At 45.3% G+C, this 72,089-nt stretch overlaps 2 protein-coding genes across 2 annotated transcripts in view; both read left to right on the forward strand.

Annotated features, from left to right (window-relative positions):
- Positions 1-2,881: 2,881 nt before the first annotated feature.
- nrp1a (neuropilin 1a) lies at positions 2,882-57,396 on the forward strand. Its single transcript, XM_083670919.1, has 17 exons — positions 2,882-3,274; positions 5,039-5,213; positions 20,602-20,783; positions 28,807-29,034; positions 31,702-31,857; positions 34,143-34,309; positions 43,058-43,213; positions 45,227-45,371; positions 48,632-48,963; positions 50,537-50,681; positions 52,437-52,526; positions 53,332-53,379; positions 55,024-55,167; positions 55,363-55,640; positions 55,853-55,949; positions 56,079-56,132; positions 56,272-57,396. The coding sequence occupies exons 1-17, from the start codon at positions 3,208-3,210 to the stop codon at positions 56,559-56,561; spliced, it is 2,754 nt and encodes a 917-aa protein (XP_083527045.1). The 5' UTR covers positions 2,882-3,207; the 3' UTR covers positions 56,562-57,396.
- Positions 57,397-62,912: 5,516 nt separating this feature from the next.
- itgb1a (integrin, beta 1a) overlaps positions 62,913-72,089 on the forward strand; it is a 17,246-nt gene continuing 8,069 nt past the window's right edge. The window contains exons 1-2 of the mRNA XM_083675163.1: positions 62,913-62,980; positions 63,132-63,253. The gene's annotated coding sequence lies outside the window, so the exon portion shown is untranslated. The remainder of the gene's footprint in view (positions 62,981-63,131; positions 63,254-72,089) is intronic.

Genomic DNA, 72,089 nt, shown 5'->3' on the forward strand with positions numbered 1-72,089 from the left:
TGTCTAGTCTTGTTCCACTTCTGTGTCATATCAAAACAATACAAAAAGGAAAGATCTCAATTCTGAAGGTCGAAATGCAGTATTTGAAGCGAAGCGGTATAATCTTTGTTTTTCGACACCACCTACAGGGGAGAGTGGTAACGGTCCGTGCAGTCCCTCCCCTCACCCTCTGTCTATTGCGGTCAGGCTAGGCACACCATAGACAGCAAGCAACACATACAGGAGGTTTTTTTCTTTACTTCCAGCGGTCATTATGGGATCTGATAAACCATCATGTGGCTGCCTGGTTTAACCCCTTATGTATGCCTCTCTGTTGGAGGCTGTCTCCAAGACGCTCACTGCAGGTCTCAGACCTCTGGCGAATGCCACCCTGGTGTGTCCAGAATGCAGTCAATCCATTCAACCACCCTAGCAGGACGGGATACCATTTCCATGCGTTTGAAGTGTTTAAATTCAATAGCCCATGACAGCAATGACAGTTAAAACTATTTTTAACCCTCGTTAACCCGTCTGCTTTAGCGTTTAAAAGTGTCCCGTTAATAAGCTCACGCTTCTTTCATGCTTTGAATATTCTTCAAAACCGTGGCAGTCTCAATCGGCCTATAGCGAGTTTGCGTGCCCCGTGCGCGCCTCCAGTCTTGTCACCAGCTCTCTCTGAGTAGGTACAGGTCACTTTGTATTTCATGAGTCAAAATGTCCATTTCGAGGCATTCAATGTGAGAGTTTCAGTCTCCACTAAGGAATATACACGATACAATAATGAATATTCTAAAGGGCAAATACTAGCAAGCACACAGACACAGATGATTAAACATGCCCCGAAATATGAAATTAATTATTCTTGATTTATACTCAATCATAGTGAGTGATATGAATAGAAACTATATGTTGTGGGTGTGATTAGTCCGTGGATGCCTACTCCCCAATGTGACTTGGTATATGCTGATATCTACAACAGTACAGCAGCTGAATCTGCATCTCGATTGCCGAGGCAACCCCCTGGTAAAGGGGCGTGTGACTGTATATGTCGCCGGAGACTCCAAATCCTGTTTTCGTAGCGCTACAGAAGCAGAGAGCGTTGAGGCGCAGACAGAAGAAATAACTTCATACAATGATACAAGTAAAATACCCTACTTTAAGCAATCTCCTCAATTTTCACCTTCTTTCAGTGACCTTTTGGACTGACTGTTTCCTTATCCCGCTCTCTGCTCTGAAAGCGCAAATCCGTAGCCTATCCCTCTCTCTTCACTTGTGACTTGTGAGCGCAGCAGAGAACAGGCTGTCTGCGCACTGAAAGGGTCTTGGGGAATCAGCAGCGGCTGCGTGGCTTCGCGCGGAGCAGCACTCAAGGGTTGTCCCGGTGTAGCATACAACCTATTGATTAACTGGAAAAGGAATTGGAACTCGAAGTCCCCTCTAGTCAACGGTTGGAGACTTGTCCTGTGGTAAGATTTGATGGTACGGATATCGAAAGGTGGTACCCGTCCTTTGAAAGAAGAAATGGACAGGGGTCTGATACTGATACTGTAGCAGTTCCGCTCCGATATTGGATACCTATGGGTTTGTGACTCCACAAAACGCAGGTGATTACAGTTTGTTTTCTTTACATGGGTTGAAATCAGAAGAGAGTGAGATTGAGAGATGACACAGTAGACTATTTTGTGTGTGGAGAACACTGGGTATGGTTTACATGGGTTTAGCTTTCATTCGCATGATTTTCATTTCATTCGCATGATTTTCCTTTCATTCATTTCATTGACGCAAGTATAGGATACAGTATCTTCGTAAATGGTTTAGAATGCAACATATGATGCAATGCTATATCTGTAGTCATTCTTTACCCTACACCTATTTACGATGCAACATGCAACGAATCGGTGACGCTATGACTAATTTCAGTGTAATTGAACTATAGGGTAATATATTTGAGCCTAAATTATTATTGGTGGTCGGCTTGTTGGCAGCTTGAATATTGAATTAATTCCGTCTCCAAGTCCCTTTGTGCAGTGGAACCTATCATAAGAACAATCTTGAAAGACAAAGTGCACTATGATCGGAACTTGTATTGATTTTCGCAGATTTTCTTTATTGCAATCTAATGAATTACTGTGAGGCAGGTATTCTAAACATCATAATATTGATGCGTAAAAGTAGCCTAATCATATAAATAGCTGATAATTACGTCTATTGCAAATCTCTCAAGTAAGTAGGTGATCATCATTACATTTAAAATAGACTCATTTAAAGTAGGCTATTATTCCTTCTTTCAGGGGCACCATTGAATACAAAAACAATTGGCTTTGAGTGACAGTGGTCGTTTATTGCAAAATACATGTTTTAGAGGTAGATGGCGAAAATAGGCTCCAACGTGTCCCTGTTGAGATGCTGGTCTGCCTTGTTGATTAGTGAGTTTAGGGACATTCGGTCACAGTGCCAGCCCCGCTCCTGTACAAGAGAGAGCGCGCGCGCGTCAGGTCTGGTAGTGATCTGCGAGGGCCAGTCTGAGTCTCGGAGAATGAGCCGAGCCCTCCTTTAAAAGAAAGGGCTTCCATAGAGGTTGGGTTTGCATATTTGTAATCAAACCAATCAGAGACCCCTCTGAAATTTCAGCTAGTCTACAGCAGCCAGCGAGCACACCCGCTCAAAAGAAGAAAAGCGGTCGCAATTTAGGGGGTGTATCCCTCGCTTTAAATCCCTGTTATGGCAATGCCATTCGCCAGATGTTAGTATTACGAGTTCATGTCTTGTCAGATTTGAGAATGAGCAGAGCGCAAGGGCACAATGCGAGCTTGATTTGCCAATCTGCCCACTTTTGAAAGAATATCACTGCTTACTCTCAATATTTCTTTCCACTTAACAGCGACGGATTACCTCTGCCTGGTCATCATTTCAAGGAGTTGAAACGGAACGGGAGTTGTTGGCGTTGTTTCTTCTTTTACTGGTTCAGACTTTTGAGGGAGGAAATGGCAACGCCAGCTTTTGAGAGAGGAACACAACTGGAAAGGAGAGGAAACCAGAGCTGAATGACAGGATGCAGGCGACCTGAGACACATTCAGACGAATTTCAACTGCGTTAAGACACTTCTGCTTTATTGGTTTGCATTAGTCCCACGTTTTTTTTAAAGGAAGAATAATACGCCTGAAAACCCTTGAGGAGCTTTATTTAATTTTTGTTTCCCTAATTTTATTTTTTGTAACAAAACAAGGATGCATTGTGGATTAGTGCTGATCCTCTTAATGGGAATCTTCTTCGTTGCCAGGGCTATCAAAAATGGTAAGTGACAACTGATACTCCCTCTGCTAGGGATTTATCCCAATGTTTTTAAATAAGGATTAACCTTATCTAAACCTCCGCTGATGTTCTGGCGATTTGTTGCGCATTCACCTGCCCATCTTTACGCGAGGTATCGTGCTGTCATTGCCACTGGCTTGTGTGGGGTCTATTCTATTGTGCAGATATGTTATACAGTTATGAAAAGTGTCTCAAAGTTTGGGTTTGGCACTTCCCTGTTTCTGCGCTGTCATGGATGCATTTAGAAAACATAGTTCATTGTTTCGCTTCCACAGTCAAGTTCCAAAACTCATTCACGGGAAAAAGATTAAGTCGACATTTCCTCTTTTCTTGTACATCCAATTCATTTTTGAATTTAAGTATTTCTCATGGCAGATGGTGTAACCTAATCCACAGGAGTGACTGTGCAAAAAAAATAAGATAAATGTAATTTAGGCAACTTGAAGTGGCTTCACTCTGAAGAACCTTCTGTTATTCCCCGGCCATATTAAAGCAGTTTATGAAGTCCCACTAGAAAACCATGTTATTAGGGCTCAGAGTGATATTAACAAACACGTTCTGCATAATTCGTTGATATATTTGATTCAGCAAACGAAACATTTAGGCTATGTTTAGCTAATGTTATAGGCTAGATTGTTCTCTTCCTTGACACAAACAATTGATTAATTTACTCCCGACACAATTGTGTCTGTCATTGTTTAATTTAATCGGTTTTAGTGATATATATATATATATATATATATATATATATATATATATATATATATATATACATATATGAAACAGTATCCACAAGTGGTCTCAAGGCACCTTGCCCTATGCCACCGCCGTGTACCCGCGTACGGCACATTGTAACCGCTGCCCATCCACTCCTCTGTCCATTAAAGGAATCCATTCCTTGTCCCTGAGCTAATTCTCGGTCATTAAGAGTTGTTTAGTTGTAATAACTCTTGTTGGTGATATTTTACAGATTCACAGAAGATTTTCTAAAACGTATAACACAATTACATCTAACTCTAACCCAGGGCGTTAAAGGCTACTACAGGTTCACATGACAGTTTTATAGATATACTTTTGGACTACTCTTTATTTTTGGCCCGAACTGCAAAATTCTTCTTTATGAGCAAGTCTGCTTAAAATACATGACAATCTAACCTACCTGGATAATATATCATTTTGTTTTAAACGCTGCATAGGTCTACTAGCTCATATTTATTTCATAACGAAATGCAAAATGACAACACATTTGGCTATGGGGCACAATGCGTTATCAGACTGAGTTTCTATATTCCGAGCGTCATGACTACCAGTGTCACGGGATTAAAGAGAGAGAGAGAGAGAAGGCCTAGACTTCACTGTCTGCGTTTTTACAATTCAGCTATTTGTGTTGTATAGCCTACCATTCGAACATTAGAGCTCAGAGTTTGAGTGATCATTGATAAGATGGTCAGTGGCAGATATTAGACCTACTAGAATTGAATAATTTTTGGTCGCTTACTCGTGTGGCATAGCCTACACCACACCTGAGTTAACCATGATTGATTTAATGTGATTTCGAATAACCATTGTAATAGTAGCCTTGGATTAGAACAGCTCAACGAAGGTCTTCGTTCAGACCTTGACTTGAAAACGATTGTTCATAACACCACGTCATTCAAACTAAAAGAAGAAACCTATATTGACAAATGTGTGTATGTGTACATTTTGGATGTTGTGTTTATCTTTTATCCATTTTATCTATTGCAGACAAATGTGGGGATAACATCAGAATCACCAATGCAAATTACCTCACCTCACCTGGCTATCCGGCGTCATATTTACCATCTCAGAAATGCGTCTGGGTGATAACAGCGCCTGGACCTCACCAGAGAATTCTGATCAACTTCAACCCGCATTTTGATCTCGAGGACAGGGAATGCAAGTAAGTTGGCAGCCCTCCATTCATGCATATTGCACATGAAACCGCGCCATCTAGTGGCAGTGGAATTCTTCAATTTGCAGTGCTCTCAACTACATGTAGCAGAAGGAGGATTTTTATTTATTTACTTGGTTTGGAATGTATTCAGCTTTTTTTCAGAGTTTGAGTATACATGCACAGCTTCCATCCATTTAGCCTGGCTGTGCCTTATTTGGTCAATGGAACATTGTATGATTGACTGTCACTACCCTATGTTGGGTCGTTTACAAATCCCCATTTGATTTTAAGGCTGGGAGCTGTTACACCACACTAGAGCTAAACGGTTAACCTGTTGTCAAATAAGTCTAAGCCGATGAAATTGGAGAACCATAGAAATGTGATGAGCCCTGTGTCTGTGGTGGCCTGAGGTGAGCCGTGCCTGGGCTGCCTCCCTCTCTCTGCCTGTGCCACTGCTCTACTCCGACTCAGCCTTTGTTTACGCTGGAGGGCCAGAGAGCACAGTGCTCTGCTGGATTCTGTTACTGTATCCCCACTCCACCCAACATCGGCGCTCTGCTCCTTTTATGTTGTCTGAATGCCATGTATTAATTGCACTTTTTTATACACATCTCTTTAACGCTTTATTGCTCTTTATACTGTCTGACAATAATGGCCTGGATGACCGCTGCTGTCTTCCAGAGGGTGGGTCCTTGACTTCTTCTGGGTCAGATTTCAGCACAGAGGGACTATTAAACGTTTCCCAGACCCAGGGTTTGGCCCTCTCAGAGATGTTGCTGTGTGGACGGACACAGAGAGAGGAAACAATACTTCTGTAAATGAAATTAGCCAGGAATGAATTTCCTGTGCTCAAACACACACAGTAAAAAAGCAAAGAATTCTGCCTTGAGGCCACAAATGAAATGGCTTCTTTTCAGGTTGAAATAAGGGTACTCCATCAACCTGAGCTTGTGACACATTTCTGTAAGGTTTGCAAAATAATTTAATTTACCATCCACTGATGTTGTCCGAGTGGGATTGTCAGGTAATTGGTTGTTCACACATTTGTTAGTTGATAAAGTGCATGTTTCTTTGCCATGTCCTACCTCGCCGAATGTGCTTATAATTATGTTTGGAGAGAAGCCAGCGTGTGTAATACCAACTGAGTGGTCACCGGTTATAGACCATAGTGCTAGGGTATGTACTAACTACTAACCTTATAGACCATAGTGCTAGGGTATGTACTAACTACTAACCTGGAGAAGTGTCTGTGAAACTTAATCAAGTCACCAGTGATTCATGTGGTTCATGCAGTGGATTTCTGGAGAAACAGGGTCAACATGATCTCAAGTTCTTTCTATTTTAACCAACCCCTGGTACTGTTTAATTTTTAATGTTTTAATGGAGTGGTTTTCATGGGATTTTAGTTCCACTTCACTATTTTACCTTGTGTGTGATCACTTTAGACTGGTGAGGAAGACGAACTGTGACACTGAATCAGATTTTTATTGTTGGCCTTTTAAATGATGGCGATAAGTAAAGTGAAGGCAATCATTGTGTAAATAGCTGAAGGGACATGTCATAGTTAACTCAATTATGGACCGGGGCAGACATGTGCTTCATGACTTTGTATTCATAGACAGTAGATGGTGTGATTTGTGCAGTTGGAATCAGACTTCCAGTTGCAGCTCAACTCACAGAAAACACTCCTTACATAATGGAAACTGATGATGGCCAGAATAGCCTCCTTATCAGATGGAGCAGCAGGGCGAAGTTACAATGCACGCTTCAGTGTGCTGCCTCCAATCTAATTAGCGGTAAATGGAACACACATGCTCCACATGTTCACCAACATGGCTGTTATCAACAAACCAAACATGGAGCACTCAAAGTGGGTAACTTATAAAGAGCAGCAGTGATTACCTTTGTTGTTACACGTGTGCTATCCGACAGGTTTGTTTGGAAGTGCGCGGCTCGTATCCTGAGAGCAGGGGGGAAAACACTTCACCAGCAGATAGGGACTAAGTGGGTCTTGAAAACTGAATGTGGAACGTGTTTACCTTTCATGCACTGCTGTAAACTTGCATGGCAGGGATTTGGGTTGTGCCACCATGCTCACAAAGTTTGAGGTAAAAGCCAGCCTGTCAAGACAAATATGTGAAGTCAATTTGCTCTGAAGTTCACTGGAATGAGCAGCTTGGCCCCACCGAAAACAAAGTAAATGTATACAGTATGCCTTCAGTTCACCCGCTGTGTACTCAGACTCACTTCAGTCTGATAATGCTGTCAGGCATGTCTCATTTTGGCAGTTCTGTAGTCTCAAGGAGAGATGGAAGTTTGGATGTATATTAATTTATAAACAAGTGACGGACAGCTTTCACTTATTGGGAGGGGATGATAATTGGTCTAATTCAAACATAGACCTTGCCTGTTTCTCCTTCAATTAGATTTTTGGTTGGAGTTCGACTGGTCTTGGGTTCATATCATATTTAAATTTGAACCTATCCAATTGCATGGAAGCTTATGTGAAAAGCTTGGCTGTAAAAACCTTGACAACTGTGTTGCTGCTATTGCATCCACTGAAGGCAATGTTGGTATCAACATTCCACTGATATGTTATGATTTTGACAGCGCAATGAATCATTGATGTGTTTTGGATTTGCTGACCAAACAGAAAACAGACTGATTCTCTGCACATGGTGAATTCCCTCATAGGCAGTGCAGACTGCAGTAGAGCTTCTTCTGGAGGGAAGAGGGGTTAAAATGGAACAGAGAAAGAGGATGCTTTTACTGAGAGTCTCCCCCTCTCCGCCTCGCTTGTGTTTGCTGGACCTCAGAGAACACAGAATTCCTGTGTGACAGGCCGTGCAGTCCTGAGTCGGCGAGGGTGGGGAGGGAGAGGGAGTTGTGGGGGTGGGGGGGGGGAATATTCTGGGAATGTGTTCTGAAGAAGGTCTTTGTGGAAGAGGAGAAAGTCAGTGAAAGCCTCAGCTCACAATGCCTCAGAAGTGAGCTAGCTCCCCTGCTACTGCCCGTAACTCAAGGCTTGAAAAAGCACTTTTTCCTTTTTAATTGTGACCCCCCACCCCTGCCGTGGAGCCCCTAGAAGAGCTGCATACCCTGCTGGGAAGGCAAACACTCTCCGCTGTGCCCTGAGACAATACACATCCTGCTGCCCGGGCATTCCTGGCTAGTCCTGGACTACAGGAATGAGCTACAGCAGAGGGGTGGAGAAAGTGACCCCCTCCTGGCTCTGGAGTTCTCTTTCATACACATCTTTTTGTGAGGCGAATTCTTAAGGCTTTGACTCACAGGTTCATAACACCCCATATTTAACAATAGGGACCACCTGTTCCTCAGCAGTACTGCAGCGAAAAGGTCCACAGTACTCTCTACCGGGGCTACTTCCCTATCCCACCACCTAAATGCATGGGATGTTCTAAAGCACCATGATGGAGGGCACTAGCAAGACTCCTCTTCCCTCAGATGGGGCACCAAGGCTGGGGAAAGAGAACCATAACTCTCCCAGGATCGCTAGTAAACTGCCCTCCCTCCCCTCCCTCCCCTCTCACGCTCCTCCGCAACACAAGCAAATAAGGAGAAGTGGGCTGCGTGACCATACATCAGCCGTTGTCATGGAGGAAAATAAATAAGGCAGGAATGTAACAGGGCTTTTTCATCCTCTGTCGGTGGAAGGCTGTGACCTCTCGGGGCGAATGGAAGAGGCTTCGGCTGACATGAATTGTTCGAGATAGTTATAGCCTGTTAACAGACATTATTTCTGGTGTTTATGTGCCTTTTTTTTCTAAATACATTATGTGTCAGTGAAACATTCCTGCTGCACATGATCAAAGCCAACAAGTTAAATTGTGGATACCAGCACTGTTTCATCTAACTACAATTTGTGACAATAGCGCCTACAATTATGCGCCTGGATTTGTCTAACAACAGCCCCCTATAGGCGTTTACAAAAGGAGGCAAGTTACAGATCAAATTACACCACAGCAGAGAAAAATTAATTCAGCAGCACTACTGTGAGTAATTTACTTTAAATGTAAGTATTTTGCATTTTCCTTGCATTATCCCAAATCATATTTGCTCAGCATGTTTCAACTTTCACATGACACAAAAGGGAAGCCATTCAGTATCAACATAAAACGTAGGCTTACATGGTTCTGGCACATTCAAAGCTTCCTAAAGTAAATGAGACAGGTGACCCATTAAAACTGTACTGTAAATAGCATTTCCCAAGTGAGAGCCCCTATAATAACCTCTCTCTGGAGGGATGTTCACCTCTGTTATGAGCTAGAGGGCAGAAGGCGAGAGAGAGGTATTGGAATCATCTTGACCCTCTCCCTACCTTTGTACATCTCTCTCTCTCTCTCTCTCTCTCTCTCTCTCTCTCTCTCTCTCTCTCTCTCTCTCTCTCTCTCCCCCCCTCTCTCTCCCTCTCCCCCCCCCCCTCTCTCTCTGTCACATAAAGGGTTCATGGTGGTAGTCCTCTGGATAATGAGCAGGATTAAAGAGTGTGTGAGAGTGTGCCTGGCTGGGGCAAGGGGTTTGCCGGTGAAGTGTTCACCTTGGCCACCGTTGGAAGGGCAGCCTGATTGAAAAGCTTTCTCACCGTGACATCTGCCGTCCTCCCGGCTGCTCTGTCACCACTTTGATTCATGCGCGCCCGGCTCACGCACACCACGACCGGGAGGCAAGCCACTCTTCCACCCCACAGGAGGGATCCCACTTAATAGAGGAGGAGAAGGAGGGAGGGGAGGAGAGAGGATGAGAAGGAGGAGAAGGATGAGAGAAGGAGTAAGGAGCGGTCATAAATAAAATGCAGATTCCCATGTGTTTGTGCTGCTCTGTATTAATAGGGGAGTTATCCACTCATGTTCACTATGTACTATGGACTCTCTAAGCTCTATCTGGCAGCAGCGTGTGTAATTTTTCCAGCGTTGCGTAGAGCCATGCAAGCTTCCCTATATGGATGTTTTTTTGGGGTGATGTCGCAGCCCACACAGCTGAGGACTTTCAGTTGTATGGTCTGTCTTTATCCAAAACAGACTCCCAGAAAGAGCTGTATGGACATCTTCATGATTAGAGGACACCATGTTAATCTTTGAGCTCTATCTGGACATAGATCTATGGACAGTAAGAATTTCATACTAATTTTCCTTCCAGCTCATTAAATTCTCAGGCCGTGATTCAATTACATGTTCTGTTTCCAAAGACATTGGCAATATGAGCACTCAGGCTCTTTTGGATAAGCATAATATGATTAGCAACAGGTTTTCCCTGCTCTCCCAGTCCTTTCTCTGTTTCCATGTACAAGGCCTTTTTTGGAATATGGAGTTGTGTGGTTGTGTGCAAAACAACAAAAGGGAAAAATAAATTAGGGGTAATTACAGTTCACGAGAGAGGGGGTGGAGGGAATGGGATTAGTTGAAAACAGTACCTCACAATACCCTATGTCTCCACCCTCCCCAGAGGAGAGAGAAGAGAGTGGAATCCCGCTTTAATTGATGAGGCCTATTGGAGCTTTAATGCACCATGTCAGGGCACGTCAGCCATGTTTAGTTTAGTGCCCTACCTTGAATAGTGCTCACGATTGTGATTGATGTGCCCCTGGTCTTCTGTGGCCTGTTTGTTGCCCTAAAGCCTCTGTGTTTCGCTGGGAGGGGGGGGGGGGGAGGGGGGGGGGAGGGCTCAAGCAAAGTGAAGTTTGTTTGCGGTAGGTCCTCCTGTTCCAGGCCAGATTCCTGCAGTTGTTTTCCGTCTCTGTGTTTGTGCACGGCTGGCCATCGCTGGTGTTTTCCCTCACTCTGTGCTCTTCATGTCAGCTGCGGCAACCAGACAGTGATTGATGGCGCTGGACCCCACTGCTTTCTGATTGAGTTAGAGGCACTCCACAAACGCTTGCTTTGTTTGCTTTCCACTTGATCTCTACTCGGTAAATCGCAACATTTTTTTTGTGGTTCTTCCGCCCTTTTCTCACAGCATAATTTCTATTACTTAATTGGCAACAAAGGCACATGGACATAAATGCAGCCGTACCCTTACACCCTTTTAAAATAGTATCACAGCGGGGTGCTGGTGGCCTTGCATCTCCACCCTAGCTCTGGCGCCACCCCCCTCCCGTCAGACCATAAGAGGGGACGCCGCACCACTCATCCTGGACCCTCCAGAGGGGGACGTCGTCAGAATGCAGAGGCAGCTAATTACTGGCCGGATGGGCTCCAAGTTGGCAGCCTGAGAGAGTGGGGCCAGTAAATGAAGAGGTCAGCTCGCCCTCCAAAACTTGGCAGGGGTGTTGGCCATCAGCACTTTGATCAGACCGCCATGCCAACCTCATGCCCCCTCTGCGGAGACCACACTCGTTGTTGTGGAAGAGATGCACTGCTTGGCACCTGGCCCTCACAGCAAGGTCTATTTCGCTTTCAAAGAACCTCGTCAAAAGAAGTACAACGTGAACAAAAGGGAAATCTGACAGAAATGGTGGATGCAGCCATGAGACGTGAATATCACAAGGAGTGATCAGTGCAGAGAGGAAGTGGTCCCTATCTGGCCTCCAATCAAATAACAGGCCATGCCAACAAACCTGTGGCGTGCACATTCCACATCACTTTCTTATCCCCATCCTCTTCCCCTTCCTCTGGTGAGCAGAAATAGCTGCCTATCTTAAGGCTGTATGTTTTAGACAGAGAGAAGTAACCCTGCCCAATCATTTGTGCTGGACTTCCTCTACTCATTCAGGCCAGCCACTGTCTCAGGCCCTGCAGACTAGCCTCCTAGCCGGCTGGGCTGTTGACCTGGTCAGGGGCAGTAGGTCCCAGACTGCCAGACCCCCCCCCCCCCCTCCCCCCAATGTCTCTTAAGTCCTGTGGGAGGACAGGAGAGGGAGAGGGGGAGGGAGGGGAGGGGGAGGTGGGGCTTTTAATTGAATAACTCCCAGTGCAGTTATTACTACCATTGCCCTGCAGCTCCCCAGTCAGCATGGAGCCAGATAAAAGAATCAGGGGACGGCTGAGTGAGAGAGGAGACAGGCCTGCCCGGCAATAACACGCACGACACTGACCCCTTCACTGAGATCTCCAGCGTTATTCATGTTGGCACCCATTAGCCAACTACTCCCCTCCTCCTCCTCCACCCCTCCTCCTCCTCCACCCCCTCTTCCCCCCCCCCCTCTCTCTTCATTGTGGAGAGGAAAGAGTCTGGAACACCACCCAAAGGCTTTACCTCTGGTTGACCCCATCTCCTTCCCTTTGTATACACTGAGCACACAGCTCATTACTCACAAGGGACCATGCTTCTCACAGCAGTAAATAAATGGGCCATATAGTTTGAAAATTGTCTCTTTTTTTTTTCTTTTTTTTCTTCTGCATATGTCTTGCAGTGATGGCGCATAAATCAGATGACATCTACAGTCTTATTTTAGTCCCTCGCAGAGTTCAGTGGGTCACAAACCCAGATTGTTTACAGTGAACTCCCCTCTTTATTTTCCTCTCAAAATGTGCTCATGTTATGAACTGAATCATATCATAAATTAACCTTGTCATATGCATATGGATAGTGGGATTAGTTTAATCTCTGATAATGTAGAGTGGGGCAGAGGGCAGAGATTCCACTGTATGGTTGTACTGTACATTGTAATGGGCGAACCTAGGATGACCCAACCAAGCTTTACATTGCTGGTCTGTGATTGGCTCTGGTTGGCACCAATGATATTGGGGGACACAGGGTCAGTCTTCATTACAGGAGACATGGGCAGGGCTCACGAGCAGGGTCACGTGGCAGAGCCCCATCCATGCCACTGAGCCCTGAGCGCAGCCCCAGGGAACCAAGGGGGGAGTGGGGGGGGGTTGTGTTTTTAATGGAAGACGGTTCGTGTCTGCCCTGCCGTGCCACATAACCCCCATCCTCCCCCTCTTTTTTACCCTTGACTTCTCATTGTTGTAACAATGGTCTATAATTTACACTGTGCTGGTTCCCCTGTGGAGGACTCTTCTCCCTGTTCTTCTGTGTAATCACAGACCCTCTCAAATGTCAAGGTGGGACAAATGGGAGCCATTCCACCTGTAATGGCCTGAGAAATGGCCTCTCTGACAGAGACAATATGAGTACCTGCTCCTCCTGTCTCCCTTATTGGCCTGTGTTTTTTTCTCTCTTTCTTTTCCAATTTCAGCTTCTTCTTTTTTGCCTTTATCCCTCTATACTGTTACACTGTTGCACTTACTTGTGTAACTTTGCCTTAGAAGGAAATGTATAACAGCTATGTTGCATAAGGCCCAGTGGGGATCACTGAGTCTATTATTCCACGTCACCCAATCTCCCAGTTAATGCTAATCTGCATTTCCTAGAAAACAGGCTAGCGGGGGTTTTCAGTAGCATGAACATCTAAATATTAATATCGGCAATATGCATGGAATACTGGTGCTAAATGCATATTTCCATTCTGCCTTCGGCCATTTTTGAATTAATTGCGGTTAGTCATTCCTGCTTCATTCATGGTAACAAGAGGTGTTTTGGAAAATGAATGCATTTTAATGTAATACTTCAAACCCATGCTTTCCCTGAACACATCAATATAACCATTGCTTCAATTTAATATTTAACCTCACAGATAGACTAAGTATCTATTATTTTATTATTTTTTATTTAACAACCAGCCATGTTTGTGCCTCATTCAGTTCTGAGCTCATTGCCAGAGTATGCTGACTGTATATCAGAGATCATAGATATCGAACCCTGCTAAATCTTGTTATGCTCCAACTATGCCACACCTAATTTATGACCATAACAAACCATTATGGTTTACAACCTCTGTTATCACGTTATCGTGACTTATTTGTCATGACTTATGGTTTACGTGCGTGTAATGATCATGTGACCGCATGCTAAATCAGACATCTTAAATATGCTCTGATTTGTTTTGGTTCTGGGGCCTTCTGTAGCCTCCAGAGAATATAGAGCATGTCAGCTGAACATATCTCGGCTCACGAGAGGCTAAAACAGCACTGACCCTCACATGTGTGACAAGGACAGGAGATTTAGTGGGCTCGCTAACAGTAGTAGCTTTTGTGGTTGGTTCTACACTCACCGAGCACTTTATGAGGAACACCTGTACACCTTCTCATGGTGGAGGTGGTGTAATGGTGTGGGGAATGTTTTCTTGGCACATTTTGGGCCCGTTAATACCAATTAATCATTGCTTGAATGCCACAGCCTATTTGAGTATTGTTGCTGACCATGTGCATCCCTTCATGGCCACAATTTACCCATCTTCTAATGGCTACTTCCAGCATGATAATGCACCATGTCACAAAGCAAAAGTCGTCTCAAACTGGTTTCATGAAAATGACAATGAGTTCAGTGTTCTTCAGTGGCCTTCCCAGTTACCGGATCAGAATCCAATAGAACACCTTTGGGATATGGAAGAACGTGAGATTCACAGCTTGAAAGTATACCTGAAAAAAATGCAGGAATTGTGTGATGCAATGTCATCATGGACCAGAATCTCAAAGGAATGTTTCCAACATCTTGTGGAATCAATGCCACGAAGAATTGAGGCTGTTTTGAGAGCAAAGGGAGGCCCTACCCAGTATTAGTATAGTGTTCCTAATAAAGGGAGGCCCTACCCAGTATTAGTATAGTGTTCCTAATAAAGGGAGGCCCTACCCAGTATTAGTATAGTGTTCCTAATAAAGGGAGGCCCTACCCAGTATTAGTATAGTGTTCCTAATAAAGGGAGGCCCTACCCAGTATTAGTATAGTGTTCCTAATAAAGGGAGACCCTACCCAGTATTAGTATAGTGTTCCTAATAAAGGGAGACCCTACCCAGTATTAGTATAGTGTTCCTAATAAAGTGTTTCGTGAGTGTGTTTCCTCCTCTCTCTCTCCCCCTCTCGTCCCTTCCTCTCCTCTAGCAAGAGCCAGCGCCAAGTACAGCAGGGAGGACACCCTCAGGCTACTTCTCCCATTCTGTCTGCTCTCATATTTCCTAATAAAGTATTATTGTATGTGTAATAGGAGTGAGATGCAATAATTGGGTCTAAACACTCAAATTCATTAATCAGATTTTTGGCTACGCCGATCCCTCAACAGTGTAATTAGGAAACCTAATGGATGGAGGCACGCTAAATCCATCAATGCTAATCATAATTGCCGTTCATGAAAGCGCGCGGCTAACGCACCCGCACAAATCAAAAGCGGTGGCATCTAAAAATATAAGTGCTGAGCCGGGCTGAGGGAGTGACACACAAAGCCCTGGTACAGCTGTGCCTTTGGGTGGGGAGTATCCATCCATGTGGCGTGGTGGTGACCAAAGGAACAGCACCCCTCTCCCTGTGCCCACTTTGGCTAAACACTTTGGTTCTAATCAATCGGGTTCAGGATGGTGGCTTCCACCACTGGGCGGGTCCTCAGGTTCTGAGCCACTCGGTTCAACTCTAATCTCTCCTGAATCATTCCTGTCGGCTGCAGGACTGGAGAATTGGGGAGAGACGCTATAAAAAGAGCCTGATTGCTTTAGACACCCTTGATGCTCCATGTCCAAGTTTCCATTTCAGCTCCGTGAACTGCAGGTCTTTCCCGCTCGGCAGTCTGAAATCACAAAGTTAATAACTCGATTAGAGTGTGTTTTTATTTCGGGACACTTAGACGTAGACTGTGTTACTGCCCGTTCCTTCCTTGTCTGTCAGAGGGACTGACACAAGGTCATTACAGACCTGAATGGGGCCTGGGAGGGTGGGCGACTATTATTTTAGCGTAGGTTAATGAATGTCACATGCTGAAGGAAAAGCACAGTTCGTCTCAGTGAGGCATGTCCCCTCCAGGCTGGGAAAAGAAAGATGGAGATAAACTTGTCTCGGCCGCTTGTACAAACGTTAATGATGTTATGCCTCGGCCCTAAGTGACAGTTTGTTAGCCATTTCGCTAACACTTAAAGTCTCAAGCCAGATTTCTTGACAGCTGACAACAGGCTTTTCCTGTCAAGTCTCCAAGGCCTCAGTGAGCTGTCCCACTTCTGTTGTCTGGGCTTTTCTACCGAGTTTGTTTAACCCTGAGATGTTTTGAAATGTTCAGTGTGACATGTTTTCATGATAGTTTTGTGATAGTTCACTTTAGCGACAGGTTCAGAAAGAGAAACACCAGAGAGAAAAACTGGGACAGTGTTTTTATACAACTCTTTCAAGGGAGCAAATAGTAAAGAGCATTTGCTTTATCTGTTTCCACTCATGTTTATAAATGGGCTGATTAAGAACTGTAACTTATTGTGTCAGGCAAGTTTCAAAATGTTATTCCTTACCCAGGATCATATTGCATTTATCAAAACATATCACACGTTTTAGAGAGAGAACCAGACATTTCTAAAGGAAAGCTTGAGGCATTAACTCTGTTATATTGTTAGCCTGTGGTTCATCGCCTCCTCTTTGTCTTTGTGAGTTGGGCTAATGTTCTCGTTTGACACTGCAGGATTGCTTTCTCTCTCTCCCTGCAGAAAGAAGGCAGGGTAATACATTTGAGGCACTGAAGCGATTGTCGTGGAGAATTAGATTCATCCCTTTTTTGCTTTAATTTCCCCTCTGGATTGGCAGACCATTTTCACCATTAGCGTTGCAGCAGGAGGCAGGCAGCTGTGTGTGTGGGGCTGTTGGGGTGTTGGCAGGCTCCATGCCGGCCCACCCGGGCTGTAGCAGACAGATTAATGGTTGTTAAAGTCAGGCTATGGCTCAGCTGGATCTCATTGTCTGTAAGAAAAAACAACAAAAACAAATAACATAACAAATTATGATACTGCCTCTGTGGGGGGATCTAAATTTAACTTGGTGGGTCAGAAGGAGAGAAATGAGAGGTGGGCAAAAGGGAGACTGTCCAGTTTCAAAAGTAGGCCAGTGTGTTTGGATGAGTGCCCCCCCCCCCCCCCCCCCCCCCTCCATACTCCAGGGTGTCTCTCATTGTGATTGCTAACAGCCCTCTCTCATCTCAGAGGCCTCACAAACAGGGATCAAGCCCTGCAGGTGCTTACACTAGTGGATTATTAGTGCTACATTTAATACGTCTGGCAACCGAAAGTCCTTCTGAGTGGTCAAACAGCCTCACAAAGAGATGACAACAGGCTGGGCTGGGCATCTCAGTCAGAACACGGCCTGTGGACCTGCTGGAACAGAACCGCCTGGGTCTGGCTCTGTCTTGCTCTGTCTGGCTCTGAGACTAGTCATTAGACTATAGGAAAATGTTCAGAGACAACGTTGAGGGACTCTCCTCCTTTTCCTCATAAGCTGCCTAAAAAGCCCCAGGGCCTATTCCTTCTCCATCTGCATCCTCCATCTCCCACTGTGCCTCCTTTATGAGGTCCATCTGAAGCAGCCGATGATGTGCCAGTGTAAAAATGCAATAAACAGGTTTTCGGGAGGTGCTAAGCATTACTAAATGAGGGGAAAAAGCCGCTACTTTTCCCTGTGCAACTGAGAAAAGGACCCTGCAGATGGACTGAAACGAAACATTGGTTCTGTGGCCGGGGTTCTTTTTGGAATCCTTTCCTTGACTCACACACACGCACACACACACAGTCAGCTCCTCAGCCGCACTCCTCAAGCTCTCTCCTCCTCTGTGATGCATCTCTGCATCAATTTTTTAAACGCCTGGCAACGCTCAGGTTTTGGCGGTAGGAGAGGAGGAGGGCTGCAGAGGCAGAAGCACTGAGGTGAATTGTAAGTCGGCAGATAGAACAGAGCAGTGCTGCGGAAGATTGATGCCCTATGCCATGAGCACGGAACGGACAGGACTGCAGCTAGAGAACACAGCCTTGTATTACCTCACACAGGGATAGGGAGAAATGCTGTACTCCACAGTACAGTACAGGGACAAACATATGACTGCATATTTGACACATGATGGGCTATATACAGTACAGCTATATATGTACAGTACCTGCATGCTTCTCAGAAGCCACAATGTTCTCTTTATGACTCTAACCTGCTATGAACAAACGATTGTCACGTTCATAATGTGGAGATCTAGCCAGAGAGTGATGTCAAAGGGAGTTCTAGAAACCCGAGCCTCCTTCCTTGTAAACTGGACAATGAGACTGTTCATGATCATTGTGTTGTGTAAAGCAGGGGAAATACCACTGTAAACTACCAACTCCTGGGAAAATGCACCATGATAAACCCCCTATATGGACCCTTTTTTTTTTTTTTACATGGCTCAAGCACACTGATAAAGTAGCTCTGTGAAACAGGGTTGTATTTGTGTAAGCTAACCAGGGCTGTTGCCACAGCTGGCTGGCAGAGGAAGACGACCGGGTCTGAAATCACAACCAGTGGAGAAAAACCCAAACAGCCCCGACAAACACAACGCTCATTAATACTGGAACATCACAGGCACGCTCACACGGTCAGACAACGGTCCCAAGGTGCTACCGCACCAGACCGTGGTCCCAAAGTAAAGAACACATAGGGGTACTGGTACCGTATAGGGCTCTGGAGAGGTGAAAAGCTTCGGGTATAACTGTGTGTTCACTCCTCCCCTCTCATGTTTCCGTCTCTTATCGTCGAGTGATCTGGAGTGAGAGTAGAGAACAGTTGGGAGATGAGGAGGTATCACTCCCAGTCAGAGCAGCCAGGCAGAAAGACAGGTGAAGTCATCCTCCACATTACACCCCCTCAGGGGACCCAATTTCAGAAAGCGACATGCTTCTCATATTCTCCTTTTTATTCATCCCTCCTTCCAACGCCCCCACCTGCCCCCTGTGAGTGGCCATAACCCCAATCTAATGACCCTGTAAACCCAGTGTGTGCTACCCCTCTCCCGCGGCGCCTGTGGTGCCTTCGTTAAACTTTTACAAATATCCCCATTTAATTCAAAGCAGGTGGAGGAAACCATTTCAGGGGGGGGTTGAGGGGTGTGCAAGTGGATACATGTCTCCCCCAGAGGGGCTAGCCCACCCCAACCCATCACTCACAGTGGAAATCACCTTTTGTGCAAATACAGTCCATTAAGTGAATTTACCTTCACTAAGGAAGGTAGGTGTTTTGACTGTAATCGGGTGTAACTAAGAAAGCAGGCTCCTTTGCCTAGGAGGCACATATTTTTATACATATTTTGTGTGTGTCTGTGTGTGTGTCTGTGTGTGTGTGTGTGTGTGTGTCTGTGTGTGTGTGTGTGTGTGTGTGTGTGTGTGTGTGTGTGTGTGTGTGTGCTGGGGTCCGGGTTATGTTTTTTTAATGCTAGACAGTAATGAGGAGGATGGAGGGAGAAGACAGTGGGTCGTAAGGTTTGAGCAAGAATACATTAGATAAGTGCCCCACTGAGCTGAATTCATTGGGATTGGCGTTATGGGCGATTAAATACCATGGAAACCAGAACCCACACGATTCACCTTGCAGCACTCATCCTGTCAATCAGAATAAAAACCAAGCAGATTTGTTTTTATTCTGGATTCATCTCTCCTGCACACACACATAAACACACACACACACAGTGTGTGTGTGTGTGTGTGTGTGTGTGTGTGTGTGTGTGTGTGTGTGTGTGTGTGTGTGTGTGTGATGTGGTGTGTTCCTGTGTGTGTGTGTGTGTGTGTGTGTGTGTGTGTGTGTGTGTGTGTGTGTGTGTGTGATGTGGTGTGTTCCTCTCCCGGACTTAAGCTTTGTGCTGACTCAATTAGGCAGTTCCTCACGTCAATAGCCGTTGGTCTGAAATTTCATTTGAGTAGGCTTTGGAGTGTGTGCAGTGCATGAGCAATCCCAATGAAGCATACCGCCTGATAGTATTAACACCTGCGTCTGGTCTCACTCTACCTGCCTCCGAGGGGTATAACACAATCACTGGCACGCACACATACACAGACACACACAGACACACACACACACACACACACACACACACACACACACACACACACACACACACACACACACACACACACACACACACACACACACCACACCCCTCCCTTTCCAGGTCTCACTTACAGGGAGTAAACAGCTATTCTGTGTCACTGACAGCAGAGCTTCAGCAGCAGAATAAGGTTGTGTAAACCTACACTCAGTGCAGCTGTGGGCATTGTTATAAAATCTCTGCAGTGTCTGCATTAGCTATGCACATGGAGCTGATGCCACATCGAGCGGATATGAGTCACCAACATGCCCACCTGTTCACTGTATTTAACCTGAGAGACCTCATTGTTACTGAGGATGTTTTTCATTCACTTTTGTCTAATCACATCTAGAAAGGAGATCAGTAACATAATAACATGCACTCAGGTGCCGATCCATCAACACTGATTCTTCAGTGCGTGTGTGTGTGTGCGTGTGCGTGTGTATGTTTGTATGTACGCAAATGTTTATAAGATATCTGACTTAAACAACGACATGTGACTGACAGGTTCTCTCCCTCTCCCTCTTCTCTTCTGCCCAGGTATGACTATGTGGAGGTTCGTGACGGAGTGGACGAGAGTGGTCAGCTGGTGGGGAAGTACTGTGGGAAGATCGCTCCCTCGCCCGTGGTGTCCTCAGGGAATCAGCTCTACATCAAGTTTGTGTCTGACTACGAGACCCATGGGGCAGGCTTCTCCATCCGCTATGAGATCTTCAAAACCGGTGAGGAGACACTTTGGGATGTTTCGTCAGATAATAAGTATAGTAAAGACACCTCGTCATGAGTCTGATGAGGGTAGAGAGAAGGATGCTCATCATTTCCTCGGTTGCTTGTGATTCATTCTTGGTGCTTACGCATCAAGGTATTATACAATCACAGTATGGTAAACAATATGTTCCCCACAAACAGATGATTCATTCTCCCCCATATGTTTCACAAGGCAGCTGTAGCAGCTGACTTTCTGTTGTAAATTGTGCACAACAACCAATGACATGTAATGACATGTAATCAGACAGAGCAATTCCTGGTGGTCCTCTGTGGCTCAGTTGGTAGAGCATGGTGCTAACGATGCTTAGGTTGTGGGTTTGATTCCCGCTGGGACCATATATATACTGAAATGTATGCACTCACTGCAATGTAAGTTGCTTTGGATAAAAGCGTCAGCTAAATGGCATATATATCTAGGCAAGACAATTCATTGTCGTCATAGCTGGTTAAGGACAGTGAATGAATCACCATATAGGATATGGATGAAGGAAATGCTTTCACCTCTTCCTGCTTCCGATAAGGTCTATTCATACTCATACTCAGCTGTGCAGATCGTCATAGAGACAGCCGATCGGATTGACGATAACAAGGTTCCTTCCTCAACAATACAGTCTGCCCAAAAAAGGCTACAGGCGTACTGAAATCTGAAATGAGAACCAAGCAGCCGTATTTTCACAAATACACTCAGGCGATGCCTTTCTTATCTGAAGACAACACACCAAGGGGCAGAATTTCCTGCTGTGGTGTTGGCTTCCTGTGTTTAGGGCTGTAGAGGGAGGGAAGCTGGGGTCGTATATTTCCACTGAGTGACTAGGACCCAGACAGGTGCGGTAGACTCCAATCTCATTAATTAACCCACCACTAGTCTATGGGATAGCCCTGAGTGACCCCAATAGAAGATGGATGACCCAGCAAGGTCTCTTTTAATCTGGGTTAGTGTGTGTGTGTGTGTGTGTGTGTGTGTGTGTGTGTGTGTGTGTGTGTGTGTGTGTGTGTGTGTGTGTGCGTGCGTGCGCGCGCGCGCGCGCGCGTGCGTGCGTGCGTGTATGTGTGTGTGTGGCAGCTGGCAGAGTATGTTCTTTCATATCAGATCAAAGGGACCTAACCACAAACATACATGCACACACACACACACACACACACAGAAACACACACACACACTGTGCCCTGCACTCCAGTGAAGTGCAGCATTCTCTCTTGATGAGGCAGTTAAATCGTGCACACTGCATTCTTCTCATGATTAGGTATTTCCCAGTCTCATCCATTAGATGGGACTGATTATAAATGAGCCGTGTTGGGCCTCTGGGCGATAAGGGAAAGCACTGAATGCAGGGTGTTGAGATATGGAGCAATATGTGTCTTCAGATGTGTTCAGCCAGAGAGGGGGGGGGGGGGTTGCAGTAGATACAGCCCAGGATGGTAAACTTACTGTGGATGTTTTGCTCCAGGACCATCCCCTGTAGACAGAGCTCCAAGGGTTCCTCTGCGCCGGTTCCTCTGTGGCAGCAGAAGCATGTTTAGCTCTGAGACTGTGCAATGTTTTGACTACACAAGCACCAGTTGCTGCAGAGGCGAGGCTCTGATATCAATTAAAGCTGCCGTTCGTGAGAGAGCAAGCTGTGATTAGGTAGGCTTATCAACACTGGGCTATTACGATTAGCAGGATAACATCAGCAGGTTTGTGTTGGCTAACACATGTAAACTTGATGATGATACACAGATGTTCCGATAGCAGTGGAAGGAAGGAATGGGGGGAATGCGGTACTTCCAAATGAGAGGGAACGAAAGAATGCTGTGTGTACACCTTCTTGGTTAGAGTGAGGGCAAAGGTCAGCCTCAGGGAATGGTGCTGCCTTTTCTCTGAGGTAAATGAGGGTTCAGGGTCAGATGGGAGGGAGGATACATACACGCACGCACGCACGCACGCACGCACGCACGCACGCACACACACACACACACACACACACACCCTCTTAGTGATGAACCTGGAGAGCAGCCCTGGCTCTCATCAGTGGCAGAGGCAGTAGAGCAGAGGAATGTCTAATTGGGAGAGAACAGGTTGTTTGTGGTCCTCCATTGCTTTTCAAATAGCCTCGCTGTTTTTCAATCCAGGCATCTTAATTAGCCAAAGCTATTTATTTTATGGGCAGCAAATTGCCAGCCTCGCTCCACTGACCGAGGGTTGGAGGGAGGGAGAGAATGAATGATGAAAAGAGAAAGACAGGGAGAGCAATACTTGAGTTCAGAGCTGAAGGGATAAGACCAGCTTATGTGTATGTATGGAGGCACTCCACTTATGATGACAGAAAGGGACGAAATGGTCTACTGGTACTGTCTGGTGCTGGACTCACCCACCATCCTACCATCACAGTGTGCACACAGGTGTCTTACTTGTGGCTGTCCCTGACTCCTATTTCCTCAATGTACCACCGTCCCCTTACTCAGTGGAACCACCCCTTTAAATCAAATGGTCCCTTAATGCTCGCAGGATTTCATAAGACAAACAGCCCATCCTCTCTAAGAGAAGCCTCTATATTTATCTTGTCATCTTGTCTCACTTAAGTCTTCCTCAAGCTTTTCTCCAAAAATCCTCATGTGCTTCTGGTTAACAGCTCTGCAATTTGCTCAGAGCCACATCAAGCCTGCCGCTTAGCCCATTGAAGTGGGCAGAGAGGGAGAAGCAGTGATGGTGCCAGTGTCCCCCTCCTACATTCTATGATACTGCTCAGCAGGATGGAGGAGTGAAATGGGGGCGGGGGGGGTCCGAAGCCCTGCTTTACTGAATAGCACTATCATCGGCATTTCATCCACTGAAGCCATTTATCATGTCACCACTTTGCCGGCGCTTTTTACGAGGACACCTGTGTCAACACTAGTGGGGGAAGTGAGAGGTGGGATGGGGGGCGTGGGCACGTGGGCCGGCTCTGCTTTTATGTGCTGCACGCTCAGATGGCATAGGTCACATCTGGCACATAGACTCACCGTCACCCACCCCCTGAAACACACTCTGCCCCTATGGAAACTTAAGGCACAAACTCTCTCTTTGGTGGAGCTGCAGGGGGCACGGGCCCCCATTCATTCTCTGTGTCATCCTTCACTGACAATACCAGGGGGGAAGTGATGCAATCAGCAAAGTTGACATGCTAAATGCCGTGTGTGTGTGTGTGTGTGTGTGTGTGTGTGTGTGTGTGTGACCACACCTACATGTTAATGTTTGATTTTGTGTCCATAGAGTTAATTCTCCACTGCCCTTTAACCCTGCTGTCAGTGTAGCTGAAGGGTAGAAAAGGGGTGGTAGTGGGGGTCTGTGCTAATTATCAACTCTACCACCACATAAAAAATAAACAGAGGTGATTTGCTCAGCAGACTTAGAACAACACCTCAGGCCATTAAGGCTCCGGTCTCTAATAGCCCTGACCACAGAGTGAGAGAGACAGTCATGTCAAAGGCATGCTCCTTGTAGCAATGTCACCCAATGATTAACACACTGTCTACAGCCTGCTTTCACCACCTACAGTAACGTTGAAAGCGCACAGTGGGGTTCTGAAAGAGGCCCAACCCCCCTGTTGAAATTATATTTGTCCAAAGCATAAATCTGTAACACTTTGGGATGTTGTGATTACGTCATTGTGAAATACGTATATATTTAACAAGCCCTGACTTGCCCTGTTAAATAAACTACAATAACTGCACAAGAGTAACTGTTTACCTTGCCACCCAGAACTGATACATTCAATATACACAAGAGTGTGAGAAAGGCAGTAAAGAAGCCATTATGGAGGGCTATAAACATGAGCTAGTGCTTAGCGACTGTTCACAAACGTTGGGTTTTCAAGACTACATCTCTTTTTCACATCTTGCCATAAATTCCACAGTTTGTTTAAAACGCGTGGTAGACTGTCTGAATTGTCTTATCTCAGATAAAGTGACATGTATGTTTACCCTTGTGTGTGTGAGTGTGTGTGTGTGTGTGAGTGACTGTGTGTGAGTGACTGTGTGTGTGTGTGTGTGTGTGTGTGTGTGTGAGAGCTTTGGAGGGGAGAGGGTAGTGATGGGATGCGCTCGGCTGAGCGTCACTTGGAGAAGTTTATTTGCTTCTTGGTGTAAAGTTCTGTCTTATTTACAGGCCCTGTGCATCTTGTTTGCCATTTCAATTCTCCCTCTTCTCTCATGTGATTTCGCCTTGACTGCTTACTCTTGGGGTGATGATGGATCCACCAAGATAACATAAACAACAACAGCAATAAAACGTGAGACAGAGAGAGAAAAAGGGTCTGTGAGTTAGCGTGTTAGCTAACAATGCCACATATTTCCTGAAGCCGCTCACAAACACACACACACACACACACACACCACACACACACACACACACACACACACACACACACACACACACACACACACACACACACACACACACAGTAAACAGCCCAAGCATGCAAATACCATGCACACAACACAAAGCGTTGTAGGTAGAGAGAGACCGAGGGCCAGAGGGAACACCCCTGTAGAGAGAGATAAAAGAGATGATTATCTCGCCAGGGAACGACTGGACCATACTTTATTCTCTCTTATTTTGTTTTGATCTCTTTTTTTCTGTGGCAATCCTATTTTTTAAAGCAGGCACACAAAGGCTGACAATGGCTTTTTTGTTGTTTGCCCTGTCCCTCTATCTGAGGCTGAAGGGGATGGAGGCAATAGGGAGAAGATACAGGAGGGGGCCACCAGGCTCTATCTACCCTTACGACCACAGTACTCTTTCATGCTGCCTACAGATACCCCACTTGCCCTGGGCCCAGACTCACCAGGCATTTGTAGCAATCTGAAAGGATTTCGCAGGTCCCATTCTGCGCTTGTCAAGCGCCATGTGAGACAACAGCGACCGGCAGAATGCAAAGCTCAAAGCTACAGTCTGGAAGCTCTATCGACCTGGTCTTTGAGGCGTACTTCCAGTATGAACCAATAGTGAACCGAATCAAATATGAACCAGCAGTCCAATAGTGCACTTACGGACAGTGGGGATCTGCTATTAAAAGAGTCCAGAGAATGACTCTGCTTCTGGGCACCAAAGCTTCCCCTTGTCCCCTTCCTCCACTGTCCCCAGGATTTGGATAGGGTAGGTGGAGACTCACAGAGCCCAGGAAGACCACATCCCTGGGAGTGGCATTTTACCAAAGTGAAAATCCAAAGAAAAAAAGGAGGAAAATGGCAGGATTAATGGTCCTGCTGTTTGAAACCCAACTTTTAGCTCGACACTACATGTCATCTTGCCTCAGAGTCAAACTGGTGTGCCTGCCTTTTACCTTGCCAGAAGGAAGAGAAAGAAACAAGCCACTCTCTTTTTATTCTGATGTGCGTTAGACATTCCAAAGTGGTCCTGATGGTCATGAATTAGGGGCCTGGCAAGATGCCTGAATGACAGGGGAGAAAACAGTTTGCCACATTCACTTAAAATGCATTGACTGTTACACTGCGCTTTGTCTAGTGATGGCGCACCACAATTTTAGCTTCACTCAGCCTCCACCCATGAATTGGTTGTCAGAATAATGTGGACATGACGTTAACCACTGAAATTCTTTACCACTAATGGTCATAATAATAGTGTGTGAACAAACACTGAGCTTAGTCTTCGGTGATGGTAAGTCTGCTGCAAGTCTGACAGAAATGGTAAGCCACATTCAATTGACATTTTAGCTTCAATTGAAAGTCTAAAGACTCAATCAACTGTGTTTTCTCTCTTGAGTGTACAGTAGATAGATAGATAGCTTCTCCTTGAGCTTCCTCTGCACCCACTTCAGTTCTTCCTTGTCACCAGACCTGAAAGCTCTCTTCTTGTCGTTGAGGAGGGCCTTTAGGTCACTTGTAATCCAAGGCTTGTTTTCGGGAAAGCACCACACCCTCCTAGTAGGTACGGTGTTCTCCACACAGAAGTTAATGTAGTCCAAGATGCAATGTGAAAGACCATCAATGTCCTCCCCATGTGACTCACAGAGAACGTCCCAGTCTGTTGTCTCAAAACAGTCCTGCAGAGCCTCATCAGCCTCCTGTGTCCATCTCCTCACAGTCCTAGTGGTCACAGAGTGCTGCTGGACAAGAGGCTCATACATGGGCTTGAGGTGGACTAGGTTGTGGTCCGATCTGCCCGGGGGGGAATGCTGTAGAGATGTAGGCATCCTTCACATTAACAGGTCCAGTGTTTTGTTCTCCCTAGTGGGGCACTTCACAAACTGGGAGAACGTTGCCAGTGTTTTTGTCAGGGTGACATGGTTAAAATCCCCGGAGATTGCAATGAATGTGTTGGGGTGCTGGGTCTGTAGTCTCGCAATAACAGCGTGCACAGTCTCACACACTGCCTCTGCACCAGCAGAGGGGGGATATATGCGACCACAACAATAACATGTGAGAACTCACGTGCCAAATAATATGGGCGAAGTCCTACGGCCAAAAGTTTGATGTCCGGGCTGCAGACGCTTTCCTTCACGTGAATATGGCCAGGATTGCACCATCTGTTATTGACAAATACAGCAACTCTTCCGCCTCGCTTTTTGCCGCACTGACGGTGAATCCTGGCTGCCCGCACTGTCTGAAAGCCCTCGATGGTGGTGTTTGCATCGGGAACAACCTCCTGTAGCCATGTCTCCATAAAACACATAAGACTGCATTCATGGTATTCCCTCTGACCTCTCACCAGTGCGGGAAGCTCCTCCATCTTATTGCCCAGAGATCTCATGTTGCCCATTATGATAGAAGTAAGATACGGTTTATATCTCCTTTTCTTCATCCGTCGCTTCACCCCGCTCTGCTACCCCGATGCCGTCTTCTTATTTCTTCCAGTACAGTGGGCAGCACGCTGACAACCATTCCTGGCTGAGCCGACGGGATCAGCTGTTCTTGAAAGTAAACAATAGCGGTCTCACAGCACGCAGATCCACCAGGAATAAAAACAGTCCGTAGTTGAGTAGTAAACTTGCTTAACATCCACAGAGGCCCACACACATAGTAAACAGATGAGTAGTAAAACGGTGAAAAAGTAATAAAAAGTTTTGTGTCCATGGTTATTTTGGATAAATTCCGATGTTAGTTTTAACAAACAGTATAAAAAAACTACTATAAACGACTATAAATAACTAAAAAAAGACGGAGCTGCTGAAACAGGCAGCCACCTCTGCGGAAGTACAGAACATAGAGACACATTTCCTTGCAATTTCAGTCATCATTTTGTACATCAAGTGTCACCGAGTGTTATATCATAATCATTTGTCCTTGATGGTGTGGGAAGTGACGAATGAGTGAAATTTGCTTACATTCTTCATCAGCTGAAAGGCAACCCTCGAGGGAGCCACAGCAGGAGTAAATGTTTTGACGTGCGATATAAAACTGAGGAGTGTGTGTGAATGTGTTTGTGTGTGTGAGTGTGTATTTGTGTGTGTGAGTGTGTATTTGTATGTGTATGCAAACCCCTTGACTGTCTTCGCTGAGGCTCTAATTTTCTCTAAGCACTTCTCATATGTCGCACAAGGTGGAAGGTTGCAACGCAAGCCAAGTGGCATGTTTAGTCATTCCTCCAAGAATCCTGTGCTGGTGATTGAGGCTTATGTTGATGTATGTTTACACTCACACCAACCAACAGAGCAACAGATTTAACACGCTGCAGAGGTACCATACACACACACACACACACACACACACACACACACACACACACACACACAGACACTGAGGTATACAGATCAGAATGAGAAAGTGAAGAGGTGAAGGTATGGCATGTATTGCCCAGGATGAGCTGTAGGAGCCCATTGAAAGGCACGACTATGGAGGTGGTCTCACTCTCTGGGTTATAAACCATGGTGTCAATGCACCAGCTGGGTCCCAGAGCTTTCCTATCACAAAGCACAAAGGACCTCACAAACAAACAAGCAATAAACCGCCACTGACTCAAAAGTATCTCTTTCTCTCCCCTTCCTCTCTCCCTCTCAGGTCCCGAATGCTCCAGAAACTTCACCTCCAACAGTGGGGTCATAAAGTCTCCGGGTTTCCCTGAGAAGTACCCCAACAACCTGGACTGTACCTTCATGATCTTTGCCCCCAAGATGTCGGAGATCATCCTGGAGTTTGAGAGCTTTGAGCTGGAGCCCGACACGACTCCCCCCACAGGGGTCTTCTGTCGCTATGACCGGCTGGAGATCTGGGATGGCTTTCCTGGAGGTGAGCTCATCTAACAGCACTAAGTTCAAAACACAACATCATAGTTCAGTATCAAAACAAACTGAATGTAGAGAGACAGGCAGATACAATTATGTTGTTTTATAAACTAAAGGTTTTCACTTAATTTCTGTGGTGACCATAAGACGATTTAGGAATCATATCTGGAAAACCAATTATTGAGTGAGATGGTCAGTTAAACTCACCACAAAAGGGTAGAACAAACCCCACAGTGATAGTGTGTTAGTATCCTGACAACTAGGCTGCCCAGGTGGAGCCCACACAGCTAAACAGCTGACTTCACTTTAACTCCTCCGCTGTATGCAAATGGCTCTGTGCCTGACCATGCATTCTAACACAATGGAGAGAGTCGAGGAAGACAGTCCTTTGTTTTGTTATGGAGAAAGGAGTGGTTGATAGCCTTTTGTGAAAATGCGCATTCTCCAGTACTGGGAAATGCTATCACTCTGAACTATGTCCTGTGATTGATACCCAGAGAAAATTAGAGGAAGTGTTGTGTTTTGATGAGACCCCTGGTAGAGAAAGCATCCCATAATGATCCCTGTCAAGGATATGGACGTGTGGACACAAAGCTTAATGATTGCTGAATGCCAAACATTTCCTCGTTATGATATTGCCCCCTCCCTTCTCTTACAGCTATGCATTGTGCTGGTAGGGTTGTTTATGTTTTTCAGTTGGCAGTTGGCAGTTGGCCGTGGCATGTAGACAATGGCAACAGCCTACTGTACCACTCCCTACTGGTGTTCCTTCAGGAGTGGACTGATTGGCTCCATACCAACACCACCTGACTGTCATCCTGGTCTTTTCCTGTGTTTTGGAAATGTGCCAGACTCCAGTATTTCATATAAAAGTGTTACAGCTTTTTCATCAATCATTCATACATTTTCCTCTAAGGTGGGAGCTTTTTTAATTCTCTGAGATTAACAGTGTTGATTAGAAAAGCTGTCAGGACCTTGAGGGCTCCGTCTGTGTCACATTATTATCGCCTTTATTTTTGTCACAAGGTGAGACGACGTAGACAAAAGTGACATCTGTTATCAACAATTAAGACACTCACTTTGTTGCGAAACTTTCCCCTCTACAGACCACAAGTTTTTATTAAAATTCAGAGAATATTAAAATGTTATCACCCGCTAAAGAAATAGCCATGGTTGCTCCTATGTCAGTGGTTAAGCCTTTGGGGGTCTGAAATTGGGAAAAACACTAGGCTGGTGTGGCTTCACACTGGTCTTGTGTAATTGAGTGTGTGAGACAGGTTTGGAGAACAACAGGGCCTGGGACATGGAAGGGCAGCTGGAGCACATGGTGTGTGTCAGCCCCTGATGAAAGCTAGGCAGTACCTGTGGTGCCTTTTGGATCAATAGTGCATTAGCACGGAAGGCTGGAGGCACTCACAACGGGGGCGATCAGGGGTGATGGCTCCCATGCAGCGCCAGGGGAGTCACACTGCCTTCCTCCCCCCGTTTCAAGCAGCCGATGGTGGGCAGAGAGAATGTGTTACACTCTCCCCCCACTCCTCCCCTAGGACTTGAGAGACATGCAGGACACAGAGTTCACAGTGAAGCCCTTTAAAATTTCATAGCGCCATTGAGTCATGCAGATAATCTAGGAGATGGCTTTTTTCCGAACGAGGCCTTTGGATTTGAGAGTCATGCCCTTCCCCCTAACTAGTTTCCACACACACACACACACACACACACACACACACACACACAAACACACACACACACACACACACACACACACACACACACACATACATACACACACACACACACACACACACACACACACACACATACACTCTTGTGTTATGATGATGAATTTGAGCCATCAGGCCTCTGCCCTAACTCCCCCTCTCCTCTGCCTTTCATCTGTGAGCCTGGCTGTAAGTGGCATGTCTGGATGAAGGGAGGTGAGAGGGGAACAGCCAGTCACTCAACACTGATCACAGCCTTACTAATCACAGATAAGCAGCAGGCCTCCAGACCTGCTTAACATCCACAGAGGCCCACACAGACCAAAAAAAACCCTGTTCCCTTACCCCCACCCCCCCCCCCCCACCCCGCACACTCAATCCCTCCAATACGGTACTGAGATTGCTCAGTGGAACCGTGCCATGCTTTTAATTGTATTGCCCTCTCTTCTTTGACATTCCCTCTTTTTCCCTTCTCTGTTTGTTTGGTCTTTTCTCCTTTCTTTCTTTTTGTGTTTTTTTGGGAACTCTCTCAACCGTGACCATGTCCACCTCAGCACTAAACCATCAGTCAAAAAAGGCCCAGGAATTTATGACCACAAAACAGACGGAAACCTCGACCTCGACTTGTCTTGCAGAAGTCCACTTCCTCTCTTCTTTGTGTTTCGTGGGCAAGGGGGTGTGGAATGTCAGGACCTTTTTCCCACACGCCTTTATGAGGTCAACAAGTGAAAATCCTCCCAGGTCTCCAAGAATACAGCCCCCTCATACCCCACTGACACATGAGTTCTCTCACCTCTGTAAGAGTGCTGTGGTTGGTAATGTTCACCCATATGACTGTACCACAGCAAGCAAATACTGACTCAACGATATACTCCCACCTCCAGTGGTAAACTTGGTAACAGTCTCTCTCTCTCTCTCTCTTCTCTCTCTCTCTCTCTTTCTCTCCACAGTTGGTCCATACATCGGGCGGTACTGTGGGCAAAACACCCCTGGACGCATCCTGTCCTACACGGGCATCCTGGCCCTGACAATCAACACGGACAGCGCCATCGCCAAGGAGGGCTTCTCTGCCAACTTCACCGTCATAGAGCGGACTGTGCCAGAGGGTGAGTCCTGTTTATCATCAGCTGCTAACTTGCTGGCACCCATACATTTTCAATTAAAGAAAACATTACATAGTAAACCAACCATGACTAAAGCTACATATATCTGTACAAGCAATGTTCCCCCGCGTTAGCAGACTGTTAAATGTGGGACTATGGGAGTTATTAAATCATCACCTCCCAGTCTTTCATTAAGTGGATGTGTTACAAGGCATGGGCCATCTCCGCTGGTTTACGAGGGTTGGTTTACACACTGGGGCAGAGCACCAGGGGGGCAGACAGACATGAGGGGCTCACCAGACTGCTCACAGGCCTGTTTCATACTGCATCATCGTCATGGGGCTCGACCCCTTGACCCCAATTTGAGAAATGCTTCGACTAAACATTTCATTTGCGAAGACAACCACCATCCAAGGTTGTAAATCTCTCCCACAGACCACCCCCAGTCCCCCATACCAGCCTCGACACCCGGCCCAACCCACCCCACCCCCTGTCTACCCCCTCCTCGGGTTGTTATGGTGATGGCTGGTGTTAAATAAACCACTAATCATCCCAGATGGTTATAGCCCCCCGTGGGGAGACATGCACACTGAGGACCCCCAGCTCTGAGCACAGCGATGACTGCTTGTCACCAGCACCTACCACTCTCTCCAGGTAGAAGTTGTCCATAACCACAGATGTTAGATCAGATTACCCATAATCCCAGCCTTAACAATTATAACAATAAAGAATATCTGATCGTGTATCTCTGGTCAGTGGATACTTCTGTCTATTGAGATCACATGGCTCAATTTCATCACTGAACCCAGTTATGTCACACAGAGGCCCCTGTCTATGCCGTTTTTTGTATTTGTTCTACAGTATATCCTTTATCTCCTTGATGTATAGTCCATGCCTCCCTCCCTCTTGATGTATAGTCCATGTATATTATCCCTCCCTCCCTCCCTCCCTCCCTCGCTATATATCGTCAGAGAGGCACACTCCGCTTGAAAGGTGTTGATCAGATGACGATAAGGTTGTTCTGCTTTGATGAAATAGCCTGTTTTCAGTCTCCTCCTTCTGGCAGCTTCACTATCTCCTTGATCATTCTACTTCACAGTGTGCTTTAGACGCAGGCTGATATCCCTCATGGTCAGATCTATCTGTCTATCTGTCTGATCTAAACTAGAGGCTCTTTGTTTAGACGCAGACGGATGCTGATCTGGCTCTGAGGAGGCTGTTGTTTATGAGAGATTTCAACCAGCGTTTGATCAGAAAATAAGGGGACTGAGAACAGAGAAGATGAGAGTAGAGGGGTGTGAGACATTTTTCTCAGTGTCTTTCTCTCTCATTCACTCATGTGCAGTCGGTAGGGCACAGGGTGTGGAGCAGCCAGGGACTGCTCCTCTGCTGATGTCTATGAGCTAACACAGATGGTCTCTCCATCTGTCACACCACTTTCAGACCTGGGTCTCCGGGCTGCTGCACAACTCTGGTATATATAATGTGTGTGTGTGTGTGTGTGTGTGTGTGTGTGTGTGTGTGTGTGTGTGTGTGTGTGTGTGTGTGTGTGTGTGTGTGATTATACAATCACTGGCCAGGTCAGGTTAGCTCTTCTTCCTTCACCCTATGCCCTCCCCGGAGCCCATAGTGCCATATGCAGGGATTTGTGGATGTTGACCCCTAGGGGTCAGAGGTGGGGCCCAGGCTGACCCTGCTGTCCCTACCCACCTAGCTTCAGATGCCTCAGGACGGCTGCACTATGTCAACACAAACAAGGGATGCCCTCTATCCTGGGTGGTAGGACATTTTGGCTGATATATGGCTGCTAACACAGAGACTATAATGTGCTCAACACCCTGAAGACAGCAACATTAGGAAATATGCACCATGTGAGAAACAGATAAACTGCCTACAGGGAGCAGGGAAGGGATGCACCAGCAAAAACTTTAATGCATAATAGTCCATTTTTCAACTTAGCACTATACTGAATGTTTTATGAATAAAGCTTTATGTCTTAATGTAGCACACTTCCACTGTGCCTCCATTAAAGCCACTGTGTGTGGAGGGAAAGAGAGGGAGCGGAAGCAGAGATTTGCTGAGGCGGCACAGATGTGCTCTTTATTCCGGCCACCAGAGTACCCTGCCACTGAGTGTCCCACTCCCCAGAGACAAGCTTCGTTTGGTGGGCATGATGTGCACTTTGGACCGAGGACGTTCGGTGCTAAAGTTAGACTAACATCTTTCTCTCTCTCTCTCTCTCTCTCTCTCTCTTTCTCGCTCTCTCTCTCTCTCTCTCTTCCATTCAGATTTTGACTGCACAGACCCATTGGGGTTGGAGTCAGGGGAGATAGCCTCCGACCAGATCATGGCCTCGTCCCAATACAACCCTAGCTGGTCTCCAGAGCGCTCCAGACTCAACTACTATGAGAACGGCTGGACCCCGCAAGAGGACTCCAACAAGGAGTGGATACAGGTACTGCACTATGAGCACTATGGACCCCTAACAAGACACAGAAATAAGTGAAAGGGAATGGGTGTGTATGTGACTGGGAAAAAGGCATTTACTGTATCACCGTAAGACCACTGTTATTTCTCGAAAACTTTGCCAAAGTCACCCATAGCTGTTTGGAGACTAAACAAACCGCTACTTATGACTGTGTTGTTGTAACTGAATCACAGTCTGAGAGTGGAACAGTGGAAGTGACTCGTCCCTGTTTCAATACCAGGAGTCTGCTGAGTTTGTCCTCTAGTCTATAAACACTCTGTGGGGAGCTCTGTAAATCCTTAAAGGTGATCCAGAATTCAGATGATTAACTTCAGCATCCTGACGGATCTCCCGGCTATGGATTCAAGATACCACAAAGCTCACCTTCTCTCTCTCTGTCTTCCTGTGGTTCTCTTCCTCTCCTACCTGAATATCTCTGGCTTCCTGTCTGTCAGTGTGCTGTGCTGTGTTAGCTGCCCCAGGGGATGCTGGGAATCCCTCCAGCTGCACTGCGTGGCCACATATCCACCCCATCCACCCACGCACCCACTGTCATTGGGTATTATATTCGAGATATGTGCATGATCATTCACAATAGAAACCTTGTAGGGGAAGAGCTGAGCACTGAGTCTCCCTTCCCCAGCCTATGTCACGTAGGGTACAGTATGTCACTGGAGCTAATTATTGTGCTGACGTGGCAACCCCACTGACCCAAAACACACTGCATTACCTAGATACATTTGGGGCATTTTGATTTACTAACCCAAAGCCTGGAGGCCTTATAAATGCCCATACTATTTTATCATCTTTACTTTTACCATCCCTGTGTAGACTTTGGCCCAATCATATTCCTCAGGGGGCTTTTAATAGAGCTGACCCTAAGCCAAATATTTGCCTGTGGAGGTTCATAAGCAAGGTTTTCCTTATTGCTATGAAAATATTGTCCTGAGGGCCCCTGTTGCTCCTCCAGACTAATTCAATCAGAGGTGGGGGCCTGGCGGGCCTCCATTGTGCTGGAGAGGAACTCAGAACTCCTCTGACTTGTGCAGGAAGAGACATGCACTCCCGACCACTTCCTGTGTGGTTCCTTCTTCTGAGAAACAGTTTGTAACACAGATTGTCTCTTCAAGGGGAAATTTCATATTCAATCTCAAATGTGTCTCATGAGACAGAGGTTTCGGCTTTCCTCTCGATAGACAGGGACAACATCATTGTCATGGGTCCAATAGACTAGGAGCCTGAGTTTTATCAGAGAAATACTGTATGTCTATGATCTAGATTTTAATCAGAGAATAATGACTCAGAGAATGCACTTCCCTGAAGGCATACTGAAGGTGGAGTTTTATTCTTTCAGTTCGGAAATACTTCTATTTTAATGGAAATTTTACTGGAATAACTATTTTTGTTGATGTGGACATGTATTTTAAAACACCCAACTAAAACTAAGTAGCCCGTTCTACACTACTTCACTGTTGCCACTTCTTATTATATTCACGATAATTAAGTAGACTTCATGGACTTTCTCGCTAAACATATTAGTCATTTCAGATTGTTATGAAACTGTAAATGCTCCATCTCCCACTGAGCAGAAGCGAGAGGAATAGAACACGATTTTGCAACTGTTCAGGATTGTAGATAGAGTATTGATCAAGGAGAGGTTTTTATATGCCAGTGTAATCCAAACCGAAAAAAGGACATGCTCTATTGAGCGCTTCAATTCCCTCTCAGCCAATCAGATAACAAAAGTGGAGCTGGGCACATCTGTTCCTAAGGGAATGAAGAGTGAATTCTGTGGTTGGTGTGTAATTTACGATTTAAAATAAATCTGCTGCACTTATGCCCTGCTCTCATTGAGAAGTTCAATTATAACAAGTGTTATTAAAAGGATGGAATTCTTCATTTCACTTTCATTAAGCTTGTTGGAGCAGTGCAACAACAATCTCTCCCCCGATAATGCCACAGTCCCTCTTGGCATGCACAAATCATTTCACTGTGCTGTAAGATGCATATAATCAATTCATTATTTATTTAATTAATTCACTGACTGCAATTTGCACCAGACAGTTATATTATTCATGACAGGCTGGTTTTGATTCCCGGGCATATTTCTTTGCCATGTTTTTTTTATTATTATATTCAGAGCATAATCCAGGATTGCGTTTGTCATCCATTTTAATGTAGGTCTATTCTAATACATTGAGATGCGCGCAACATGCTCGAGTTCGTTCTCCCAGTAATTAGACTGGGGTCGTGTAGTTTAGCATAGAGCTCTGGGTTAGCTAGGTCATTAATCACTCTCCATATGCCAGTGGAACAGCCCTTTGGTGTGTGTGGAGAGAGATGGACAGGCTTCCTTTGAGGTTTACACATGAACACAAAGAAAGAGCATAATCCTCAGATAGGCCCTGGCTCTCCCCCCTTGCCAATTCAGACACATTAAGGAGGCCTTTTGTGAGGATCTCCCCTTGCCAACCCTGTTTCCCTTTGAAGGTTGGGCCCTAGAAAGTGAACGGCATGGATATATGCAGCAGGTTGCTGTGATGATGAATAATGCACTCACTATGGACTGCCCCTTTGCCAGAAATGTGTATTTATGGACTCGGCCTGGTTCTAATAGGAAGACCTGAATGATGCGTGACATAGAGGGGGAAATACCTGCATCTGTACAACGCATTTGGGTCTCTGAGGGGGATGGCTATATTTTCGGAAGACACGCTACGACCTGCAAACAAAGAGTTCCTCCAGGAGCCTCCCGGGGAAGATTTCCGATCCCCCCGAGACGCTGATGCGATGAGGAATGGCTCAGTCAGTCAGGAGAGGTTCTGATAGCCCCAGCGCCTTGCCGGAGGCAATAAAAGCAGGACAGGATCTCAAAGTCAGCCATGTTGTCTCCGACAGCCGCCATTGATCACATACACATTTTATGAATAATACATGAGTCTCAGAGAAAGTCAACTGTCAATATTTGAAAGCATCTCTATTGAGTTGGCATATAACATAATGGTATGTCATCCATAAGCTGTGTTGGGTTGCTTCTTTTTTTTTAATCCTCCATATCTGTATGACTTATTTACAAAGGTCTGCTGCTATCAACCCTCTTGCGACATAGACGCATTACCACTGGTTTTGTTGTGAGTATTTACATAGGCCTCTCTCCTGTTGATAACCTAAATGGTCTAATCATGAGATGAATTATGGAGACGTGAAGGTCCTGTCCTGGAGCACTCTGGGAAAGGATGTTTACTTTAAACTTGCATGTAGGGACACTGGCCGGTGAAAGAGCAGAATGTGAAGAACAATAATGTGTATGTTTTCATAAAGAGTTCTTATCTCACTCATTTGATCGTGATCCAGCAGTGAAGTCAACCAGTTCAAGAGGAAGTAATCATACATGAGCATGCATGGATGGAGGGAAAGTGTTATGACCCAGAATGGGGTTGTTGACCATTTATTTCCCCACATAGACCATAACAGTGATGTGAAGCCCCTGCCATTTAACAAAGAAAACAGGTTGAATTCCAATGCAGCCTTCAAACCAGCACTAATTGCTGACTTCCCAGATGAAAACATTGCTCCAGCCTTTATCTGGGCTGAGGGAGAAGCACTGGGGCTAACGTCAGCGGCTAAAATAACGCTCTCAGCCGTATCCTGTTTTCCTTCTGCCCCATACTCCAAATGTGCTTTCAATTACCCGTGGTCAGTGGGACGCAGAAATGTCCACTCTCCTTTGTTTCTCTTAAATGAGGGTTGTCAAGCTGCTATTTTTCAGTCCAGGCCTGTCGTCATGCCAAGTGATGAGTAATTAAAATATGGACTAGTAATTAACATCCACTTCTCTGGAGTGTGAAGGCTTTGGCCGCCTCGCCTGTGAGATCTACAGTATCTGCTCTACAGACAAGAGTTTCCAACTGAAACACACTCATCCTGCATCACAGAACACTCATCCATAGACTACTCCACATCCTGTACAAAGATTGCCACATACTACACCTGATTGACTAGACATGCCATGACATCACTCTCTGTTGTGTCCTGATGCCTCGTTTTTTGTTTAACATTTAGTGTAACGTCAGTAGCCAGTGGTAATATTGTAAACGACTATGGAAGTCATTTTGTTTAGGATGATTCAGGGGGAAACCGTTACACAAGACACTGAAATGGCTGCCCTGAAACAGCTGTGACTGAAACCTGTAATCATGTCACACCTGCCAGCCCACATCCTCACCTTTTATTTTTAGTCATCGTCATACCTGCACACCCATATAGAACCTTCTGGAACATCCTTCCTTGTCTGGAAAATAGATGATCAGCGCTCAGGAAGACGTGCATAATGTAATGCCACAAAGAAGTGTCCAGGGCTAAAAATACCCCCGTAATTCTGTCAGGTAAATTCAGTGATGAATGAAAGGTCTCGGAGGAGCTCATAGGTCTCACAGCTTCGAGTAATACAATTTTCATGAAAGGGGAATTAATTATACTTTAGGCTAATGGAATTTTTGAAAAACGTAAAAGTAACACCCAGGTGCTGAACATGAAATTAGCGGAAGCGGACTATTCTGATGGATTACTCTAATGCTGTGTGGAAATACCTGGCCACAGAAGGCTGTGTTTGTTCTGCAAAGCCAGAGAGGATCACAGTCTCTCCAGCCAGAGATGTCAGCGCCAGACTGTGTCTGGTCTATGGCTACCAGCTGGTGTTTGACTTTGAAACACATAAGAGACTTTCCTCCGTTTTCATGATGAGCTCTTCTGTTGTTGTTGTTGTTGTTGTTGTTATTGTTGCTTTTGTTGTTTGTAGGGAAAAGGGAAAATGTATATGCGTCCCCTGTTTTTATGTCCCCTGATTAATCATTCAGCCCACACACACAGATGGGGAGCTATTTTTCCGCACAGTCAGGGAAGGCAGTGAAAGAGAGGCCAAACTGGTAAACATATTTTTATAAACTCTCCCTGAGAACTTATTATACTGTACTCCCACCAGCTCAATCATGAGAAAGTCAAACTGCGAAAAGATGCTTTTGAACCTCCATGTTCTCTGAACGCCCCCTTATCACACTCTTCCCCGTGGCAGCCACAGAATAGTGACTCAACTCGAACCTCAGACAACAATCCTGCACCCCAAGTTCATTTGACTCATTCAGAATGCAGCTGATTTAATGAGTAATGGATAGGATTATGACCGTGTCCTCGACTGTAGTGATGATGACGGATGATTGGGAAGTCATCTCGTCGAACTCATAGTGTAGACACACTCCTCCATTTATACACACACACACACACACACACACACACACACACACACACACACACACACACACACACACACACACACACACACACACACACATAATGCCTGATGTGGTGAAACCTCCTACATTAATTCTAATTGCACACCAGGCTTAACTGGCAGCCTACAAGCCTGAGCAAGACTAATGCCGTTTCTGCTTTTCTGCTTCCATTTGTCAGTGTAATGACTGGAGTCAGTGCTCTAGCTGTTGTAGAACACAGGGTTTAGAGTAATGCCTGGCTCTACAGCAGCGGCCCAGGTGAGAGAACAGAGCAACATACAGCATGACTGTCGTGGAAACAGAAAACCCTGAGAGAGAAAGAGGCACAATAACATTCTTCCTACACAGGAGACTGATGACAGTTGTGGAAGGGGTGTGTATTGTCGTGATCTGATATCTCAACGTGGCATTTAGTGGGAAAGGGTGTGTGTCCCTGTAGATATGAATTACGCCAGGGGCCTAGATTGTACTGTGCCATTTTTCTACTGGTGGGCATCGGTCCAAACAAACCGTCTCGAAAATCACCATATTGAAAAATGAAATGAAATGAAAACAAGCTTGTTCAGCGTAGTCTCAAAATCCATCTCCCATTTCAAGACGTGGGTGTAGTGTTTTACAGCCTTTTACACAATGATTACACCATCCATTAAGCACCATTCACGCTTTCAGACAATCCACCAAGAGATAGATGACAAATCATTTATCACCTGATAACATACAGTAACTCGTCTGGATATGTTCAGCAGCTGTAGGTTAGTTATTGGGGCCGGGGGATGCTATGCTATGCGATACATGCCTCTAAGCAAAATAAATCCCACCAGTAATAAGTATCCTCTCTGTTTATTTTCTCTACAGCTGCAGTGGTATGGACTATATGTTCTGCCGTTCTGGCAGCTCCTCTGCTATCCCTGACCCATGTGACCCTGGTCTGTTAGCGCTGTGTTCCCCTCCCAGACTGAAACAAGCACACGTTAATAAATCATGTCTCTCTCTCATTAGCGCGGCGGCCCTCTTATCAGCCCATGTCTGTGAAATTGATCCAGTCTGTTCTCTACAAGAGCCGCAGTTCTTTCCTTTAGATCCTCAGGCCGCCAGCCAGACCCCGCTCCTCCTCTCTTCTCCTCACAGCCTTGCCACACACTGTACTCTCCAGCCATGCATTTTTCAACATGCTCAGACTGGGACTGAGGGATGAATCAGAGCTCTGGCTGTCTGGCTGCGGCATGTGGAGATACATGGTGATCATTGCTCACTGACTCATAAATAAGGCAATTTAAGAAAGAGTGCGTTTCGGACAACCTAGCCAATGGCACGGGAAGAATGAGTATGAGTGTTCACGAGTGTTCTCGATTCTGGTCACTCAGTGATCTCACTCCTGTGGCTTTTTAATTCCATTATGGCTAATGAGGCCCAATCAGGAGGACAATCCAAGGCCAGGTCATTCCATTTGACCCTGTCTTTATAAGTAAGCCACCCTGTCATTGGTCCAGATTGGCAGGGAAGCTGGGCAGCTCGCATTTAGTTCCTTTTCGATGAGGACTTACCACTCCCCTCCTCCTCATGTTCCCCACCCAGACTGCCATCTGTACTGGCACATTCTGCCTGCTCCCCCTCCCTCATACCCAGAGATGGGGAATTGTGCTCCTCTGTTATTAAAAAGAAACGCTCTGGAACAGGGGATTTGATTCTGTCTCTGTTTGCTGGGCTAAAGAAATCCGGGCCTTATTTGGTAAGCCCCTTGAGCTCCTAGGCAGGAACAAAAGTATTCTGTCTTTCTCCCTTTTTTTTCAGCCCTCCAAATCCTCAGAGCAGAGAAACAAAATCATATAGAGAACTTCATTCACTGAGCCCCATCTGTTTTTATCCTTAGTTTTGCAAGTTAATGCATTTGAATAAAGGAATGAGAGCAGCATTTCCAATATATTCACAGTGATATGTAAATGTGAGTCTTCTGCTGATCATTGCATATGTCTGGTGGGCAAGAGAAGAGCGCTCTCTGTGTTCGCGGCTGTATGTATTTAACATGCACGCTGGTGCTTTACTGGTTTAGGCTGGTTTGGAGCTGATCTCCCCAGCTCTCAGTGCTGTCACACACACATCCTCCTTGGTGTGGATTCAGTAATCTTCACAAGGCCCTGGCCACCATCCATCAGAGCTTAAGCCCATCTCAGTTCTACATCAAAGCCTCTCCCTCATCGTCATGCCATTCCCACAAACGCCTCAGCTTCCACGCAGTCTTTGCCGTTTCGATCGAGTCCCCAGTGTTTGCACGAACGGCATTATTCCTCATTAACGTCACTGGGGCCTGTCAAAGAGCGAGCCAGGCCGTTAAGTGCTCACAGCACAGGCTGTCCTTGCTCCGCTGCTGGAGGTCTGGTGTCCCTACGGGCCCTCTCCCACCACTAGTCCACCCGTCTTTCCTCTCCTCCATTCTGGACGGGAGGATGAGACGCAGGGTTTCAGTGGGCTCTGTAGAGGCAGCCCTGCAGATGTAACACAAGTCAAAAGGAGGAGATGTTTTTTGAACCGTAAATATATACAGTAGCTGTGTGGGGCTAACAGGCTATTGGCAGACCTGCTGAATCTATCCAGAACCAATAGCTCCACCACTGTTAGACAAGCTTGAAAGGATATGGAGGCCAGTTAAAGAGACCCTCTAGGAGATTGGATATCCTGGTTGTCCAGAGAAGTCCCACAGCATCAGGAATGTGCTTGCGTGTGTGTGTGTGTGTGTGTGTGTGTGTGTGTGTGTGTGTGTGTGTGTGTGTGTGTGTGTGTGTGTGTGTGTGTGTGTGTGTGTGTGTGTGTGTGTGTGTGCGTGCCTGCCACATCTTCCTGCAGACTCGTCATGGTAGAGGACAGTCGTGATGGTAGACAGCAAGACACGTAGTCTGCAGCTCTGATATAAAACAGTGTACTGTTCTTTTACTCCGCTGCTTAGAAACGTACTTCAGTCTGCTTAGCATCACAGTAATTTCAGCTACAATATACAGACTCCTTGCCTAGCCAATAACCTCTTGGCCTCGTTCCCCCTGGCAGTCGGCTCGTGAAAATATAATAACCATTGGTAATGTTACAGGAGTGCATGATTACTTTATGAGGCTCTGATTTTTTAATGTGGGGTGTATTTGAAATCCAATCTATATCTTAAAAAAAAATATTCTGTTTTGATGGCAAGGCCCATTGCGTTCAATATTCACTTTAATCCAATAAGCTCTTGTCTCCCATCGCAGGAAATTAAGTTGTCATCCACTGTCCTTTTCATTAATAGTAATATCATTCCATAGTTCATCTTATTACATTTCAGTCATAGTTAGATGAGCTACAGGCAAAGGTGATTACAATAGCAGATTCATATTTTTAACTATTGTGTTGGCAGACTAGCAGTACAATAGAACCTATAATGTTGTACTGAACCAAATGTCTTTGCTTTCTTCTCTCTCCTCAGGTGGACTTGGGGTTCCTCCGCTTCGTCTCAGCCATCGGGACACAGGGGGCCGTCTCCCAAGAAACCCAGAAGACCTACTGGGTCAAGTCCTACAAGGTGGACGTCAGCTCAAACGGGGAGGACTGGATCACACTAAAGGAAGGGTCCAAACAGAAAGTAAGAGACCCCCCCACCCCCCTTCATATCTAGCCTCTCAACCCCTCTCTCTTCCCTCAGAGCCTTAGTCTTAGAGATATAAACAGTAATTCATTCAAGCATGGATTCTCACAGTATGTATTCTATACTAAAGCAGAAGCCAGGCATCCACACCAGAGAAGACAGAGACGTATGTATCTCAGTCTGGACCTACAGAGCTGAGTCATGGAAACCACCTTGGCATGTGTACTGGTCTTTAAATAGCTTAGTCATGTAAACAGCCAACTGAGTTGAATGATGGTGTTCTCAGTGTTCTGTTTGAGCTCAACAAAGGGTAATACCCTGGTTTGTGTTCATGTTTCCCACCATGCTATTATGCGCTTAGCCTGGTATGCTAATATACCCACAAGTTGTGTGAGAGAGCGTGTTTACGGTGCAGCCTCAGTCATAAACTCAACTACAGTAGTCGGCTCATTTTGCAAGCGAGCGATGAAGTCATTGTTTGTGTCAGACTCTGAGTGAAGAAAGAGGGGGGCTAACAAAAAGCCTTAAGATAAACAAGGGTGAGAGGGAAGGATGAATGGAAGTAGGAAGGGAAACAGGAGAGGGTCCGTGTTTGAGCAGCTGGTAGAGGTGGGTCTTAGCAAAGGAGTGCTGGAGCGGAGCGTGACCGACTCTCCTACGATCCATCACTGATCAGCCTGTCAAACACACCAGGTTCTCTCCATCTGCTTTACAAGCCCCCCCCCCACCTCTCCCTCCCTCTGTTGGTGTCCAGACATTTGACCAGCATAAGGATGTGTAACATAGCATTGTGTGTATTTGTGTGTGGGTGTGTGTGTGTCTTACTCACAAGAACAGCAAGTGTTCACAAAAGAGTGACCAAACAGCCCTCTTTGTGCCTGAGCGCCAATGTGTATATACCCCCAGGCCCAATTCTTTTACGACCTCCCTAAAGTACACAGTCCTCACTTTAAAGCGCAGGCTTAAAGGTGCTGTGGAAAGCCCTGTCTCTCTTTTTCCGGCTCTAAAGTGCTTTCGTGAGGAGTGGGCCCATATAGTAGATGCTGAGTCTGCAGTTTGTAGCCTTAGCCATGCGCTGGAAAAAGCCATTTAATAGTTAGCGCGCCAGAGAGGAGCTTCGGCGTGACATTTAACAGAGTGGATGACTTTGTTGCGGGTCCCTCACTCACGCGGTTGACAACTATTGCCCAGGGAGTGCAGGACAGTCAGGCTCCCAGATGGACTAATGGTTCAGCTCCACGCTTCAGCTCAGATTAGCTCTACTCCAGGGTCTCTCTCTCTCTCTCTCTCTCTCTCTCTCTCTCTCTCTCTCTCTCTCTCTCTCATGTGGCTCACACCGCCAGCCACCTACAGGTCCAGCAGCCACTCAGTCCAAGAGGTCAGGGGGTCACAGCATCACTGGGTGACTCAATTATCCTGAGTGAGATGTGATGGAGTGTTTGGGATGATGGCTGGGTGGGCTAGCTGACTCCTCACTGGTACTTAAAGAACAGGAAAACTGACCCCCGGGGAAAGAGTGACATCACTGACCTTTACCCAATACCTGTAATAAAAGATGTTAAGATCAGTGATGGAGGACTGCAAGGGCATCCTGCACTCATCCGTCTTCTCATCTGTTACACGTTTACTTTGAGATTTCATCACCTCATTTTGTATATCCTATGTGTGGTTCAACTGTTTTCTATTACAGAAGACACTTTGTTTTGTAAGATGTTTTCTATTCAAGCAGTGTATATATACAGTATATATATATAATATTTACATCAAACATGTATCAAAGACTAATATCCATAGACCTGCAGTCAGGAGAGAATAATGCAAAGCCTAAAGCCAGAACTATAGCACCACATGAGAGTCTCATTGGAGACGGCTGACCTGAATACAACCCTGCCATGCTCTCTGATTCTGGGGCACTGTGTGAAGCGAGGCCCAGGACTCAGAGGCCTCTCACTCTGCGCCTCTGCTAAACAAACTGTGTGAATAATTTAAACTCTTTTGTCTCATTCCCAGGTTTTCCAAGGGAACACCAACCCCACTGACGTAGCCAAGACAATGCTACCCAAACCGACGCTCACTCGCTTCATCCGGCTTCGGCCCGTTACCTGGGAAACAGGCATCGCTCTTCGCTTCGAAGTGTACGGGTGTAAGATATCAGGTCAGTACCATGGTGATCCCACTGCTTCACACTCATGTGCTATTTCTAGCATTCTACAACTAAAACCATCACAACAGCACTATGCAATGTTAGTTTGTTTTCAAATGACAAACAACATTCACATGATGTTATTGGTGATGATGTGTTGTTCACCCGATGTGTTTCAATGTAAAATAGGTAAGTGCTCTTCTGCACAGCCCTCCTCTGGGCTTAGTCTTCTGTCTCTCGTGTACCTGACAGATATTTTCCTGAGACTAGTCCAGCAGCAGAAATGGTTTACTCACTGTTGTGAGCTGGGAGAGGCTCTGTACGAGAGGCTTTCTCTGAGGCAAGTGCTGCCTTCTGCATTATAAACGAGTGGCACATGAAGTCGATTATGTATTTATGTTACCTGATGTTTGGATGTACCTCATTCAATATGGATGGCATCAACAGCAGGCAGGGCTGAGGTTGGAGTCAGGCTTCCCTGCCTGAGTGCTTCTGCTGCCTAACCCCCCACCCATCACCCCCACCCCTATCCCCACCCCTACCTCAATGACTGACTGCGGTCTGCCCCCCCCTGTTCCCTCCTCAACCCCCTGGTCTAACCCCCCCCCCCCGCTGAGCCCACACACTCATTTGCATTTTCATCTCTGGGACTTTGACACAGTTCCACCCACTGCAAGGCTTTGATTGTGACAGAGTTCATATCGTCACTGCCTCGTTAACACTACTTTAATGTGTGGGAGGATGTGTGTGTGCGGTTCTTAGTCATGTTTGCGTGTTTGTTAGACTGCGTGTCTGTCTGTGTTTGCTTGTAATATATAATATAATATATGCCATTTAGCTGACGCTTTTATCCAAAGCGACTTACATTGCAGTGAGTGCATACATTTCAGTATATATATGGTCCCAGTGGGACTCAAACCCACAACCTAAGCGCCGTGCTCTAGCAACTGAGCCACAGAAGACCACTTGTGTGTTTACGAGTGTGCCTGTATTGTATGTTTATTAGTGTGAGTGCCTGTTGCCTGTGTGTGTGTGTGTGTGTGTGTGTGTGCGTGCGTGCGTGCCTGTATTATATGTTTCTTAGTGTGAGTGCCTGTTGCCTGTTGCCTGTGCGTGCGTGCGTGCGTGCGTGCGTGCGTGCATGCGTGCGTGCGGGCGTGCGGGCGTGCGGGCGTGCGGGGCACAGCAGAGGGCAGTGCAGTGCCGGTGCACAGCTGGATGGGGGCTGTGTTTGGGCAGGCAACCAGACCGCAGTGCAGACACATCACAGGAGCAGGAGCGCCACAGGGCCTCCCTGTGACGTCATCAGCCTGCGGCGGGCTGGGCACAACAGCTATGATGCCGCTGCCAGCTGGGATGCTCCACAGTCACTCTGAGAGGGGGGAGGATCTGGAAGACCCAGTGCTGCGGAGACTTCTCCTCTCTCCGTCCTTGGCGAGTCCCTGAAACAAAGAGAGATAGGTCAGGATGAAAGTTAGCTTAAAGAAGGTTATTGCTGTTCAGCTGCCTTTGGTGCTTCTGAGTTAGTCCTGCAGCTCAATTGATCTGCAATACTTAGTAATCTAATACTGTTTGTTCAAATATAATCATACTAACATAATAACAATATGCACATAACATAAAATAAGACTTATTTTATGCCACACAGTGCTTTTCTTGAGATATTGATGCTATAGTCTGGTGTTGATTATGCGAACCCACAGAGAAACGGTTAGAATAAAAGAGAAAAGAACGTCTGACTGTGCTAGGCTGTATTTAGGCTTTTATCTGGTCGGTACACATGTGTTACGTGCCCTGCAGAGATACACAGCCATTCATTAATCGCCTTCACCCTGGTGTTAGTAAATAGACCCATATGTATGTTTGTGTGTGTGTGTGTGTGTGTAACCACAGAGCCTCCACCCAAGTCCCACCCAAACCCTGCCAGTGGCCCCTCACAGTGGTGTGTCACGATCACCCCACACACTCACACACAGATCCACGGGCCGTTGGGTGTGTCCCTACTTGCGTACGTGCCATCCCAAACCATCGCTATCACAGCTGAGGTCCATTAGCAGATCCAGATGACCTGGAGTTTGCACCCAGAGTCTCCAACCAAATCTCCCTTCTCTCATTTCCATCTGTTTAAGAGAGCACGAGGCCGCAGCAGAGTGTCTTAGCCGCACTCTGCCCTGGGCTCTATCAGGGATCACACACACAGGACTCTTGGCAGGGGACGAAAGGAGAGCGTCCCCGTCAAACGGAGACGAATCTTCCCCTTGAGCGTTTGTTCCTGGGGAACCGTGGAGCTCTGATTTGGACTCCTCATCCTCTGCTCCTCCGGGAGTCACATTGGCTCTGTTTCTCAGCCCTGATCTGAACAGGAACTCTGTTAGCTCGATGACTACAAAGAGAGAGAGGTCTGAATGAAGCCTTGTTCTGTTGGCTATGTTGCACTGTGTTTAATACAGACCCAGACGCTCTTAGAATGTCTGGTTTTATCCCTTCCTTGGGAGCAGATTGTAAAGATGATATTGCAGGTCGTAAACTCCCAGTCTTTTGATTAAGTGGAGGCAGGCATGAGATGACCAGGAGACAGACAGTCAGCACGTTGTGCTCAGTACAGAACATTTCCGTGAGCTTGTGGCGGTACGCGAACGCCACGGTGTCTCAAAGCCAATCTGTAACGACAGCAAAGAGGCATGAAAGGAAGAGAAAGCATATAGGCACTCAAGGGGATGAAGATGAATGCCCATTCAGGATGAAAGCTCACAGAACACAGAGTAAATGAGAGCAGGGGTATAGAAAGACAAAAGGAAAAGGGAAGGGTGTCAGAGGAGGGGAATTACAGATAGAATAAAAACGTTCTCAGAGTGCGAGAGGTATGAACACCAACAGAGGGAAGAGTTTTAATTGGATGCCTGGAGACAATCGCTGCAGGGGGAAAAATGCACATGTAAGAGGTCAGGTCTTCTCTTTCTTTCTCTCTCTCTCTCTCTCTCTCTCTCTCGGTCTCTCTGTCATTCTCTCTCACTGTCTCTCTGTCATTCACACCCTCCCGCTATCTCACTTCTTCCTTTTCATGGTTTTCCATGGCGTAAACCATGAAAAGTAACCTGCCTTGGCTTTACATACAAAGCATTTACTGTTGTGTACTGTATATCCCCTCAGGTTTTCTCCTACTTGTCTCTCCTGCCATTCTCCTACAGAGAGACACCATGGCTCCTCACAATAGTCCTCTAACCCTTTCTTTCTCTCTCTCTCTTTCTGCCTCAACTTCTCCCCCCACCTAGAGTACCCATGCTCGGGCATGCTGGGCATGGTGTCGGGCCTGATCACCGACTCCCAGATCACAGCCTCCTCCCACACGGACCGGAGCTGGGTGCCAGAGAACGCCCGTCTGCTGACCAGCCGCTCAGGGTGGACCCTGCTACCCCAGCCCCAGCCCTTCACCAACGAGTGGCTGCAAGTGGACCTGGGGGAGGAGAAGCTAGTGCGGGGGCTCATCATCCAGGGAGGCAAGCATCGCGAGAATAAGGTCTTCATGAAGAAGTTCAGACTGGGCTACAGCAACAATGTCTCTGACTGGAAGATGGTCCAGGACGCCAACGGCAACAAGCCAAAGGTGAGAGGGAGTTGCTTTTTTCTTTTGGGAAAGTACATTTATATAATATTTTTAGTTAAAAGGGTGAGATTCATAAGAGGTTAGGGTGTGCTAGGAAACTCAAATGGCAACACAACCATGGCAAAAATGGTTCACATACAAACAGTACTGTATATGTATACTGATAATGGCGGATTGAGTCTATTTTCACATAAGCCCTGTACTACAGTAGGTTGTGGAATCAGTCAGTCAATATCGATACACATTATGATAAGCATCTGTAAATGCTTCTCAGAGTCTTGCCTAGTCTCTCCTTCTCTTTCCTCTTTGTTTTCTACACACGCTGACCAACCCTTTCAGTGGAATTGCACCTCCCTCAAGAGGAGGAGAGGTGAGAAGAGACAGGAGGGGGGAAAACATGTGACACGCAGAAGCCACCCCAGATGTATCTGTCAGCCTCGGTCTGCTTTGAGCGCATCATACACACACACACACACACACACACACACACACTTCCAATAGAATAGTCTTTACTTTCAAAAAGGTTCGGTTCACAGGTAGGCAGTCAATGGGTAGGCAGATAATCCAGGGAGTGGGTAGGCAAAGCAGCGTTTGGTACACAGATAGGCAGTTCAAAAAGGCAGGCAGATAATCCAAAAAGGGGTAGGCAAAAGGCAAACTCAGAAACACACTCGGAGATCAAAAACTAGGAATACATATCACTAGGAAATGCTGGGACGTATGACACGAAGGTACGAAATGAACTGGCACAGAGACTGGGGAACACACAGACTAAATACACTGGGAAGGATGATGAGGGACAGGTGACACCAACCAAGGCGGGGTAGACATCACACAGGCGGGAAACACACAAGGGCAGGAAGTGAAGTATCTGAAACGACAGTATCTGAAACATAAAACATGAAACAATGAATGACTGACATGAAACAAAGACAAACATAAACTAAGAAGCAGGGCGAGACATTACACACACACACACACATCAAGTGCTGCTACAGCCCATCCCCAATTACAACCTTCCCTGATAGGGTATAAATCTATTCCAGATGGTCTGATGCTTGATTTATGAAGTGAGAGGCTCAATATCCTCCTGTCCTACTTAACCACATCTTTCCCTCTTTCCCTAAGAACCTCTGAGCATCAAAGACGGACGAGACACGTTCCTGTGTTAACGCCCATTAATCCACTTCTATCACTCCGCTCTTCCCAATTCTCTTCCTCTCCTCTGTTATTCCCAAAGAGAGCTCCTTGCTTTCTTTCTTTTCTTTAAAGTAGAGAACTTCAGAGGCTAGGCTGACAGAGCCGAGGCTGCCTTTGACCAGGGTATCCTGCTGCTGTGGTAGCCACCGGCCTTTTGTTTGCAGTCTAACCAGCGCTTAGATGTCAGCCAGAGAAATCTGGTCATCTTCCATTGTTTTCTCCCCCCCCTTAGCCCTGCTCATTTTCAAAAGCCAGGAATAAGCCTGCCTCAGGGCCTCTCTGTTTGGTGAGAGATATCAGTCAGAGCAATGACATTATCAGTAATATTGTGCTTTCTCTCTTTCTCTCTATTCTCTCTTTCTCTCTCTGGTAGATATTTGAGGGGAATATGAACTACGACACCCCAGAGCTGAGGACGGTGGAGCCCTTGCTAACGCGTTACATCAGGGTCTACCCAGAGAGGTCCACTCCTGCTGGGATGGGCCTGCGACTAGAGATCCTGGGCTGTGAGATTGAAGGTACAGGAAACCACTACCCACCTACACACACACACAAACACACACACACACACACACACACATACACACACACACACACACACACACACACACACACAAACACACACACACACACACAAACACACACACACACACACACACACAAACACACACATACACACACACACACATACACACACACACACACACACACACACACACACACACACACACACACACAAACACACACATACACACACACACACATACACACACACACACACACACACACACACACACACACACACACACACATACACATACAGACACACACACACGCACACACACAGGATTCTTTATCATTCAAGTGGTGACAGTCCAAGAAGTGTATGCATGGTGTGTTGTCGAGGTGGGGGTATTTTAAGATGCTTTTGATTATTCCCCTGTAGAGGCAACAGCTGTCATGGCCCCACTCTCTCCCTGAGAGGGGCAGTTGTCTTGTCTCCATGCAGCATCAAAGCCATTTCTAAAGCAAGACCCCTTACACAGGGGATCAAATGAAAGCCCACCTGCCCTGAGGATTACCAGCCCCTGTCCCATTCCTTCTCAGGGGCCCAAATTCCTCCCTCCCTCCCTCCCTCCCTCTCTCTCTCTCTCTCTCTCTCTCTCTCTTTCTCTCTTTCTCCCCCTCTCTTTCTCTCTCTCTCTCTCAAAGCACATTTAGAGGAGAAACAGCTATGAGAACATGCTCTGGCAGGCCAGCCTTAAGTGGATTTACATATTGGATTTCTGGGGGGCGGCGAGCCCAGCCTATGTAAGCCATGGAGTCCCACCGGGAGCTTCAGCGGGATGATAATGCTTGTTTTCACTGTTAATGCCAACACACACACACACACACACACACACACACACACACACACTTACTCACACACACAAACAAACACACACATGAAAGAGTCAGGCACAGGTGATATTACCAATGTGGAGAGAGAGGTGGTGTCTAAGCGAAGCCCCAGTGAGCTAAATCCTAATTTCTCTGTGGTACTCACCTGCTAGAACACTGACCCCAGCGGTGACCCTCTCCTCCCTGAATTTGACAGAGGTTAATCCCCCTCATATTTCACCTAGGAGATGGCAGAGGAGTGCACAGCACACACTCGCACGCATGTTTTTCACACACATTTTCCACTCTCTCTCTCTCTCTCTCTCTCTCTCTCTCTCTCTCTCTCTCTCTCTCTCTATCTCCCCCCCTCCCCTGCCCTGTTCATTACATTGTCAGTGGAGTAAACACACACACACACACACACACACACACACACACACACACACAAGCTGTGTGTTATTGGAGCATGGAGTGAAGCTGGGGCTGTGCCCACATCCAAGGAGTCCAGCGGGCCGTAATGATAGGCCAGCGCATGGCCCAGCCTATACCCGATTCCAAGTCCCATCTCCAGCCGTAACCCAAGCCTCAGCGCCCTCCAGCTCCATGCATCTATTTATACAAAACCTGATAAAAGGACGTCTGTTAATAGCTCTTAGATTGAAACCAGTTTCGTGACACTGGCAGGGCCTGCTTGAATATGTTTGTGTATGTCTGTATATGTGCGTGTGTGTGCATCACCACAACACTTTCAAAGAAGCAGCTGAATGCAAGTTAACATGTGTCCTCTCTCTCTCTCTCTCTTTCTCTCTCTCTCTCTCTCTCTCCATCTCTCTCCATCTCTCTCTCTCTCTCTCTCTCTCTCTCTCTCTGCCTCTCTCTCTGTCCCTTTGTAGCTCCTACACTCCCTCCGACCACGGCCGCTCCCACAACTACGCCCTCGGACGAGTGTGACGATGAGCAGGCCAGCTGTCACAGTGGAACAGGTGATGACTACGATGTGACAGGTGCTAACATCGCCCTAATGAGACTGCAATCCCCCTTTCTTCACCTTTTCACTAATCCTACCCCCCTCCCTCGCAAACACACACACACACACACACACACACACACACACCTAATTGGTCTAATTACCTGAACCTGCAACCCCATCCCTCCTCCCTACACTCTTCCACCAACCCCCACCTTCAGAAATTCACATGGGATGCTTTCATTCTTGCACCTGAGACCCAGTCCACCTCCACTCTTTCCTCTCACCCTCCTCCACCCCCCAAACACACAGAGACACACACACACACAGAGACACACACACACACACATACAGACACACACACACACACACACACACACACACAGCTACCTGACCAGCACTCCCACCTGCACCTGACTGCTGCCCCATCCCCCCAACCAGCCATCTGTGTTTCCCTTTCATCTTTCGACAGCCTTGTCTCTCCTGTTGATCTGGCCTCATTCCCCACTAACCTGCTAACCTGACTCCCTGCTCCCAAAGTGCTGCTCCTATGCTGTTCCTTCTATCCAGCAGTCTCCAGTGATGTGCATGGCACTGTCTTTTCTCCCTAATGAAAAGGAAGTGTAGAAGTGTTTGGCAGTAGATAAAGAGGGAAATGGCATCCGTTGGCAACAGAATAAAGGAGGAGAATGCAAACGTGTTTGGCTCTTAGTGTGTTAGTGTGGCTGCCGTGCATGTAATACGTTAGAGCACTGAGCACAGCCCCACTGTGTGCAAGAAGGATGCTAAGCTAACTCTCCTTCATTGTGTTCTTCTGACAGGTGGGACCTCACTGCCAGAGGCCATGACTGAGGTGGACACCATCCCAGGTCAGGACTCACAATGTTATATTGTCAATCTTAAGACCACCCCCATCCTCTACTTTTCTATATGATTCTATCTCCCTCATTATCTCATCAAAGTAATTTGGGCTGGGTGTTGAGGATGGCCTCATCCGTGCTATACAGGGCCTTCAAATGACTGATGTTGAGTACAGTACCTCTGAGTAATAGGTGTGTGAAGGAGGAGGATGTGTAATTAGCACCTCCAGGTGAAGCAGTGTATGCTGAGGCTGTATGAGCAGATCTCTTGATGAGGCTTGGGGCTGTTGTGCCTCCTCAGCATAATCACTAGTCACTGGGCCCTGACTGCATACTGATGAGGCTGAGCCCCAGCCTGGTCCAACTGAGAGGAACTGCTCCAGCCTAACCTTAGCTAATGGGGAGGGACTCAAGGCCACAGACTCCTCTGAGCCCTCAATCAATCAACTGTCTCGACAGTGTCTGTATGCATTATACAGTACATAGGAATGGGGGCTGGTCAGAACAATAACATCAGTACATTCACATGGCGTTTGAGGGGTTAAATGTGTGTGGGGGTTCAATCTGTGTGTGGGTGGATATGCAGTACAGTAGTTTTCCATCAGAATAGTGAAGGAAAATGTGTTCTTGTATTCATCAAATTGGTCTGTGAGTCGTGTGGCTGCTCATCTTACCCAGAGCTTGTCAGTATCCTTGCTTGAATTCTCTCAAGAATGGAAAAACCAAAGCCCTTTTAATTGGGAACGGGATTTATTTGAAAATGTGGCGGAGTGCCTGAAATGTGGTTCCACATGGGAATTCCATCCTTTGTGTTTAATGGGTAAATATATTCGATGCCTGCAGAAACTAGTTAAAACCCAGAGATTATTAAAGGGAATATTGGCTCACATTTTTTATCCTTTGGAGAGCTGCCTTAACAGAGACGGCTTTTCAAGGCATAGCTGACATCCCAAACATATCCCTCCCTTGTGTTGCTTGAAGTCTTTCTTTATCCAATTTGATAACAAAATGAGGCTCCCTATCGCCTGGCTCTCACACATATTTCCCCATGAGGCCTTGCAGCTCTCTGTGTGTGTCCATGGGGGATTGTGTTGGTGGAATGTGAGACCTTTATATTAACCATATCTGCCTTTAAACTTGAAGGCTGTGCTCATTAAAAAGCCCACCCTCCCAGCAGGCTGCTGTGAATGCAGCCTTCTCAACTGGACATGCTATCCAGACCACCGCTCTCTCCATCTCTCTTTTTCCCTGTGGTATCTCTCCTTTCACTGTCCTTCTAGGCCCTGTATATTAAAATAGATAATTTACTGGATTCAAGCTATTGCTCTTTATGAAGTCTCTGCTATCGTTTATCACTCCATTCTGTCAGGATTCTACACTCCTCTGCCTGCCTCTCTACCTCTCTCTCTCTCTCTCTCTCTCTCTCTCTCTCTCTCTCTCTCTCTCTCTCTCTCTCTCTCTCTCCCTGGATATATAAAGTGTCTCTGCTGCCACCTAGAGGCTATACTAAGTAAAGCCTGCTGTATATTGTGTTGACCTCCTTCAAAGCCAGAGTGTATGCTCGAGCCATGGGGAAACAGTAGCTCATTGTAAACAGTTGGTGTTTGATCATCCAGCTGATCTGATCTGATCTGTGGCCTGTCTGTCCTGCAGCCTTCCTGTGGTTTGCTTGTGACTTTGGCTGGGCCAACGACCCCTCCTTCTGTGGCTGGACATCTGAGGACACTGGCTTCAGGTGGCAGATCCAGTCCAGTGGGACCCCCACACTCAACACTGGACCCAACATGGACCACACAGGTGAGACACAAGGACACACTGCAACAAGAGATAAGGAGGTGATATCAAATATGTAAGGCGACTCAGACTTTGATGTAAAAACCATGAACTTCAGTCAGGTGAATGAAGTATTCCAGCTCCTTCTCAAGCTGATGACTGACTAACACAATCAGCTACCCTGCCTTACCAGTCATTCTCCCTGCCCTCTGTCCTCAGGTGGTTCCGGCAACTTCATCTACACTTTAGCGACGGGCGCCCAGGAGACAGAGGTTGCCCGGCTGATCAGTCCAGTGGTGACCACCCAGGACTCTGACCTGTGTGTGTCCTTCTGGTACCACATGTTCGGTTCCCACATTGGAACACTGCACATCAAACAGAGGAAGGAGACGGCCGAAGGCATGGCTGACATCCTGCTCTGGACCGTCAGTGGTCACCAAGGCAACCGTTGGAGGGAGGGCCGTGTGCTCGTGCCACACTCTAGTAAATCCTATCAGGTGACTGACTCAGCTTGGCTAGAACTATGTATGAAATGTTAGGGTTAAAGTAATTCATTTACAGTAGCTCTGTATGATTTTGATGTGCATGATGTTCTTTTTTATGTTTTGATAGGATAATGAGAGATGGGTACTAAAAAGGGATGGCTCCTAAAAGTTAAAATGTGGAAATGGTTGGTCTAATGTTGCTGAAATGTTGCTTTCTCTCCAAGGTGGTGATTGAAGGCTTGGTGGAGAGGAAGAGCTGGGGCGACATTGCTGTGGACGATATCAAGATCCTGGACAATCTCAACATGGCCGACTGCAAGGGTGAGTGTGAGTGTGTGTGTGCGTGTGCGCCTGCGTGCGTGTGCGTGTGCGTGTGCGTGTGTGTTTTATCATTTTACCGGAGGTGGGGACTTTTGTTCAGTATGTGACTTTGTCGGTCTGTCTCAACAGATCCTGATGTACCTACAGAGCCTATGGAGCCTGACGACCGCTTCAATAAAATCAGTGAGTAACCCAATCACATTATTTTGATACGACAGCAGTGAAACAGATTTCACTGAGTAGTAGAATGGTTCAAAGTCAGATCAATGATGTTCTAATACAGTGTGACAATGGTCAACCTCTTCTTCTCCTCCTCCTCCAGTTGTGGACATCACAGACTTCCCAGTGATCGCGGAGAACAACGATGATTTCAGGGGGGCAGGTAACATGCTGAAGACCCTGGACCCCATCCTCATCACAATCATCGCTATGAGTGCCCTGGGTGTCTTCCTGGGGGCCATTTGCGGGGTCGTCCTTTACTGTGCCTGCTCCCACGGCGGCATGTCAGACAGAAACTTATCAGCCCTGGAGAACTATAACTTTGAACTGGTGGATGGAGTCAAGCTGAAGAAGGACAAACTCAACACACAGAACTCATACTCGGAGGCGTGAGCAGTTGTTTGCGTGTGTCGGTGTGTGAGCATGCATGAGCGTGCACAAGACTGTAGGCATATCCTCTCCGTGAGTGGGCGGGCTTAATGGACTGCCAGCGGCCTCTCATTGGACGAGGACAGGTTCAGGTACCAGTGGGAGGTTGGGACTGATCCATGCTTTTCTCAGGAGCTGCAGTAAAAAGAACCTACCAGTAGGGGACACTGTGTACAAAATTAAATACAGAAAAAAATATGTACAGATGATTAGATGATTATTTTAATTTTCTATTTGATTTTCATTCATTTTTACAATCGGATGCTGGTGTTGAGACCAATTTATGATGATGTTAAGTATTTATCATTTTCTGGGAGGAAACTTTTCATTATTATTTGAAAATTGTTGTTTTTTTCTGTTTGAAGGAGAACTATCAAAACTCAAAATGAACCATAACTGACAAATGTGTAGTACTGCCCCATGGCGCGTGGCATACAGGGCGTGCCCTCAGCCCCGCTCTGTCTGGGTCAGGGGTGAGGGTCCTGCTCATGCCAATGTATGGTTCTGACAGTGCCTTTAGTACATCTTTGTTGGCCTCCTCTGTTGATTTGGGAGTTTTTACATCCCCTAAGTTCTGACAACAAAAGCAGCGGTATATTAGCTAGTCGAGTCTGCAAAACAGGATCCAATCCAATGCCGCTTTTTCTTTTTGTCCGGACCCTCATATTGTATATAAGTTTTAATATATTTTATTGCCCTTTTTTAAGAAAGAAAGTAAAAGAAGAAAAAAAAGCTGCAGTATCCCTTTTTTCATGGGTTGTGAGTGTTGTAAATACAATCGTCTGACTGTTTTGTGAAAGGTGAAGTGTTTTGGTTTTATTTTCATTTCTCCGCTCTCCAAAGAGCAAGCTGTGTGTGAAGCTGGTGTTATGACAATTTCAGTGCACATTCAAAAGGACATGCTCGTTACACTTGAGTAGTCAATGTCATCCACCATTTCCAGATACCCGCTATTTCATGCTACTGCAGAAGGGACAAATAAGTGATCATAAACACAAACAAATAACAGTTGTATTAACATTTAACTTATTTACTTACATAGCCTACATTTACATACAACACAACAATCAACATTTGTGAGCGTCAGGCATCTAGGATAATGAGCAATGTAACTTGATCAAGCCATTGTCCTGAAAGACCTTGGCTTGTCCTGAAAGGCCATGTCTCTTAAAAGATCTCTCTCTCTCTCTCTCTCTCTCTCTCTCTCTCTCTCTCTCTCTCTCTCTCTCTCTCTCTCTCTCTCTCTCTCTCTCTCTCTCTCTCTCTCTCTCTCTCTCTCTCTCTCTCTGACTTTGTGGTGTGTATTGGACTCATGACTTAAATTAGGTTCACTGAGCCCCTATGGTTTCACACCCCTGCTCCAACCTACGTCATAGGCTCAATCATGCTCATCAGCGTTCATATCAACGGCAGCAGAGGAAGATGTGTGGAATGTCTGCCAGCATACCAAAAACAATCATTGCTTTGCTTTAGTCATGGACTGGACCAGTGACTAGTCACCTCCAGGCAACTGCGGATTGTCCTGAAAAAGTGCTACCTTTACCACCATTGCCGCTTGATTGCACTTTGTCACCAAACCCCTCACAGTGTGAAACGTCACACTGGTCACATTTACTGAAGAATGGTGCTACCTGTATCATACTCACAGCAGGCCAGACACTCAGGCCAGATCTCATGGTTTGTATTCTCACATACTGTCCCAGTGCTGTAAGGCTTACGTCTCAAGTGTAGCAGCCATACGTTGTGATGTCAGAGCTGATGTCAGAAGGGACGCTGGTACACCGGGGTCGGGTGATGTCATTGTGAATCAGGTCACCCGCCCCGTCTTTACCAAAGGATGGTCACCCCCCATCTGCTGGGGGTCATTATCAGCACATTACTACTGGACGGCAATTCAACCACAACCACCACTTTTTCATCAAAAGTTCATAATAAACTGACCTCTTGCATTGCACTGGACCCCAGGAAATAGTCAAGACAGGGGAGGTGTGTTAACTGTAGAAACAACAATGTTTGATGGCTCGTTTTTGTATCTATTTTTCAGCTGAAGTGCATATCTTGCCTAAATGTGGACTCTTTGAAATCTCTATTGAGACTCTTGTTTTTAGATGATGGAAAACCCTCCAAAAGGGTTCAGAACATGGGGGGGGGGGGGGGGGGTGGGGGGGGGGGGGATCTGTTGTATAGACTTAGTAAGAGACTCCCAGTAGTTCACCACAATAATCCGAGACATGATGTTGAGCAAGAGGACACCTGCTATCTATGTGCTATGTCGTGTGCTGTGGTGAACACATTCTCAGCTTGGCTTCTCTTCATTTCAGATTTAACGTCCCACTCTGCAACGCTAACTGTTAGTGAATACAGTTTAGAGGACAATAGCCTCTGTCTGCTAACTAGAGAAAAAGGATACTGTAGCGTGGACGAAAAAGAAACAATGTTGCACTGATAAATATATTTAAGAAGTTTATGTGTTTATAGCGTTCATTTGTAAAAAATCAAAAACACAAAAACACAGTGTTAATTTTCGTTCTTCTTTTATATAGTTTCAGATTATGTGATATAATTCTGAAATGTACAAATATTGAGATGTTTTCATTATTGAAAAAGGTATACAAATTTCCTATAGTAATGTCCCCATTTAACTGGCATATTATCGCTTCGTTTTGTACTGTCATTAAAATTTTGTGCAGATTTTTTTTACAAAAAAAGAAACTTTTATTTTCAATACTGCTTCTGTAATTTGCTGTTGTAGGAAAAGATTAATAAACAGCAAGGCCTTAAAAAGTGAACGTAACATTTGTATTTTGACCTCTGACCTTTGGATCAGTCTCCAGAATTTCCCTCTTTGTCTGCTCTGTGTCCGATACCAATTAGTGACCACCACATTCCAAAGATTCAACTCAAATAAATGGTTTCTGACAATAAGGTCTAACTTAATGTTTTGGGATTTTTATTGTTTTCAATTGAAGTAGCTTTGTTTTTGTGATGAAAAAGGACTCAAAGAGACCAGAGGAAGACAGTCACCTGTTGAACTCTCCAGCTGTCCAGTACACTCACCACAAGACTACAACCAAAGATCTCAATGGTTTGGTCCAATATCTTTGACAAGATGGAGGAACTGGCCAGAGGAAAATTTAATATAAACTAAATTCCTTCACCTGTATAATGGAACGCCATAGCATACAGACTGACCCTCTGCTCACAATACAGAGAATGCAGTTATGCTCAGATGTCTAGACAAATGGGAGCTGCTGCACTGAGAACAGATCAACTAAGGCTGTGAGTGTGTGATTTTATCTGTGGATATCTTGACAGGAGTCCTAGTGAAACAGAAACATTAATCATTGCTTCAATATTTCTGTGCTTCTCAGAACACGCCGGCCGTTGTAGTAGAAATCAACATCGCAACTTCATTGTGCTCAATCTTATTTTGTGAAAGGTATGTATAAAAAATTAACGAATTAGATGAGAGATTACCACTGGTTTCTGCTTACTGTAAAATGTTCCAAACATGGAATAATAAAGACAATCATGTTATACTAAAATAAATGATTTGAAGCTCTTTTATAGCAATCTTCCATATTTCACAACAGTAGGAAAAAGTTACCTCAATCGTTTACTGTACACAAACAATCAATATTCTCTATCTACAGTATGACTCTGGTCATGACTATTCAGAGACTAATCTGACAGGTCAAGAGCTAGATTAAAGCATTCATTTGTAACTACAAGCCTTTTTCTCGCTGAATTATTAAATTCCTTGTTATTCCTCAGGCCATTTCCCTGGCAGTGCTGTCATTTAATGATTACCTCAAGCCTGTCCTAAACTAAATAAGTTTCTCCCCTGACTGCAGAGTCAGAACCAGGGACTTGGCTCAGAAGTACTGTGGTGGTTGTAGAACCACTCCAACTGAGTACTTCTCTACCTAGCCACAGGGCGGCTCTACAGTGTACAAAAAAAAATACTTATTGGTATTTCAGACATGAGCGTCCCATGAGATTTGAACTTGTGTTTATGAGTGTTATGCATATGCACTAAGTTGATCATGAATAAGGTTATTCTTTTCTTCCTAAATTCAAGTTTTTCGTCAGAGGAAATCTAACCTACAAATGAGAGTTTGGGAGAAAAACATTATATATGAGGGCCAGATTCTTGACAAAACTGAAGCCCTCTGCCTACATATTTCTCTTCTCTGGTTTCCACTCTGTTTTTGTATTTCTATGGGGACAAGGATACACACTCACAATCATAACCCAACACTATTAAATAAACCAAATGGAGGTAGTTAAGACAAATTTGAGACAAATCTCTCCATGATGGGTTCAGAATGAAAAAGCATTCATTTCCGCTGCATTCATCTTCTCTTTGCATATCCCTGGCACAGGACACACACACTCTCTCTCTCTCTCTCTCTCTCTCTCTCTCTCTCTCTGTCTCTCTCTCTCTCTCTCTCTCTCTGTCTGTCTCTCTCTCTCTCTCTCTCTCTCTCTTTCTCTCTCTCTCTCTATGGAAAGAGGAAAGAGATGACGAGTCTTCACAGAAGAAGGAGGAAGGCCTAAATAAGCACACACTACTAGATCAGGCTGTCAAAAGCAACACATGTCATTTGGGCCCTGGATTTTGCTTCTGAATGTTTTTCTGTATATGTTTTTCATAATCATAATTGGACCTCGGTCAATCTGTATTGCCTCTGCAGTTGTTTGTCTTCACAGTGCAGACAAGATAGAGAGTTATTATTAAAGTGATTAACTATGCAAATAATACAACTGAAAAATTCCACAGAAAATAGTCACATTTAGACACATGGCAACTAACTGCTGGCTTTTCAAGAAGCATCAGTAATTTGAACATGTTTTTTTTTTCCTCGATGCATTAAATAAGGAGGCCACAAGGTGGCTCAAGAAACATGTACAATGACAGCCTTGAGGAAAATTTTACTCATTCATTGTGACATATTTCTCACTTTCTCAACTCAAATGACAAAAAAAGAGAGGAAAGAAGTTGGATAGTGAAAAGAAAAGTGTAGAGAACACTGTTATGCTGGAATTTGGATTTGTTATGCTAACATTTCGCAAACATTTAACTTTGCTATAGTCTGTCTCTCAGGTCTCCCCTACTGACAACCACAGGTGCCAAACATCTGGTGGCTGTCATGGTTTGAACTAGCTTGGCTTCTGTACTTTAAAATGGGCAATCTAGGATTTGTACATCCACTTTTATGTTTACTTTTAATTCATGATATATAGCCATTGATTCTTGAAGAATATAACTTGTAAATGCATCATTTGTAAACAATGCAATTGTAAACACACACTTTATATCTTCAAAACATGGTTTAATGGTTCAGTCCTTGCATCCATAGCTCTGTTTATGACACAACATAAACATGGGCTGTTGATCAAAGGAAATCTGATTATAATAAATACACTCAATAGTATGAGAGGGTCAGAGGAGATGTATCTTACAGAGACCCCTATCTTCACTTTATGAGAAAAGGAAGATGAAGCTCCATGAGAGAACACAAGGAGTAAACAGGAAAAGTGGAGCTTCCGGAACCAATGTTTGTGTTAGTTAGAAAGTTCCTCCAAGTTTTATACAAATAGGTCTCTGGCTTGTTTTTTGTTTTTTTGTGTGAAATCTATCCAGAACCTATTTGCAGAAAGTGAGGTGACCAGTCAAAGCCCAATTTTTACATAAACAAATGAAAGTGCTGAAAATTAGATAGAGTGTGTTTTAAAGCACTAGTGAATGAACAGGTATTAAATTGGGTGTGAAAAGTGAGAGAGAATGAATGTCCTTTTGATTTGAAGGTTCTTCTTCTCAAAAGCACAAACACTGTTGTTGTGTCCCATTCAAACAACCAGCAACATGGAGTGAGAGAGAATGAATGTCCTTTTGATTTGAAGGTTGTTATTCTCAAAAGCACAAACACTGTTGTTGTGTCCCATTCAAACAACCAGCAACATGGAAATTATTGTCACATTTAGCCGTGGTTAAGCAATAGTGATGTTGGATTGAGTGACTCCCCAAAAAAAACTTTATTTTACATTATGATGAAAACTGGTGGAAAGGCAGGCTGATAATGAATGAACACTACACATACTTCTCGACGCGACATGCGACATGGATTTGATAGGATTTCAGTAAAAAAAAATCTGGAAAACTGATTATTCTCATGCATGTTGTCAATATATATTTCAACCTTAGGCCTATGCAACAAATCTTATTATTGCAACTATAATAACAACAGTTATAGACCAAGCATTTAAGATCTTATCCATGACGTAACAAGGCATTTCCTGTGGAGGCGGGATCCACATTCAGAGAGCGGATCACTGCGGACTTTTCTGATATTATCTTCATCTACATTTTAAAAAGAAAGGTTTATGCCGTATGCATGTTAGGCCTATTGTGTTTAGTATATGTTTTACGCTATCACCTAATTTAATTGTGCCCTGTATGTTCTTTTTTCAATGGAGAAAATGAAAACGGAATGATCAGTGGGGCAGTAAATCTACCGTGTCTTTTCGCAGGAGAAAGTAGCTCCCGCTGCCAACAAGGCAATTGTTGCTGTGTGCGCTTGATAGCGGATCATAACGGGGATTTTAAAAAGGATACATTTATGTTGCCTCGGAATTTAAATTAGACGGTGAAGGTAAATTTGTATTATTTGTTCATTGTATGCACTTGGCTATATTTCAGCACTTAATTTATGTTCTTATAATCAAAGTCTATGCATTTTACACATGGTGATCTGCATGGGCTATTTGTGGCAATGTTAAAGTTTGTCTACCTTAACACTTACAGTAACATCATGTCTTTAAAGTTTTTAAACATGGATTTGAATCGAGATATTTTGGGTGGGGATGGGAAGGGAATATGCTATTTGTCTGGGCTTTATGTGGGGTGCCCTCAACGCTTATGAGCTGATAAAAACATGGTTTTATACATTCACCCTTTATTCGCCAATATGTTGATGTTGCTGTTTTTGGAGACCATTGAATACCACTTGGATTAGGCCCATGAGGTTGAGGGATGGCAAATTGTCTCCATGTGAACTCTCATTCATGACATATTTGTGTTCAGTTTCACTCTCATACATGGAGCTTCGTATGTGAAATTGTACATCTTTAAATCCCCCCCAAAAAATATGGTCAGTAACATGGTTGATCCTCGCTTGTTTGTATCAAGTATTTGCTTCACAGTATTTTACTTTGTTCTTAAACTTAATTGCTTATCTGCCACACAAGTTGCAGTAGACCTGTGTGTGTGTGTGTGTGTGTGTGTGTGTGTGTGTGTGTGTGTGTGTGTGTGTGACTGTGGGTGTGACTGTCTGTGTCTGTATGTATGTGTCTGTGTGAATTAATGTCCTCAGAAATAACCTAAATTGGTGTGCATGAAGAGTGTGTAGGGTCATAACTGATAGGTAACAAACATCAGGGTAAATGTGTCCCAAAAAAACAACATTGCAACTACTTGTCTACTTCTTTTTAAGACACACTGAAACTGATTCAACTTCTATGTATTTGCCTTCACCAGCCCTTGTTGTAGATGATACCAAAATGGTTGGTCAATTAATATCACCAGGAAGCCTCAGTCCCCCTCTCTTTCCTCCCGACAGTGTCATTTTCTATGGCAGAAACGTCTGCTTGCAAACATTCAGATGTCCTTTAAAAGTCAGTATCATAGTAGGAGACAGAGGATGTGTAGGCAGCACAAGCTCCATTGATTGGATCAAACAGAAGTCCTTCATTTAATCTCAGAGAGGATGTCCGTCCTCTGATGAAGGCTGCTTTCTTTAACCTTGTAAATACAGACGGTGGAGCTGACTTCTCAGTGTGGCGAGAGAATCTATGGCTCAGTTTAATTAAGGTAATGTAGGTGCCCTGGTGCGGGGAGGAAGGGATGGGGGCCTAGTTGAGGAGAGGAGAGATGGGAGGAGAGATGGGGAGAGATGTCCGGGGGAGCTACCAGCTGAATGGATGTGACCTCTAGCCTCAGATAACAGCTGCCTGAGGTCTGGGTTCTCATCTGATTTATTGCCACTGTGACAGCAGACCCCACCCTGCTGGTCTTAAGGACATGTGATGTTTCTCGTGTGTGTGTCTGTGTTTGTGTGTGTGACACAGACCATATGTGTTATGTGTGTGTGTGTGTGTGTGTGTGTCACACAACCCCCCCCCCCCCACATACACACACACACACACACACACACACACACACACACACACACACAACAAGGGACAAAGAGAAGCAACATATGATCCCAGAGTGGTTATCATGCTTTGTTTGTCAGTGCCAGTGTCTGCCTACTAGCACATGGAAATCAGCTCTCAACTTGGACACAGTTTATTGTCATTAAATTGTGAAATTATTGCACACAGATGTCTAAAGAAAATAACATAAAGAAGATAATATGTGATCAAGGCGTGGGAGTCAGCCTATCCATTGTTTGTTGTGTAAAGCTATGTAGATTGCATTTCACTCATTCAAAAGTCTCTGTTGACTGAGAACTGTCATTCCTAAACTTGAAATTGCGGGTTAGGCTTTGGTTTTTGGTTTGGCCTGCTGAGTTGGTTTAGAAGAGAGGTGCCCTCCCTCTGCACTCAAACTCAAAGGCACTGTTGTGATTTGGTAGACCCAGTTCTAAAAACAGAATCAGAAACACTCTATGGAATTAGGTGGTTTCGTTGACCTCTGTAAGGTAAGGTCTGTAGGAAAGTTGTGCCAAACATGTTATTGTTAGTAAATAGTAGAGTACTATCGCAGCCTGTGTGTAGCCATCTTATCTGCCTGAATGTGTGTGCGTGTGTGTGTCACACAGACCATATGTGCTATCCTGCCCCTTTGAGACAAAAGGGGTGAATGTCCACTATGTAGTGCTCTGTAACACATACTTTGTGCTAAGAAGATTTTCTTCAGTAAACTGGTACAAACATTGGCATTCCTATTACAACCTTTTTGGAATACTTTGTGTATGACTAAAAAGACTATTCTTTGACAGTGGTCAAAGCTAGTTATGTGGTTGCAGTTTGCATGTGTCTGTTCTCATGTCCTTATCTGGATAACCAACAGCACTGCCTTCAACTGTTTTGCTTCTATGCACTGAGCATCATGCATCAAAGTGAACACAGTGTCAGTATTCAGGTTTTATGAAGAAGGAGTGTGTTGATATCATGAGGGACATTGTGACTTGACAGTCTAAAGAATCTTTGTCTGCCATTCAGGGACAACAACAGGCGTTAATTCAATACCATGGGAGCCTTATCTGGATTGCCTGTGCTTAGAACTCTCTGTTGATTGTTGTTCTCAGAATCCCACAGCTCTGGAACCTCCAGGGTCATGGGCCTTTGCCATTAGGGCCTCTAGACTCTGGAACAACCTGCCGGAGGATATTAGGTTAGCAAGATCAGTATTCTCTTTTAAATCATTTTTATAGACTAGCCCTTAATTGGTGCTGCTCTTATTCATTTTAAAGTGTCTGTGTTTTACTGTTTCTACTTATATTTTTGTTTTTATTGGCGTATCTGTTTCATCTATTTGTAAAGCACTTTGTAACATTGTTTTAAAAATATATATAAAGTTTATTATTATTGTTACACAACTGCATATTGATGAGCATTGATAGCTCAGCCTATGCAGACTTTGTAGGCCCGATAGAAGCTATATGCAATATGTTATGGTTTATTACAAACTTAAAGGAGCAGGGCATAAGTTTGTCAGAAATCTGCCACCTCTGGCCATTGCGGCGAAATTCAGTTAGAAGTTCCAAACAACAACATCCTCCCTAATAATAATATAACCCCCAAAATGGACTTGCAGTGTCGGACATTAGCTGTTATGTTTCTGCATGCTCGCACGATTCAAAGAGGCAGGTGAGACAAAAATCGTGCTGGCAGGAAAAACGTGTTTATATTCACTGTTTGGTCCCCAGAAAACCCTTTCAAAAATGTCGGGTAGGACACTCTGTTTTAGAAAGTGCTTTTTCCAGACCAAAACGGTGTACATAAATGAAATATTTCTTTCAAGGGATCTCATTCCCTGATCAGTCCGATTAAATATAGTCATTACAACCATTAGGAAGCTTTTAGAAAGCTTGAATGTTACATACTGGACCATTAAATGGCCACTTCACCAATTTTTAACATCACATTCATTATCTCCAGCACCATGCCAGTGACGATGTGAATGGCACTTTTCTGCATTCTTTAGTCAAACATATGAGAGAAAAGGTCCTAAGGAAATTGATTGATGTTAAAAAAAATTGTTTGCAAAAACATTTCCCACAAACACACTCCCTGGACATTGAAGTTTCTTATAATAACTTTTTTTTGTTGTTTTTGTTTTCAACCCCCAATTACATCATACATGTAGGGGGCAATTTCCTTAGGACCTTTTCTCTTATCTTTTAAAGAATATAGAAAATCGCCGTTTTCACATATGTAGACACTGGTACTGTATGGTGCTGGAGATAATGAATGTGATGTTAAAAATGGTTGAAGTGTCCCTTTAACACCAGATGTACATTTGCACTAATAAAAATGGAAGGAGGAAAAATACAATACTGCAATACTGCTCAGTCAAGTGAGGCAAAACAACATCCTAGACACAACATCCAACTCTGGCTTCAAAGAGAATATGTTGTCAGTGGAAGTTGACAGTTATTTTCCCAGCCATCCCAGGAGGAAATACACCTAGTGCGGAGTGCTTACTGTTTAAGGCCTGCAGAGATTTCACTCTCCTGTGGAAGTGGAAATGGAGGCCTCGCGTTCAAATGTGCAGCCTGCAGCCTAATGAAAGACATCTGAATGGCATTAACCTGCCAGTTTCTCACATTAGGGCCTCAACAGAAACAGGCTGAAGGTGTCCACAGCTGGCCCCAACAAGCTGCCGGGTATAGTATTAAAGTCAGATTAAGACAAACTTTGACTTAGCTTTCCAGGAACAGAAAACAGACTAGCCCTCAGCTAATACAGGAGTTTCCACATGGGCTTTGCCCCCTTTGTAGCCCTTGTGACATGTTAACCTCCGTTGGACAGCTTGAGTATTTTCTCCTCTGCAGCTGATCTAATGTTATGTAATGAGTTTGCGTGCATGTGTGTGTGCCTACACATGTATATGTCTGTGTCTGTGTGCTCTATTGGAGTCATGACTAAGCTGTTAGCTGTGAAAGTTTCTTTGCCTCTTTGCTCTGAAGCAGACACCACGTCTATTATGACTGTCAATAGACAGCTTTAGTCAATTAGTCCTGAGCTCAACTGGAAACACAGCAGCAGGCTTTCCATAGGCAGAGTGGGGGCTTCACAAAGTCCAGAGCGCCTGTGTTAATCCTGCTTTAACAGTGCGGCTGTGAGAAATTGGTCAATAATTTCTCACAGTAAATATTTGCACGTTTAACGGCCATCTGTTGCTATGTTTTTGCTATGTCTTACATGCCATGTTCATTCCCTGTGGCTAACTGGAGCCTTTATAAACCCTTTATAAGGCCTACATACCGGTAGTTGCTTCACAAATACATGCAAATTCATGCTATTCATACTATATAAAGTGTGTTATAACAGGTCCTTACATCTGGCACTTTGCCAAATGAAGGTTAATGCAGCATCTGTATAGGCCTAGATGGGTCCTGAATATGTGTTGCCCTGCTGGCTCTCCTGCTGTTGTGGCACTCTCTCCTCAGCTTCCACGGAGCTTGCAATATCTCATCTTTATGCCCCAGCCTTAGGGGGGAGATTTGGCCGACTTCCTGTGTGATTGGAATGAGCTTCCTGTGTTATAGCAAAGGAAGGGCCAACTCAGCAAGAGTGGGGAGTGGAAGCTTACCATCCAACTCCACTGGCACTGACTGAGCAAGCCCCAGGCTCATCACGTGCTCGCCCATTCTATCATCTAGTAGAGACGGCCTTACTCCTGCTGTTTGTGATAGGAATCGGGGGAAGTGAGTTTTAGGGTTAGGGTTAGCTATATGCTGATCTTCTCTTTCATATTGAAGTGATTGTCATACATTATCTACAGTTCTGAAGCCTGTGCTATTGTCTTCCCCTTACTTGAAAGATTGAAGATAATTAATTTATTATTAAAAATAGTATGATTATGGGTTATTTGATAATCTTGTGGCATCTTCCCACCAAAACTCCCTCCATAGTCTCTGAATGTACAGACCAGGTGAAGAGTCAGAAATAGTTACTGCACAGCTATTTTCAACATAGTGATTGAGCCATGAATAGTGGTGTGGACTTGGCCTTCCTCCATAGGTTTTAGTTTCTTGTTAAAGTGATCATTTCGACTGGGAAACCATTCTTCTGAAGTTGCTGTATGCAACAAACCATGCTCTCTAAAGCAAATGTATTTTTACCTCCCAAAAGACTAAAGAGGCAAGAAACAAAGAAACTAGAAAAAGCTTAAGTGCTATTGATTTTCTGACTCAGAGAAGGACTGCTGTGAGCTTAAGTACTTTTCAGGTCAATATTCTTCCAAAAGTCCTTCATGACATCTGTTTTTATTGCACCTGCTACATGACCAATACACTTTGTGTTTTATGTAACATTTGAGATTAACATTGTGAAATGGGTTTTGGCTTACTGGTCAACATGACCAGTGTTGTGCAGAAAGATCACATAGGATTTTTTTTTTTTTTACATTACTGAAGGGCTGATTTCAAGATTTAAAGGACATTGAAAGAAAATAGAAAAGAAAATCATTAGCAGGATTTACTCAGCCTCTTAAACTGGAACAGTGGGGACATTATCAGGACCTTCCCTGCTCTTGATTTCAAAGGGCAACTTGATTCATTGCTTTTGTCTGTCGTGAGAGGGACAGGATGAGGGAGGACAGGGGGAGTGAAAGACACAGACACTGTTTGATATTCTCCTCCAGATCTGTAGGGTAGCTTGTACGTGTCAGGGTTTGGCCATGTTTCAGGCTCACCCTTGTTGAAGGGTATATGATGTCACAGTCGTGGTTAGCCTGGCTCACAAGCAGGGCGTGAACAGAGTGATTGTGTGGGTGGTATGAGAGAGAGAAAGAAGGGGGTGTAGGGGTGGGAAAGAGTAAGGGGCTACTGTAGACCCTCAGTGGTTGAGTTGTAAAAGTATTTTCCTCTGGACTTGAGGCAGTCCCTCTCCCCCCCTGACAAAGGACCGCCTTTCCTGTTTTTCCTTTTCCATTCCTTCTTTTCATGGCTGGAGAACAGTTATTCTGAGTGAGGAAAGCCCAAAGCTTGTCTCTCTGGAGCGCCACTGATACAGTGGAGTAGCACAAAACCAGAGGCAGAGTTTGTGATTCGTCTATTATCACTGCTGCAGCTGTGAAGTATTTGCTGACGTGTAGATAAGTGAAGCCACTCAGTTGTGACTAAGGCTCAGTCTGATGCACATGCAGAGCTTTCAACAGTCTATATAAGAGAGGGGAGGACTGTGTTTAATTCACTTCTATCCAGCCAAACAGGACTGCCTGGCATGGGTGCTCTTACTGGGCTATCTGTTTTTTGAAGGAAATGGCTAATCATGAGAAAATATCAGATAGATGGGGGTTGTGGGAGATGGGGCATGACAACTGCTGCCTGTCCAAATATGTCAGCACAGGAGCATGGCTCTGAGGGCTCTGGTTTCCTCAAACCAAGTGGAGTTACTGCTACTATCCTGGTCTGCCAGGACCTAGTCTCTCAGGAATGCTTGAGAACCCAGGTCGATTTTAGTCATGTTACACAGTCCTCCCCATGCATCACCTATCCTGCCAACTGAATCCAGGCTACAGGTCCCTTTAAACCCCAGGCTGTTGTAAATCACACAGCTTACGTGTGCGTGTCTACACCAGAAAGTAGGTGCTGTCACCTAGATATTATTTTCAGGAGTAATGCCACACGCAGTGGTTAAAACCAACCACTGTTCTGTGTCTCGTTTCAGACATGGTTTGGACACAAGATGTTGGTCTTTTTTTGTCTGTCTCCCAGAGGAGGGAAATACTTTGGCGCAATTTGGTTGCTTAGTCAAACTCCCAGTCCCTCCCTCACATTGGCTCATTTGTTTTTAAATCCGCACAGTGAAATATCTGACCAGTATGGTTATGGTTTACCCATTGATATGCATATGATTATCTGAAGCAATATTATGTACGGGAATCATCTCCATTAAGGGGAAATACCAGTTTGTTTCTGTATGAATGTTATCATACAATGTTTTTCTGCTCCCTTTTCCTTTAACAGTGGACAGCTTGAAGAGCATTCCACACCCCAGCTGTTAAGCTTCATAGAATAGAACCAGCCTTGCTGTTTTTCTTAGTTGACACCTCGTTGGCATTTTACAGGCATAGTTTGCATTTGAACGGTTCCCTGGAACTCTGAGCTGGAGTAAAAGTCAAACCAGCGAGAATGCAGAGGAAATAACAGAGGTTGTGGTTTTGTCAAAAACATCAATATTCTTCTTCTTACCCATTCAGTTGTTTATCAAAGGGTCACTTCAGCTTGTCTGTGATAAAATGCCCAAAGAATAGCTGCGTACTTCTGTAAAGTTTTCTCTACTCATCAATAATTGTTTATGTTTAGTTCTGACCTCCTTTATGATATCCACGATCTTAGGTTGAGCTAAACTGTTGGCCTTGAGTAATAGAATCAGTGCTGTGATGGCGGAAGAGCTGACCTAATCTGGTGGTCGCAGTCAGGCTGTCTGCCCTGCTGGGTGTATATAACGGGCACAGATACACACATGCGCTCAGGAATGCTTCACTCAACACCATACACATTGACTGTCAGAGCTTCCACAGGGCACAGTGCTGGATGTCATTTACAGCGGTTTACTGTCTCTTTGGGGTAAGCTATGGCTTATGGTTCCCTCCATCATTTTCTGTCATGTGTAAAAGTAGGGGAATTCCTAATGAACATCCTCATCCCTGAACATCTAGCCCTAATGTAAACCATGTGCGTTAAGAGAAGCACGCCAGTGATTAACATTTCTATCTTTGGTGTCCTGTCCTTAGTGGCCACGGCTTGTGTTTTACCTCCCTTGGGTTGGTTCTTTGTATCCGAGCTCCCCGGTGGTGGAATAAGCTTCCCACTGTTGACAGGACTGCAGAGTCACTACCTATCTTCCACTGTAGACTGAAGACCCATCTCTTTTGTTTGGCATGCGTTTGAAAGTGAAAAATCGAGTCCCACCAGGAATTGCCCCTAACTATTGACTGACCAGCCTCACACCCCCTCATAAAATCCTATAGTACTATCCCTATGATACAGTATAAAAAGATGCACTAGGTGATGGTGACTATACAGCATCATCCCATAACTATGCAAACCCATCACTGTCTTCATTGTCTCATGTAGGCTATGGTTTTCTAATGGTCAGTTAACCTGGAGAAAGCCATTTAGTCCTCCTGTTCTTAAGGAGCTGTGGGCTCAGTGTAAAAAGGGGATGATTCTTTGACCTGGTTGATCAGAAGGCCTTTGTGCTGGCTCGGGATCAATGGACATGGCAGGAGAGCCTTTGACCCAAGGGAGC

The sequence above is a fragment of the Argentina silus genome (genome assembly GCF_951799395.1).
Source record: "Argentina silus genome assembly, chromosome: 1".
NCBI classification, from domain to species: Eukaryota; Metazoa; Chordata; class Actinopteri; order Argentiniformes; family Argentinidae; genus Argentina; species Argentina silus.

Excerpts from the sequence above, each read along its gene's own strand:
- nrp1a (XM_083670919.1), top strand. The coding sequence starts at position 3,208 with ATGCATTGTGGATTAGTGCTGATCCTCTTAATGGGAATCTTCTTCGTT. Across the intron at positions 5,214-20,601 it reads CTCGAGGACAGGGAATGCAA|GTATGACTATGTGGAGGTTC; the intron begins GTAAGTTGGCAG and ends TCTTCTGCCCAG. Across the intron at positions 43,214-45,226 it reads AGGAAGGGTCCAAACAGAAA|GTTTTCCAAGGGAACACCAA; the intron begins GTAAGAGACCCC and ends TCTCATTCCCAG.